General features: G+C 37.8%; 1 protein-coding gene across 1 annotated transcript; it reads right to left on the bottom strand.

The window, feature by feature from the left end:
• Positions 1 to 26,043: 26,043 nt before the first annotated feature.
• Positions 26,044 to 26,799, bottom strand: LOC141607605 (uncharacterized). Its single transcript, XM_074426956.1, has 2 exons — positions 26,475 to 26,799; positions 26,044 to 26,420 (listed from the first exon to the last, which is right to left on the bottom strand). Exons 1-2 carry the CDS (start codon positions 26,797 to 26,799, stop codon positions 26,044 to 26,046), a joined length of 702 nt encoding a protein of 233 aa, XP_074283057.1.
• Positions 26,800 to 72,089: the final 45,290 nt, after the last annotated feature.

Genomic DNA, 72,089 nt, shown 5'->3' with positions numbered 1-72,089 from the left:
GCCTTTTTTAATAGGCTACGCATGATAAGTCATGGCATTACAATTGAGTTGAGATGTATAATTATATACAATATTAAGTATAGATTATAGATTATGTAGTGATTGATATGGCATCAATTTTACATATGTGATACTGCATTCATCGTTTGAGTTTTATTAAAAACTCTTCTGTTACTTTGTTATATCCAAATGGGTTGTAAGGACAACGTTGAACCTCATTAAAGTGAACTGGATTAACATAGTATTGGCGCCTAGTTTTTTATATGAGGTGACGTCTCGAAGTAACTAGAGTGTGATGCGATTGATGGCAAGTTCAAGTGCTATAGAGTCATGAGAGATGACTAGTCGATCACATAGGCAGACTGTATGGGACACTCTCTCGGGCTTATGACCGCTTATAGAGTTCTAGCAATTTTTATAGCCTGGTCGTTGTAATACTCCGTTTTTTAGTTGGAGTACTCGGTCGAGTACTTGGTTGGTACTCGGTCGAGTGTGTGTTACTCGACCGAGTGCACTTGACCGAGTAAATCGGTTCAGCAAGTTGGCGGTTTCTTTTATATTTTGACCAAGGATATCGTTATAATGCTTATATCATTTCTAGTTCATTTTAACATCTCTAAAAACCATTTTCTAAACCTAGAGACAGGGAAAGGAAGAAGAGTGTCGAGCTTTTCATTGGATTGGAGATTTCTCATCTCTTTCAACCTAATTCGATTTCCCTGTTTGTAAGTCGATTTCATTCCATTGTTTATACTGTTTTAAAGTCTTCATCTTCGAAAAGTTTGAAAAGAGAGTCCTGTTTATTTGATGTCTAGTTTATGCATATCAAATCTTGTAGTCAAATTTTTGATGGTTTGTCCTAGGTGATTTATTTATGAACATGTCGCTGAAAAGTCCGCGAATCTGATTTGGTTGTGGACAACGATTTGAAACCCTAATTTATTTGTCGATTCAGTTATGGGTCTTTTTAATACATCATCTTTGTAGAGTCTATATGACAATAGGATTTTGAATTACTGAAAAATAATGTTTTAAACTCGTTTTATGAATCAATACTTTTTATGCGACGGTTTCTGTCAGTTTTTGGAAATCAGTCTGAAAAGCCTTGATATGTTTGGAATTTGAGAAAAATACGTTACATATTATTTGTAGCTAAGACTCATGGGGTTCCAATATCAATTAGATTTTTCTGGAATTAGTTATGAATTTTATACCGAGTCTGCCATGTGCTGAAAAATCAGGAAAAGTCGTGTTTGTTCTTTAAGTTGATATTCCTATAAAGTTATAATGAGTCTAGGTTATGTGCATGATTAATTGATTGAGTAGGTGGTAATTATATATAATTATGTTATGTAGGTGATGGATATGTGAAGGATCATGATTGATTGCTTGTGTGTGCTTGGATTGCGAAAAGGTAGGATTTCTCCTACTCAGTACTGTTAATTGATTGAGATTGCATATGTTTCATAATTGTTGTTATCTGCTGATCATCGGAGGTTGGGTGTTGTGGTAACGGTGTTGGTGTAGTTGTGTTGTGACGGTTGTGGTGTTGTGACAACTGTGATGCTGTGTGTGTGTGATTGTGGTGGAGTCACTTGCGGGAGTGGCTTCACACCCTAGTTCGCCCTCCGTGGAACCCATCACAGGAGGGAATGTGCACATTAAGGGACAGGGATTGTTAGTCGCTCGTTGATGAGCTGGACTAGGTGGGGATGGGCTGCGGTCACCCACTGGCGGCGAGGATTACCTGTTGCGATGGGTAATCCGGCAGGGCTATACATTTCGGTGTAAAGTCGGTTATTGTGTGAGATCGGGAGACCGGGGATGGAGGATGATCAGCCGGTTACATTGTTTGTTTGTCTTATATTGATTGAATGGTACTGACCCCGTATTGTTGTTTTGTAAAACCTGCGGTGATCCATTCGGGGATGGTGAGCAGATTATGACAGGTAATGCAGATGTTTAGCTATGGGACAGTCATGGGGAGTCATCACTTCGAGTCTAGCTTCCGCTGTTACGAGTTTAACTTTCTTTGATTTCAGTTGTATTGAGGTCCTTACACTTTTATTTTGAGTTGGCCTGAGATAATGTAATCGTTAAACTCTTTATACTTTAATAAAGTTGTTTTGGAATGTTGCTTTTGATATACTAACCTCGGGCAACCGAGATGGTAACAACCTTTCATGCTAGAGTAGTCCTTGGTATGAGGGGGTGCTAGAGCCGTGGCGAGAGCTACTATGGTATTATTATGAGTAGATTCTTTGACTAATGACTGTTCGCCTAAGATGGCACAGTTTCAGAGTGACTTTGATTTATGTTCGGCGGCCTTCATAATTGGGGTCTAATGGGCATGTTTTGGGTCATGATGAGCTATGGCTAATCAAAGGGAAGATTACAATGGGAATTGTCCATCCCCGTCAGGGTTATCTTATATCTTAAGGCCACTCGAGGAGCAATGAACTGGAAATGCGTGGCCACGCTCGGAAGATATCTATGGTAAATAATTCCGGTCAGACAGTTATTCTCCAAATCGAGGAAATCACTCATGATATGATCAAATGAAAGTACGACCTGCAAGACACCTTGCATTGAGTGGGAGATAGTAATAGGACAAGAGAATTGGTGACGCACACTTGTCGCGGACAAGTGGGAGATTGTTGGAGTATGTGTCCTCGACAATAATGCGATCACATGTTTAAATATCATATTAAGAATACATGAGGGATAGTAATATTTTATGTTCAACTGATCCACATTAATCGGTAATGATTGGCTGACTAGAGTTTGACATTATTGTCGTGTGACGGTGGTGATCAGTTGATCCCTTAAGGTCATACCTCTAGGGTGACACTCTTAATTGATTAATTAATTAATTGTATGATGATACAAGTTAATTAATTCCTTAAATTGAACAAATTTTATTTATAAGAGAGAAGTTTTATATCTTATTGTAATGTGATTAAATAAGATTTAATTTAGTAATTTAAGTGTTATATTACTAAATTAATTATTGTTTACGAAACAATTTGGGATAAGAATAAATGGTTAATTATAATTACAAAATGTTGTAGATTAAATTAACATGACCCATTTTAAGTACTTGTAATCAAGAATTACTAGTCAATTTGTTAAATATAATTTATTAATTGAAAATTGATATTTAATTAGTTAAATATGCATTAAAATTAATTAGGATATGTAACATGTCACATGACCTACCATATTACATTTTATAATTGACAAAGTTAAAATGGATGTCTCCTAATATGAGGAAAACCGGTTGGACAAGGGTTAGTGGGTGATGATTTTTGTCATTAGTTTAATGCATGCTTAAGGACATAATGATGACAAATAAAGCATGCTTAAACTAGACCTACACCCAGCCCTTCTTGTGAAGACAAAAAGCAAAATTGAGAAGTGCAATTTTGGCTCCCTATGTGTGCAAAACCTTGCCCCCTTACTACATGTGGGTGAAGGAGTTTTTCCTTATTATTCATTCTAATTTTCTCATGCAAAATGATTCTCTCTTCCTCTCTCATAAAATTGTTTTATGCATAATTTGTTCCTAAATCTCTAATATTAATCTATCTTACTAGAAGTAGTAAATCATAATATTAGTTATAATTTAAGGACTCATATTCTAGTTTATAGTACATAAATTAGCATATGAATTAAGAAGGATTACCTTGGTACAATCCTTAAGGAGAAGTTCCTACTATGGAGCTTGAAGATTTGGAGCACTCTTGGAAGATCATCCTGTTATGGGTAGCTCAAGAACAAGACTAGGAAGGAGTCCTATCTTGTGCCCTTGAAACCGAAATATCATATGGTAAGGAGATGATTTCTTCTTACTAATTTCGAAAGTTTTGCATGCATAAGATCTAGAATTAATTTTATGACTAAATTAATTTATCACATATTCAATATGTAAACCTTTGAGATTAACGAATCAAACATAAGGAAGATAGCCGATTCATCAAGAAACCTTTGAAGTTTGATGCTACGCCCCTTTGGCAAGCCATCTACGGTTATGAGTTTTCTACTTTCAAGGAGTGGCATACCTTGTACATTCATCATCCGCGTATTAGGTATTGGCACAAGTTTGTGGCTAACACTTTGATTGCTAGAAATAAAGCCAATCATTTGACCGAATTAGACCTTGTCTACCTTGAGTCCTTTTTGAATGTTGCTGGGAAGTCCAAAAATGGTACAATATTCTTCAATTATTGATCAAGAGATGGTTGGACATTTAGAATGGAAAAGATGGTGCGGCTTTCATTGTTAATGGAGGCTTGGTGACAAGATTGGCAAAACATTTTAACCCGGATTTCATCAAAGACAACACTTATAAATCGGATAAATGAAGCCACCTATTTGATATGATCAATTTGATCCACAAATTTCAATGGGTCAAGCATGATAACTTAGATCATAAGTATGACTGGCTCAACAAGGAAGCCAATTCAATTGTCTTACCAAGCAAGATTTGTCACATCTCCAGCCACCGAACTAACTACCTTATCCCCATTTTTGATAGTGTCGAGCGGATCATCAAGCAACAACAAAATCCAAGTGAATATCCCTCCTCCTCAATTATTACACCACCATATCCCTTTGCCTACCACGAGTTCAAACCGTGTAATGTTATGGTGGGTAATGACTATTTGACACAATTAATGCAACATATGCATAAGGAAGCATACAATGATAGGGTGAATGCCTACTACGCCCAATATATGTTGGAATATGTGTCCTCCGACAATAATGCGATCACAACTGTTGATCATGATGATCACATGTTTAAATCTCATTTTAAGAATACATGTGGGATGTAATATTTTACAGTCAACTGGTCTACACTTATCGGTAATGATTGGCTGACTAGAGTTTGACATTACTGTCGTGCGATGGTGGTGATCAGTTGATCCCCTTAGGTCATACCTAAAGGGTGACACTCTTAATTGATTATTTAATTGATCGTATGTCAATACGGGTTAATTAAATTGCTTAAAATTGACGGACGATTTTGTGAGTATAATTGACGTGTCTTATTGTAATTCGATTAAATAAGATACGGTCTAAGTAATCAAATTGTTTTATTACTGAGATTAAATTATTGTTTACGAAACAATTGAAATTGAATGAATAGTTTATTATAAATACAAGACGTTGTGATTTATAATTCAATAAACCGTTCTGGTACAAGTAATTTCGAATTACTGGTCGATTTTGTATATGACATATTTTTATTAGTATGTTGATTTTTAATGTGTTAAAAATACATAAATGTGAGACATAAACATGTAACATGTTACATGTGACATTGTGACAAAATTGACAAATTGACAAAGATAAAATGGAACCCATTTTATCTTACATTGTACCGAAATTATAGGGGTGTTTAAGGTTTTGTTGTGTTTTAAATTTAAATAAGAAAAGCACATATGATTACACTAATTCTAGCTATGCATGCCTAATTGCTTTTGTGAAGAGTATCTTGGCCATGCATTGGCTCCTTTCCCCCCCCACTCGGTTTCCACCTAGAAGAAACAAGAGTTTTTCTTCTATAATTATTCTACATTTACACTACATAATTTCTAGTGTGTGTAATTTTATTCTACTCTCTAACATTACTAGAACTTAGAGATAGAAAATACTCCACTTCTTCCCTTCTCTTGGCTGAATAAACAAGAGAGCAAAAATAATATTTTGGGTCAATTTTTAAGCAAGATTAATAATATTACTAGTTCATAGTATTGTTAATTATTAAGAGTTACACCTTGGGTATTCACTTTTGGGAGAGATTCTAATTTGGATCCTTTGTTCATCCATTTTAAGGAAGCACAAGAACTAACAAATAGGAGAATTTGTTGGTGCCCAAAACCGAAATCCATAGGCTTGTATGATGATTTCTTCTCTACTCTTGTTCAATTTTGCATGCATAAGATCTAGTTTTAATTTTATGACTAAATTAAAATGTCACATATATGAATATTTTAAGTAATGGAATTAGTGAATCCTAACAAGTGGTATCAAGAGCCTTAGGTTATTTGCATGCAAATCGGTTTATAATTTTTCCGAGTTATATGATTAAAATACAAAAATAATTAATTTGGTTTTATGAAGATAAACCTAAAAATAACCTTGCATGTTAAAAGTTTCTGGTCCTAAGTGATTTTAGGACATTTTGGTTTATCTATGGATTTTATTGTTCATTTTCTAAAAATGTCATTTTTGGACGAAAAATAGCTAAACTTCTAATTTTTCAATGGTTTTTGGTAATGTTTTCACATATATTATCTACTGATGGCCTGTAAATATTCATGATAAAATGAGTTGTATTGCTCGAAATATGGATTTTTCAAGTTAAAATCGTATTTAAATGGGTAAATAGGTTAATATGAGTTATATTTCGAATCTGGTCTCATGCAATTTTTAAAGATGTGTGTAAAATATTTGGCTATAATGAAGTCTTTATGCATGATTTATGATTTTTTGATGAAAAATCACATAAATAGTGACTAAAATTAGTAATAATGCTAAAACATACTTCATGACTAAAGGAAAAACGTCACATGTTGCATTTTATCATATATTTCAGATCTAAAAGTGAAAAGTTGGTGAATATAATTTTTCTCATATTTTTAGGGTCAAAATTGTTAAAACCGATAAATCGCAACATTGTTTTTCTCGATAAATTTTCGAAATTTTTAACCTAAGTTTTGAATATTATGAGTGTCATGGTAATTTTTCCTGAATGTTCATGGGTTTAAATTTCAAATTTCAAATTTATTTGAAATTTTTATAAATTAATTTGAAGTTTATAGCATAAATTTTGTATTTTTGGGTCCATTTATGAACAATATTAAGAAATCAAGTTTAATTATTGTCAAATGTTAGTGGAGACTAATTTTGAGTCCTAAGATGGTTAGGGTAATTAACTTGTACATAAATATGAATTTATGTAATTATTGTGATTTTAATAAGTTAAATCACGCAAATCCGTAAAAACCGATTAATATACGATATTGGCTCTTTAAGGCGATTTAGCATAAAATTTGGCATGCTCATACATATTATAATGCTGCATTTTATTTATGATTGTCATATTTTAATTTTATGTAATTTTTTGAATTATGTAATTTTACTTAGTATGGCCTTAGTTTTAATTGATATTACCCGAAATGTATGGGAATATCGATTCGGTTGTAATTGTTGTGATCTCGTATCACCGTTTTGTAATTTAATAGATTTATTTTTATTTTAATTACAAATGTATAATAGAAAATTATGTAATTCATTTTGTAATTTATTTATTCCGGAGTACCTTGAAGATGGTGCCACTCGAGAAGACGATCCATCAAAGAAAGTGTTGCCTTGAAATGCGTGCCAAGACCGAAGTTCAAGGGACCAAAGGAGTTGGTTTCCGAATTTGTAATAGTTTATTAGATTTACTATTTTAGGACGGCCATACTAGAATTTTATTTATGCTTTGCATTTTATTTATATGTTGCATGCATCGCTAAATCGCCAAAACTAAAACATGCATTATCATTAAAATGAGTAAATCGACCGTGTCAATTACAATTATCGTAGTTCACCGCTTTAGTTTACTTAAAACGTGATAGATAATAAATTGACATGACCTCTCGCTTAAATAAACAATTGAGACTTAGCCTTACCAAAAATTAGAAACCATGAAAACCTATTTCGTGAGGGAGTGCACTCGGCCTTACCGGGGTACAAACCTTGCTACGTAGGGGAAGTGGGTGATAAATGTCTATCCACCGAATTTATAAAGATAAGGGTTGTATTCGGCTTTACCGATGCCCAAGTTGATGTAAATTTGGATCATGGACACATTTATTCGAACTTTGGGTTGAACTCAACGAAAGTATTCTCGACGGTTGCCGGATGTGTTTGGGGCTAAAGATAAATTATAATGTAAATTTATCGACCAAGAGTTCTAAAAGTACAATCGATTAAAGAGTTAATCCACCGAGTTATATTGATAAGGGTTGTATTCGGCTTTACCGATGCCTAAGTTAATATGAATTTGGGTCTTGGAATCATTTATAATAGTTGGGTAGAGGTTACTATATAAATGCTCATATCGTGTTAAAATTATTTACAAGTATGATTAAAAAAAAGACAAATGTTAATATTTCCTTTTCCTCCATACTTGTAGTTCATTACAATGAAACCATCAAACGCTACTACACCGATAACTATTGAGTCTTGCCACAATGTTTTTGACGACGTTTGCTTCAACAATGATTTCAACACTACTAGACAACTTCATTTTGGGATAGGTTCAGATGGAAACATAAACATCATCACTTCTTCTAAACCTCCTATTACAACAAGATCTCTTGTGAGCCGGTCTCAGGAAGACCGCCTCATAAAATCTATAGGATCTTTGTCTTTGGAAGAGAAAGATGCCGAAACTAGTAGGAGCTCAAGCAATCAAGTTCTTGCTTCTAAGGGCAAAATGTTCAAGAAGAAGGGAAAGAAAGGGAAAAACTTCAAGCAAGTTGAAGATGAGTGCCATTATTGCTATGGCATGGGACATTGGCTTAGGAATTGTCCCGTATATTTGCGAAATATAAGGGAAGGAATCATCGTTCCAAAAGGTAAAATTCCTAAGGAAATTTATGCTATTGATGTAAATTATACTTCCACTACGACATGGGTACTGGATACCGGTTGTGGTTCTCACCTTTGTAGTCATTTACAGGGGTTAAGAGACGTGAAGAGTCTTAGCAAAGGAGATGTGGATCTACGCCTTGGAAATGGAGCTCGAGTAGCGGCCGAATCCAAGGGAACTTATGTATTAGCTTTGCCTAATGGATTTGAGTTGTATTTACATAATTGTTTTCATGTGCCTACACTTTCTAAAAACATTATTTCAATCGCTATGTTGGACATGGACGGTTTTTGTTTTGTCACTAAAAACAATCATTGTACTATTTCAAGTAACGACTTGGTTATAGGCCAAGCTCCTTCCATTAATGGCATTTACATTTTTGAAACCTCGAATCCGACTAATGACATCTACAACATTCAATCAAAGAAACTCAAATCAAGTGATCCAAATGAATCGTTCATTTGGCATTGTCGATTAGGTCTCATAAACGAGAATCGCATCAAAATATTAATTTCGACTAATGTGATTGCACCATTTGATTATCAATCATATGGAACATGCGAATATTGCCTTCTTGGCCAAATGACACGTAATCCTTTTAGCGGTAAAGGAACTCGAGCAATTGAACTATTGGGACTCATACATACCGATGTGTGTGGACCAATGAGTATCACCGCTCGAGGAAATTATAACTACTTCATAACTTTCACCGATGACTTGAGTAGATATGGGTATATCTATTTAATGAAGCATAAGAGTGAAGCTTTTGAGAAATTCAGGGAATTTCAAAATGAAATAGAGAACCAATTGAACAAAAAGATAAAAGCACTACGATCCGATCGTGGTGGAGAATATCTTAGCCATTACTTCGATTCACACTTGAAAGGTTGTGGTATTATATCACAACTTTCTCCACCCGGAACACCACAACTCAATGGTGTTGCCGAAAGGAGAAATCGAACCCTACTTGATATAGTTCGATCCATGATGGGTCAAACCGAGTTACCAAACTCGTTTTGGGAATTTGCGATTCAAACCGCAATAAGATCTTTGAACAATTGTCCCACCAAAGCCACCGAGAAAACTCAATTTGAGATATGGAAAAGAAGAGTTCCTAATCTATCCTACATGAAAATTTGGGGATGTAATTCTTATGTCAAAACCAAAAATGACAATAAGCTAGTCCCACGATCTGAAAAATGCACCTTTGTAGGCTATTCTAACACCCGAGGTTATTATTTCTATAGACCTCAAGAAAACAAAGTGTTTGTGTCTTGTGAGGCTGTCTTCTTAGAACGAGAATTTATTTCTAAGAGACAGAGTGGGAGAAATTTTGAACTTGATGAAGTTCAAGAGCCACAAACCGAGTTATTAGACGCCTAAAGATGTTCCTTCGTCGTCTAGCGCGGTTGTCCCTCCTCTACTTAGAAGAATGGGCCGAGTTATTCGCCATCCCGATCGATATGTGGGACTTATCGAAGAAGATGGAACACTCGATGTGTTGCTTTTAGAAAGTGACGATCCCGCCACCTACAAAGCCGCAATCTTTAGTCCAAATTCCTCCTTATGGCTTGAAGCCATGAAGTCCGAGATGGATTCTATGCATGAAAACCAAGTTTGGAACTTGGTGTATTTGCCTAAAGGGGCAAGACCTCTTCAATGCAAATGGATTTTCAAGGTCAAGAATCGCATAGAAGGACATGATGATGTCTACAAAGCTAGGCTAGTGGCAAAAGGATTCACCCAAGTCCAAGGTCTTCATTATGATGAAACCTTCGCCCCCGTAGCCATGCTAAGATCCATACGGATTTTGTTAGCGATTGCCGCATTTCATGATTATGAAATATGGCAAATGTATGTCAAAACCGCTTTTCTAAATGTGCATTTAGAAGAGGAGGTATACATGATACAACCCGAAGGTTTTGTCGATTCTAAAAATCCTAACAAAGTGTGCAAACTTAAGAGATCCATTTATTGTCTTAAGCAAGCATCTAGAAGTTGGAATCATCGATTCAATCATGTGATAAAAGAGAATGGTTTCACTCGAAGTGTTGAGGAACCATGTTTATACATGAAATTCAGTGAGAGCAATGTTGTGTTCCTTATCGTGTATGTCGATGACATACTACTCATTGGAAATGACATTCCAATGTTGTCTTCTGTTAAGAAGTGGTTAGGTAACCATTTCCAAATGAAGGATTTAGGAGAGGCACAACGCATATTAGGTATCCGGATCCATAGAGATAGATCTAAGAGGATATTGGCACTAAGTCAAGAGTCTTATGTTGATAAGATTCTTCGACGTTTCAGCATGGACAAATCCAAAAGAGGATTAGTACCTCTGGTTAGTGGGACAATATTGAGCAAGTCTCAATCGCCCACCGAACCTCATGATGTTGAACGCATGAAGTTGATCCCTTATGCTTCCGCTGTTGGATCAATCATGTACGCCATGATATGCACACGTCCTAATGTCTCGTATGCCTTGAGCATGACGAGTAGATATCAAGGAAATCCAGGTGAGAGTCACTGGATAGCCATCAAGAACATCCTTAAGTACTTGAGAAGAACTAAGGATTCTATCTTAGTGTTTTGAGGAGACACCGAGCTCCGTGTTAATGGTTACACGGACTCAAGTTTCCAAACGGATAGGGATGACATGAAATCACAAGCTGGTTTTGTTTTCATGCTCAATTGGTGGTGCTGTTAGCTGGAGAAGCTTCAAGGAAGCTGTGACTGCGGATTCAATAACGGAGGCTGAGTACATTGTAGCTTCAGAAGCTGCCAAGGAAGCTGTATGGATAAGGCAATTCACGGAAGGTCTAAGAGTAGTACCTACCGCCAATGATCCCATCACTCTCTATTGTGATAATAGTGGGACGATCTTCCAAACTAAAGAGCCAAAGTCTAGTAATAGATCTAGACATGTACTTAGAAAATATCATGTAATTAGAGATTTCATTGAAGGAAAGGAAATTGAGATATGTAAGGTTGGGACGGATGACAACATAGCCGATCCGCTCACCAAGCCTTTATCGCAGGCTAAACACAATGGACAAATTGTGTCCATGGGTCTTAAACGTGTACCAAGTTTGTGTTAGATTTTAAAATGAAATAAAAGTGTTATTTTTGTTCATGTTTATAATCGCATTTATCTTTTATCTTTTCTTTATACATTGTTACATCCAAACGGGGTGTAAAGACAATTGAACCCCGTTAAAGTGAACACGGATTAGCATTGTATTCGCCCATAGTCACTTATATGAGGTGACGTCTCGAAGTGACTAGAGTGTGATGCGATTGATGGCAAGTTCAAGTGTCATAGAGTCATATGAGAATGACTAGTCGATCACATAGGCAAACTGTTAGGAACACTTTGTCGGGCTAATGACCGCTTATAGAGTTCTGGCAAATTTATATAGCCTGGTCGTGGCGAGAGCTACTATAGTATTCTAATGAGTCGATTCTTTTGACTAAAGACTATTCGCCTAAGGTGGTATAGTTTCAGATTAACTTTGATTTATGTTACTACGACCTTCGTAAATGGGGTCAAATGGGCATATTTTGGGTTATGATGGCTGTGGCTAGTCGAAAAGAATAAGTGCGATAGGAATTGTCCACCCCTTGTCAGGGTTATAACAATATCTCAGGGCCACTCGAGGAGTAATGAACTGGAAATGCGTGGCCACGCTCGGAAGGTATCAATGGTAGATAATTCCGGTCAATCAGTTATTCTCCAGATCGAGGAAACCACTCTCGATATGATCACTTGCAAGTACGGCCTGAAAGACACCTTGCATTGAGTGGGAGATAGTAATAGGATAAGAGAATTGGTGACGCACACTTGTCGAGGACAAATGGGAGATTGTTGGAATATGTGTTCTCCGACAATAATGCGATCACAACCGTTGATCATGATGATCACATGTTTAAATTTCATTTTAAGAATACATGTGGGATGTAATATTTTACAGTCAACTCGTCCACACTTATCGGTAATGATTGGCTGACTAGAGTTTAACATTACTGTCGTGCAACGGTGGTGATCATTTGATCCCCTTAGGTCATACCTAAAGGGTGACACTCTTAATTGATTATTTAATTGATCGTATGTCGATACGGGTTAATTAAATTGCCTAAATTTGACGGACGATTTTGTGAGTATAATTGACGTGTCTTATTGTAATTCGATTAAATAAGATACGGTCTAAGTAATCAAATTGTCTTATTACTGAGATTAAATTATTGTTTACGAAACAATTGAAATTGAATTAATAATATATTATAAATACAAGACGTCGTGATTTATAATTCAATAAACCGTTCTGGTACAAGTAATTACGAATTACTGGTCGATTTTGTATATGACATATTTTTATTAGTATGTTGATTTTTAATGTGTTAAAAATATATAAATGTGAGACATAAACATGTAACATGTTACATTTGTGACATTGTGACAAAATTGACAAATTGACAAATTGACAAAGATAAAATGGAACCCATTTTATCACATTGTACCGAAATTATAGGGGTGTTTAGGGTTTTGTTGTGTTTTAAATTTAAATAAGAAAATCACATATGATTACACTAATTCTAGCTATGCATGCCTAATTGCTTTTGTGAAGAGCATCTTGGCCATGCATTGACACCTTTTCTTCCCCCCACTCGGTTTTCACCTAGAAGAAACAAGAGTTTTTCTTCTATAATTATTCTACTTTTACACTACATAATTTCTAGTGTGTGTAATTTTATTCTACTCTCTAACATTACTAGAACTTAGAGATAGAAAATACTCCACTTCTTCCCTTATCTTGGCCGAATAAACAAGAGAGCAAAAATAATATTTTGGGTCAATTTTTAAGTAAGATTAATAATATTACTAGTTCATAGTATTGTTAATTATTAAGAGTTACACCTTGGGTATTCACTTTTGGGAGGGATTCTAATTTGGATCCTTTGTTCATCCATTTTAAGGAAGCTCAAGAACTAACAAATAGGAGAATTTGTTGGTGCCCAAAACCGAAATCCATAATCTTGTATGATGATTTCTTCTCTACTCTTGTTCAAGTTTGCATGCATAAGATCTAGTTTTAATTTTATGACTAAATTAAAATGTCACATATATGAATATGTTAAGTAATGGAATTAGTGAATCCTAACAATATCTACCCCTTTTACATCTTTCTAGGCGAGGACTCCTTGATCCTTCGAGTTCTTTGCCAAATTGGGTAGATAGGAAAGTGTTCTTTCCTAATGCTTCTCAAGATGAAGAAAGGGATGATCGGAAAACAAGGAGAGAGGAGGATGTTGATGATGAGATTGGAGAAGGTAGTGGGTCTTGCCATGATGATGATGAGGAAAAGAAAGGTTCAAATTCTAATGAAGAAGATGTTGGTGAAACCTCCGGTTCCATGGAGGTAGATGATGATGATGTCGCAATGAGCGACAATTGATGGTTGAGAAAGCTTGAAGGAGGACTTCATAATGCACGGTTGATGGCTTATACTAGTATTGACCTATTCCATTGCGAGTCTCCTAGCCCTCCTTTTGCTTTGTTTTTGTCTTATGTTTTTATAACTTGTATAACATGTAACTTGTATCATTTAGAGAGTCACTTTGCACTCTTGGTAGTTTTGAGTTTAGAGTCCTAGCATCACTCAAAGGTCTCCCACCTCAGTCACATTGAGGTGTTTATCTTTTTGCTCCCACTACGAAGAATCCAAAATGACAATTGTCATTCATGCATTGCATTTCATGCCTTGTGAATGAACTTCCCTTCTTTTCGCACTAGCAATAGTGTTTTGTCCGGTTTGGGGAAGTTCACTCATAGGGAATGCGAGTTAATTCAAATTAGCTCTCCGAACAATAGAAAGCATGCATTATATAGTTTAGCTTAGTTTGCATCACTTGTATATATTTATCACATGTAAATATTTCACATGTAGTTTGCATTTAGAATAGAATCATGCATCATTCCATTGCATTTGCACAATTCCCTATTGTTTTGTCCATTGGGGACAATGTTTATTCTAAGTGTGGGGATGGGGAATTCTAACACTCTCTAACACTTATTTAAAATTTTTCAAAAATCCTTAAACCGTATTGTTTAATAACATGATCAAAGCGATGATTCCAACTCCGAGATGCTTGCTTAAGACCATAGATGAGCTTACACACCTTCTTAGGGTTAGATGTATTCACAAAACCTTCAGGTTGTATCATGTACACTTCTTCTTCTAGAATACCATTCAAGAAGGCGGTTTTGACATCCATTTGACAAATCTCATAATCATGAAACGCGGCAACCGCTAAGATTATCCTAATGGATGGAAACATAGTGACTGGAGCAAAGGTTTCGTCATAGTGTAGACCATGAACTTGGGTGAAACCTTTTGCCACCAATCTAGCTTTGTAAACATCTACATGTTTATCCACGCCGAGCTTAATTTTATATATCCATTTACACTAAAGGGCTCGCAGTCCCTCAGGTAAATCCACCAAGTCCCATACACTACAACGAAAACGCGGGAAACTGACGAAAAAATTAAGGCCATACTGACGGCCTTTCCGTCGGTATTTCAATTTCCTGACGGAAATTCCGTCACTAAACAGGGTCAGCTTATTTTGTCAGTAAAAAACCTGTCCTGACGGAATTTCCATCGGTCTATCAAAAAACTGACGGATCTGTGACGGGAAATCCGTCTTTATTTTCAGCTCAAAAGTGACGGAATTTCCGTCAGTTTTATGCATTACTGACGGAAATTCCGTCGGTGGTATCTGACACGTGGAATTTTATGTGATTTCAAGGAAAATGGGGAAGATAGTGAGTGACGGATATTCCGTTAGTTTTCTCACTTTACTGACGGAAATTCCATCAGTTCCTTGGACACGTGGCACTTTCCTCTTGAATCTGGAAAAATGGAGAGGGAAAGCAGTGACGGAAATTCTGTCGGTATTTTAAAATTACTGACGGAATTTCCGTCAGATATATTAAATAACAGGCCTGGAAACATCAGCCTGCTGCCCAGCCACGATGCGTTTTTTGCATCGTTTCAAATACAGCCACAATGCCTGTTTGCATCGTTTCCAATATACCCAAAACCTGCAAAACACATCCAATCGTCGACCGCCAAGCGGGAATCCATTTTCACGTCGACCGCTAATGCGGGAATCAATAGACAACAAAAGAGAAGGGGACACAAATTGTTTTACATAAAAACATAGTCAAATTTGTACATTGTCTTATAAATTAAACACGAAAGAGAATTGTCTTACCATGTCTTTCATACTCCCTACTAGACGACAATACTAACTAAACTAAAGTTCTAACCTAAAGGCTCTAACTTAAAGCTCTAAGTTATTATAGGCTCAATAAAACTACCAGTACCTCCAAACCCGTCATCACCATCCCCAAACTGATCCCGTGTATGTGAAGTAGGAAATTGTGAACACGTGTTTGGGGGTTGAGATGCTTGCATATCAGCACAAGCCTTTCTCATTGCCGCCATTTCTTCAGCCTGTTCACGAACCTGTCTTTCAAGAGCAACTCGAGCGGCTCGCTCATCATTCATTTGGGTGGAAAGCTGTGAAATCATGCTAAGAGCATAAGACAAAGACCGTCGGCCAGCTTTGTTAGGAGGAAGATCATACCATATTTGGGCCCCTGTATCTCCGGTCCCAAACATCCGGTTCTTCTCGTCAAAGCCTACTACAGCCTTGTAGTAGGCCTGAATCTCGTTGGGAGACTGTCCAGGTGGCAATGGTTGACTCATCTCCGCTTGGAAATCACGCTGAAAAAATAGAAAATCGTCAGAAATGATATATATATACCTATCTTTATAAGAAAGAGATTATCGTTCTTTGTAATAAAAATAAATATTAAATTAAATACAAGAATTTACCTCAATATCAGCCGCTCGAGGGTTAACCCACTCGCCCTTCTTATTTTTCTTCGTCTTCATGAACATCTTGTGGGGGGGTGGCCTCTTCACCCTGAAATTAGTATGGAAACAAGTAAAATCAAGTATATATTTGTCAATCATATATATTAAGCACTTTTTAAAAGCAATATAAACAATACTTACCAATTCCTTGAAAGCATCGGAGCAACTCTTCCGACCAAGAGTGTGGGTGCCCAATGCTTTCCCATCTTTCCCACCCGACTTCCTATTTGCCGTGTTGATTTTCGAATGTTTGGCAAAAGTAGGATCATTTGGCCTATTCCTAAGGTTCTCCAACCAAGTACCAGGCACCCACTTTGGCGGTTTCTTATTATATTTTAGTCCATTAATAAGAGTGGTAATCCGCCTCGTTACCCTCGCCTGCCACTCAGGAATAGGATCATACTCAGGATCGATGGATCTTACATGACTCTGTTTCAAAAACAAGTGTGAAATTAGTTATATAAAACTTATGAAAATTCTTATAAACTTAAGAAAATTATTATAAACTTAAGAAAATTATTATTGAAAAACATAATTACCGCAAAGTAATTCCACATCTTCTGACGCTGTGCGTTACTCGCTTCACCCCACCTAGTGAAGTACTCATCTCATGTGTTACGGGTGAACGACCAAGTAACATATTTCTTGATTGGTTCGTCATCCCACCTGAAAAACACATAAATATTTGAAATTAAAACTGTAAATGTTATGTTTTTTAAAAATTAAAAAATTAACATAAACTTACCAAAAATGATCTGGCCGAGCACGGGCCGCTGAGAGAGTCACCCTGCATGTTCTCCTGTCTTCGTGATGGAGGATCAGGATCTTCCTCATTTTCAACCTCGTCGTCCTCCCGATTCTGTTGAGATGCATTTGCATTACTGTTGCTCCCAAAAACACGGCGAAAAATGTTCGGCATAATCACTGCATGTAAACAATTCAAATTGTTAGTTCAAAAAAAAATCGTTAGTTCAACACAACCATTTCTGCAGGGTATATATAAACAATTGAAAAAACACTATGGAAAACTGTGAACTAATTACCACTTGCCTCTTCTTTAATGCATTTTATTGGCTGAATTGAGAGGTTTCTTATAACCAAACCTTGGAAATTGAAACACACTATTGATGTTAAGCTAAAACGACATGTATAAAACAAAAAACCAAATAGCCTAGAACGACAAGTAATAAAAAACGGAGGGCAAATTTTATTGAATGTTTAATAATTGTACAATTACAACCAGTCCTCCTCACTATCATTATCACTACAAATCAAAACAGCTTCATCTTCTGAAAAAAGCACTCCTACTTCTTCCTCTGATTCCTCATTTTTGTATCTAATAAGTTCTTCAACTTCATCTTCATCCCCTTCTTCTCCGACGTCTCTATCATATTCCCCTTGACCTCTTTCCACTGTCAGTTCGTATATATCTTCATCCTCTATATCTTCCAACAAAATCGGTGAAATTGAGTGATCATTCACAACCACATCTTCTTGAAAGACACTTTCTTCAATAGGAGCATCAACTTGTGATCTTGCCTTGGTTTTAAAAACCGCGGACCACTGAATACCTTGATTACCTTTCTTAATGGTTGGATAAGAAGCATAACAAACTTGATCGACTTGAAAAGCTGCCACAAATGGGTTATGTCCACGAAGTTTCTTTTTCTCGTTTACATCTACAAGTCCATAAACCTTATGGATACTAAGTCCTTGTAGGGAATTATCAAGCCAATCACATTTAAACAATATAACCCTATAAACCCTTTGCTCGGCATAATAAGAAAGCTCAATTACTTCATTTAGGGTTCCATAGTAGTCAAACCCTTCAGTTGAATTCACAGAAACCCCATTGCTTAACGTAGACTTCGAAACATCAACTCCCTCCTTATAAGCTCGAAACTTATAGCCGTTGATGGAATACCGTCTCCAAGACTTCACCATGTTACTAGGACCCAATGCTAAAGCTATTATTAGACGATCCTTCAATCTATGCACCTATGAATAAAAAAATGTTAATTAAGTTGTTATATTTTTTTCAATATCTAATAAGAAATCTAAATGTATAGTTCAATTTCAAAGAAAATGTATCATCACTTACTTGATTTTGGAACCATTTCGGAAAACTTTTGTCATGTGATGCCCAAACATCATCAGAGGATGTGACATCAGGAAAATTGATTTTGATATGTGCCTCAAATTCCCTATAAGTAGGGAAAGCATGGTTTAGTTATGTATTAATTACCTATAAATTCGATATAATTTGATAATTAAAAAACAATTGAGTAATGATGAATTATTAACTTACTTTTCATAAGTCTCTAAAAAATCTCCACAGTTCCTTAGCACATAAAAATGAGCTTCTTCATAATCTTTCTCAGTTAAGTACCTCTGTATACATTTCCCGGTTGTAGTTTCCATGTCATCATTGAATAACTCAGGTAACTTAGATTTCAACTGGTCATCGGAATTTACACCAACATCTAAGTCTTTTGCTTTTGTGTCAATGTGATCTTCGAAATAAAAAGAACAGAAATTTGAAATTTCCTCTAACAAAAAAGCGTTGCATATTGAACCCTCCACCCGAGCTTTGTTGCCAATCTTTTTTTTTATATGATTAAGAAATCTCTCAAATGGATACATCCATCGATATTGAACAGGTCCTCCAACTTTCGCTTCATAAGGTAGGTGAAGAGGCAAATGCTCCATGGAATTAAAAAAAGACGGGGGAAATATCTTCTCTAACTTGCATATTATCTCCGATATGTTTGACTCCAGACGTTCTATAGAATCAACTCTAATCGTAGAAGTACACAGGTCTCTAAAAAATTGGCTTATCTCAGTTATTGCATTCCAAGGACCTGTCGGGAGCAACTTTTTCAAGGCAACGGGGAGTAGTCGTTCCATAAAGACATGACAATCATGACTTTTCATGGAATGTAACACCATCTTTTTATGGTCAACACACCGACTCAAATCTGAAGCATAACCATCCGGGAATTTTAAGTTAGCAACCCAGTCACATAGAGCCTTTTTCTCCGCGGTTGATAAAACAAACCTAGATGATGTGGTCCGTTTATAGCAAAGTTCATTAAATTCTTCTTTACCCTTAGGGTCAAATTTAGTTTTACCTGGTACATCCATGATGGTGTTGATAAGTTGTTCAAATTTTTTTTCTCAATGTGCATAACATCCAAGTTCATTCGAATCAAGAACGTTTTCCCAAGAGGGAAGTTCCCGAGAATATGCTTTGTTTCCACCAACCTTCATTTCGATCTTTCAATCTTTTCAATTCTTTATCGAAGCATCAACTATTTTAGGCAAGTCTTTTATGGATTCCCACACTTCATCACCCGTTAGTTTCGATGCGGCTATGCGATTCTCGGATTTTTTTTGTTTTTAAGAAAATGCGACAATTGTCATGAAAGGATGATCGGTCTTAAGTACTCACGGTGACAATCAAACCAACAAACCTTTTTGCTATTTTTAAGCCAAAAAGATCTATGATCATTTTCGGACAATAAGGACAGCACGATATCCACTTGTGGACCAACCAGAAAGCATGCCATATGCCGGGAAATCGTTGATCGTCCACATTAATGCAGCCTTTAATTGAAAATTTTGTTACTTAGAGACATCATAGGTGTCCACGCCGGGTTCCCAAAGTTGTTTCAACTCTTTGATCAACGGTTGGAGGAAAACATCTAAATTTGACTTCGGGTTCTTAGGACCGGGAACTAGTACAGATAAGAACATACATTGTCTCTTCATGCATAACTAAGGAGGTAAGTTGTACGGAGTCACAATCACGGGCCAACAAGAGTATTTCGTCCCAAACTGCCCAAAAGGTTGAAATCCATCCGTACACAAACCTAGCCTAACATTCCGGGGTTCACTTGCAAAATCTGGATGCTCTCTATCGAAATGCTTCCACGCTTCTCCATCACTTGGATGTGCCATTGTCCCCCTTTCTCTTAATCGAGAGTTTTTGTAGTGCCAACTCATCTCACCTGCTATGTGCTTGGTTGCATATAGTCGTTGTAACCTTGGCGCAAGCGGGAAATAAGTTATTGGTTTACATGGAATTCGCCTCCCACTTGAATTCTTTTTACCTTTATACCGAGATGCACGACACTTTGTACATTCTTCAAGATTAGAATTTTCCTCCCAGAAAAGCATGCATCCATTGATACATGCATCAATCTTTTCATGGGGAAGTTGGAGTCTCTTCAGAACTTTTTTAATCTCATTAAAATTGCGCGCCATTTGATTGGAATTATGTCACCAACGAACGACACAAAACCATTAGCGCATCTAAGAGATATGTTGTTCTCACATTTGAGTGATAACAACCTAGCAGCTGCTTGCAACAAACTCATATCACTTCCCTCAAACACCGGCTGTTCGGCTTGCTCTAACATTTTAAAAAACGAAGAAACTTGGGGGTTCGGGGTTTCATAACGCACTTCTTCATCGTTAAGGTCAACAGGATTAAGTCGATCCTCCAAAATTTGGTCAACAGTATCACGCAATGCATTTTCCACGAACTCACGGTAAGGATTCTCACTAGCATTTGTACTAGGTAGTTTCTCACCGTGATATGTCCATACATAATAATTATTGGCGAAACCATACGACCAAAGATGAATTTGAACATCTGCTTTCCTTTTAAAACCTAGGTTTTTGCATTTCTTACACGGACACCTCATTTCACCTAAATTCTTGTACACACTACTTCCTTCCGCGAATTTAATAAACTCTTTCACCCCCTCTGCATATGCTTTCTTGGGTTTCTTCTTTTCGTCTAATCTTTCATACATCCACTGCCGTTCTAATCTTTTCATGTTATTATATATCTACACATTTATATATGTCATTAAAAAAGATAATAACATAACAACAATCAAAATCAAGCATAATAAACAATAATTTAACATTTTAACCAATATAAATATTGTATTTCTTTGAATTGGGTCCTTATCACTCCAACCTAAACCCATCAATGTACGTTTTAAGTCACTAGCAAACATGTACTTGTGATTTATTAATGAGAAAAAAAATTCGGCAGCAATTCCCATCCGTTCTCCAAATACACAATATAGAATAAATAATTACTCTACATATGCATTTAGAGAACATTAAAGGAATTGTCACCAAACTCTTTTCTCATTAACAAATCACAAGCACATGTTTACTACCTAAGTGACTTAAAACGTACAAAGACAGTTCCAAAATGGGGACTATTCAAAAATTACTCCTAGTGAGTAATTTTTGAACGGGTACTAGGTCAATATGAACAATAATTTTAACAATATTAAAAACAAAACATACAACAATGACTACTTTTTCAATTAACATAAACTAACATGATTTACTTTTCATTTTACATATCTAGTCTAATTATCATTTTAAAAACTAACATCAATAATTTTTCAATTTACACATCTAGTCTAATTATCATTTTAAAAACATTAACATTTAACAAAATTTAACAATAATCTAATTAACAAAAAAATTAGATGCATACAATAAAACTGTCACAACATACATTTAAACAAAATTGGCTTCTATCCTAAGTCAACATGCATCAACATCAACAATAATTCAACAATAATTAAAATAATAACTAATATTCTAATTCAATTAAGATAATTAAACAAAAAAAAATTAAAAGAGAAAATACCTAATTAGTTCAACAAAGAAAAAAAATGAAAAAGAAGGATGAGAAAGAGGGAAGTGGCGGCAGGGGGCGGCGGCAAGGGCGGCGGTAAGGGCGGCGACAGGAGGCGGCAGTAGTGGCGGTGGGAGGCTATGGAGGAAAAAAAATTAAAAAAAATTAAAGAATAAGGAAAAAGAGAAAGGAGAAAAGAAGAAAAACAAATAAAATTACCTTATAGTGATGGCGACGGCGTGGTGGTGTTGTTGGTGGTGGTGGCGGTGCCGGAAGTGGAGGAGGGTGGTGGTTGTGTCGGGTTTTAAGGTGGTGGAGGAGGGTTTGGCAATTTTTAATTTGGGGGAAAAAATTGGTAAAGTGATACGGGATGCTCCCGTTGTTGAGATAAAAAGACCCACTGACGGAATATCCGTCAGTATAAAAAAAAACTGACGGAATATCCGTCAGTATATTAAAAAGACTGACGGAATATCCGTCACTGACACCTTTATCAGGACAATAATGCATAAACTTTACACGTTACACTATATGGACAAGTGACGGAATTTCCGTCAGTTTTATCCAATTACTGACGGAATATCCGTCAGTGCCTCAATTATTGTGCCAGCCTGTCACAACAGAATCAAAATAATTATTGACCCACTGACAGAATATCCGTCAGTTTTATCTAAATACTGACGGAAATTCCGTCAGTTATATTAAATGCTTTCCAGCTGTACTCCAATTTTGCATGTGAAACCCACTGACGGATATTCCGTCAGTATTAAGGAATTACTGACGGGATATCCGTCACAACTTTTTTGGCGCCTTTGACTTGGTCAACGCGCCAATAGATACTGACGGGATATCCGTCAGGAAACGTTACTGATGGAAATTCCGTCATAAATCCGTCAGTATCCCGTGTTTTCTGACGGTCTCTTTTTTCCGTCGGTAGGGCCGTCACTAACCCGCGTTTTTTGTTGTTGTGATACTTGGTTCTCGTACATGGAATCCATTTCGGACCGCATGACTTCTAGCCAAAACGAGGAGTCGGGACTAGACATGGCCGATTTGTAGGTAGTGGGTTCATCACTTTCCAAAAGTAACAAAACACCATCCTCTTCGATGTTATCAAGGTAGCGGTCAGGTGGATTAGAAATCTTACTTGACTTCCTCTGAATAATTACCATTTCAGAGGAGGAGGGAACGTTATCCTCCACGTTCTCCTCATCCTCATTCTCGGTTTGTGGCTCTCGAACTTCTTCAAGTTCAAATTTTCTCCCACTCTGTCTCCTAGAAATAAACTGTTTTTCTAGGAAGACAGTATCACGAGCCACAAACACTTTTTTCCCGTGTTTATTGTAGAAGTAATAGCCACGTGTTTCCCTTGTATATCCTACAAAAAGACATTTGTCAGACTTGGGTGCAAGCTTATTGTCAGACTTGATCTTGACATATGCTTCACAACCCCAAATGCGCATGAATGAAAAATGAGGGACTTTTCCTGTCCATATCTCATATGGAGTCTTATCGGCCGCTTTAGTCGGGCTTTGATTTAGTGAAAATATTGCAGACAAGAGGGCAAAACCCCAAAATGAACTACGAAGCTCGGCTAGACTCATCATAGACCGAACCATATCTAGTAAAGTTTAGTTTCTCCTTTCGGCCACACCATTTAGTTGTGGTGTGCAGGAGGAGTCCATTGTGATACTATACCACAACCTTTTAGGTGTGAATCAAATTCAGAATTTAGGTATTCACCACCACGATCGGATCGTGGTGTCTTAATCTTTTTATCCAATCGGTTCTCTACTTCATTCTGAAACTCCTTGAACTTGTCAAAAGCTTAACTCTTGTTCTTCATCAAGTAGACATACCCATATCTACTCAAGTCATCAGTAAAAGTAATGAAGTAGTGAAAACCTCCTCTAGCGATGATGGTTAATGGTCCACACATATCCGTATGTATGAGAGCCAAAACCTCACTAGCTCATGTCCCTTTTCCCGCAAAAGGTGCACAAGTCATCTTGCCTAAAAGGCAAGACTCGCATATACCATAAGATTCAAAATCAAATGGTTTGAGCACTTTTGATGAAGCAAGTCTCTTAATGCGTCTTTCGTTTATGTGACCTAAATGACAATGCCAAAGGTAGAATTCATTTGGATCACCCGTTTTGAGCTTTTTAGTTTCCACATGATAAACGTCATTAACATCATTTAAAACATAAATGCCTCCAATTGAAATGGTCTTACCATAAACCACATCATTTAATGAAAAAGTACAACAATTGTCCTAAATCATAAAACAAAAGTCTTCCGCGTCTAACGCGGAAATGGAGATGATGTTCTTGGTTAAAGTTGGTACAAAATAACATTTATTTAAATACAACTCTAGACCACTAGCTAAAGTGAGCACATAGGTCCCCACGGAAACGGCCGCTACTCTAGCTCCATTGCCCATGCGAAGATCCACATCACCTTTTGCTAGTGCTTGCACGTCCCTTAAACCCTGCAAATGATTACAAAGGTGAGAGCCACATCCGGTATCAAGTACCTAAGTGGAAGTGCAAGCATAATTAACGTCTATAACATAGAGAGAGGAAATCATACCAATGGGCGTCACACGCCCTTCCTTGAGATCCTCCAAGTATTTGGGACAACTCCTGCTATAATGCCTCTTCCCATTACAATGGAAATATTCGCCCTCGGAGAGTTTGAGACTTTTTGCCTTGGGATTGCCATTCTCAACGGCCTTCCCCTTTTCCTTGTCTTGTTTCTTTGACGATTTCTTGAATTGGGAATTTTCCTTCCCCTTTCCTTTCTTAACTCCAAGATACATGTTCTTTAACTTCATGGTTAGAACATCCCCTTTTTACTCCCACTAGCTTCCATATCCCTCTCCGCTTGGGTGAGGAGTGCATGAATTTCACGATAACTCTTATCCATGCCCTTCATGTTGTAGTTTACCCTAAAGTGGGAAAACTTGGTGGGAAGTGAGTGGAGGATTCGATCCACCATAAGAGTCTTAGGAATGTTACACCCTAGACGCTCTAGGATGTCGATATATTCGACCATTTTGAGTACATGGGGACCAACGTTTCGGCCCCTCTTAAGCTTTGCTTCAAAGAAGCGTGCCGCCGCTTTGTATTGGCGGACTTTAGGTGTTTGTGAAAACATAGTAGACAGGCGAGTGAATATCTCGTACGCATTTAAAGAAATGCAAGAAAGCTTGAGCTTTGGGGATATCGACCATATCAACACATTTTTGATATCATTCGACATCCTCACATGGTCATCATAGGCGGTCCGCACCGCCGATGAGGCCCTTGGACTGGGCTCGATGGGAGAGGCATCGGTCAAGTAAGTGAGCACGTTATCGGACAACGCGACACTTTTGATGCTGGATTCCCATTCAAGAAAGTTACTACCGTCATCTTTTAAGATACATTTGTCCATTACGGACCTTAGCCATGAATCTTTGCCTAGTGTAGTAGTCGTTGGAATTTTTTTTTTTTTGTTTTTTTTTGTGAAGGGTAAGTATATATAAATCAAAAAATATAGGTATACAATGTTTTGATCAAACTTATACAGCTATCAGACATCTGCACAACTTTCAACTAAACGCCAATCTAACAAAACCACATCTAAGAAATAGAATCAATCCATTGTTGATCATGAGGTTTGAGAAGTTTCTTGTTCCTGGTTTTCCATCGTTCTTTGACTTCCTTCCAAATTTGTTGGACAAGAACATTGGGGTGAGTAACCTGTTGAAGAATCCTTGCTTTGTTCCTAGCAGACTAGGCAGCATAGATGAGACCAACATAGCCTGCTCCTACAATAAGTTTCTGCAAGACACTCAGCCATGTCCTAGCTGAAAACCATCTAATCATATCATTATCAGGGAATCTGATTTTAAGCCTTAGTTTCATTAATTCCATACATCTCTTAGTGAATTCACACCCATGGAAAAGATGCTCATGAGTCTCAGGCTCCATTTCACACAGACAGCAAAGCTCATCCTGACAAATCCCCATTTGAATCAACCTATCTCTTGTTAGGAGCCTTTTGTGCAAACTTGCCCAGTAGATAAAAGAGGTGCTAGGTACATTGAGGGGATTCCAACAAATAAATCTCCAAGGGACCTTAGACCTAGATGCCTGTAACCATTGATAACCTGAAGCAATAGTGTAAGATGAAGGTCAATGTTGCCACACATTGTTAAAGTAACCAGACTTGAACAAGTCCTTAATCTGTACTATTTTCTTCCATGACCAACTGCAGTCCAGAGGAGCTTTATAGTCAGTCCAGTCACAGCCTTTCATATATACATGATTAACCCATTTCACCCACAAATGATCTTGCTTTGTGGCTAACCAGCTAGTATACTTACCCAACAAAGCTTTGTTCCACAGCTTAGCATTCATAATACCCAGTCCCCCTTCCTCTTTTGGGGTACAACATTTCTTCCAAGCTATATTAGGAGCTCTTAGGTAAGCATCTTTACCCCCCCCCCCCCCTAAAAAGTTCCTGCAGATAGCCTCAACTTTACCCATAATGCCAGATGGAAGGAGGAAAATAGAAGCCCAATAAGATTGTATAGTAGATAGAACCGACTTTACTAGAATCAATCTACCTGCATAGGAAAGTTGTCTTGCCCCTAGATATCTGATTCTTGCCACTATCCTCTCTATCAGCTTGCTCCCTTCAAACTTAGTAACTTTTTGGAAGAAATAGGTACTCCAAGATATTTGTGTTAGAAATCTATATCTCATAATACTCAACATATTCTTATATGTTCCATTTAATTTAGTCATAAAATTAATTAGATCTTATGCATGCAAACATAAGTAAATATAGAGAATAAATCATCATTCTTAGATTGGAAACTTCGGATTATTGGGCACAAGTGAGTTCTCCTACTCACTTGTTCTTGAGCTCTCCTAATATGGATGAACAAAGGATTCAAGTAGAGAATCCCTCCCAAGGAATAATACCCAAGATAACCACTTAATAAAATTAATATTATTGATACTAGAACAATATTAATTTTAAATAAAATTGACCCAAAAATATTGTTTTTGGTCTCTTAATTTTCGGTTTAAGAGAAGGCAGAAGAAGAAGTAATTTATCTCTCTAAAATTCTATATTTTAGATGATGTTAGAATGAATAATACACTAGAATGCATATAGTGTATATTAGACAAATTATAGAGAAAAACCCTTGACTTTTCTGTATGACAAAACCGGGTAGGGAGGGGTGGTGTGGGGCAATGCATGATCAAGTTGCTCTTCACAAAAACAACTAGGTTTGCATGGCTAGCAATTAGGTAAATGATTATGTTTTCCACTTAAAATTAATCAACACAATATTTTCCCTAATACACCCCTTATTTCGGTCCATTTAAGATAAAATGGATTCCATTTTATCTTTGTCAATTTGTCACATGTCACAAGTCATGTAAAATTGTTATGCATTTTTAACATATTAAAAATCAACGCATTAATAAAAATACGTCATGTACAAAATCGACTTTAGTAATTCATAATTACTTGTACCAAAATAACTTACCAATTATAAATCATAACATCTTGTATTTATAATAAATTATTCATTCAAATGCAATTGTTTCCTTAAACAATAATTTCATCTAACTAATAAAACAATTCGATCACTTAGACCGTATCTCATTTAATCAAATTATAATGAGATACGTAAATATTAATTCCAAAATTGTCCGTCAATTTTAAGTAATTTAATTAACCCGTATCGTCATACGATCAATTAAATAATCAATTAAGAGTGTTACCCTTTAGGTATGACCTAATGGGATCAACTGATCACCACCGTCGCACGACAGTAATGTCAAACTCTAGTCAACCAATTATTACCGATATGTGTGGACCAGTTGACAGTAAAATATTACTTCCCAATTGTATTCTTAAAATAAGACTTAAACATGTGATCATCATGATCGAAAGTTGTGATCGCATTATTGTCGGAGGACACATATTCCAACAATTTGAATGGGAGGGAACCCACTCTAAACTCAGAGATGCTGATGATGCCTTTAATAAGATCTCCTTTAACACCATTGAAGTATATATTAGTCTTTTCTTTATTGAGATTTAAGCCAGAGGCAGAGGAGAAAGTAGAGAAGCCTCTGAGGAGCCACATAATAGAGGAAGCACTACCCTTACAAAACATGAGAAGGCCATCCGCAAACAAGAGATGATTGAGTTTAATCTTGCCACACATGGTATGATATCTAAATCCTTAAGCTGAGCTTCCACATTGAGGATCCTAGATAAATATTTCATACAGAGAGTAAACAAAAGGGGACACAGAGGGTCCCCTTGCGTTAAGCCTCGTTTGCCATGGAAAAAACCAAATGATTGTCCATTAATATTGAGAGTGTATGAGGAAGTAGAGACACAAACCATAATAAGATGGATAAAGTCAATAGGAAATTTCAGGAAAATCAACATTTGATGGATGAAGTCTCACTCAACAGTATCATATGCCTTTCTTAGATCAATTTTTATCAGACATCTAGGAGATGCAGCTTTCCTGTTGTAGAGTCTAACAAGGTCTTTGCAAAGCAAGACATTTTCCACAATATTCCTACCCTTGATAAACCCCCCGTGGCTCCTATCAACAATATGGGGCAGTACCTCACTCAGTCTAGAACACAGTATTTTGGAAATGCATTTGTAAAGTGTATTACAACAAGCAATAGGTCTATACTCCAGTACACTAACAGGGTTCTTTGTTTTTGGTATGAGAGTCAAAGTAGTAGTATTCACCTGTTTCAGCAGATTGCCAGTTGAAAGAAAATCCAGAATAGCTCCAGTGACATCTTTGCCTATAATGTCCCAAGAATCCTTATAAAGTTGGCTAGTGAAGCCATCTGGACCTGGGGATTTAGAAGTAGGGATAGAGAACATGATACTCTTAATCTCATCAGGGGTGACAGGCTTATGAAGGATAGCTTTAAGTTGATCATTAATCACAGGGCCAGTTCTAACAGTTGGCTTGTGAACAGGCAAAGTAACACCATTAGACCCCAGCAAATCATTAAAGTAGGCCAAAAAAACTTGTTCAATACCATCAGGATCAGAATGCAGGATTCCTTCCTTATCATGAATTCGAAGAATTTTATTCTGAATTTGTATAGCTCGAATTTAATTGTGAAAAAATCTAGTGTTTTCATCTCCCTCACTAACCCAATCCACTTTAGATTTCTGACTGAGAAACCTAAAATGAGCTTTGGCCAGTGATCTATAAATAGCAACAGCACCAGATTCAGCCTCCATAAGACTAGTGTTGCCAGGATCTCTTTATAACTGTATTTGTAAATCATCAAGCTAAATCTCTGCAATCCCTACTGCTTTTTCAATATCATAATATCTATTCCTGTTGAGTTCTTTCAGAGGCTTCTTCAGGCTTCTTAATTTAGACACAACTTGGAACATCCATGAGCCAATGATTTTCTTGTTCCAGTGGTGGTGAATGATATCTTTAAAATGTGGATCAGAACCCCACATATTAAAATATCTAAAATGAGGTCGTTTTTGCCTAACCACTATCTTATAACAGATGCAAGGGTTGTGGTCAAACAATCCTTCAGGTAAGAAAAAACTATAAGCATCAGGATACAACTACAACCAATCCTCATTGATCATAAATCTGTCTAGACGAGAGAAAACTCTTGAAGAAGGCTCTTGTTTATTGTTCCAAGTAAAATAGGCACCTTCAGCCTTGATATCCATAATCTCACAATAGTCTACACAATCCTTGAACTCAATAATTTCATTCCAATGAACTGGTCTACCTATTCTCTCATTAAAATCCAACAGATTAATAAAATCACCACATACACACCAAGGACCAGTCCAATTATCCTTGATTCTTTTAATGTCCACCCAAAGATTTAATCTCTCCTACTCCTCATTAGAACCATAAACCACAGTAAACATAAGATTATTTCCAGAAGCAATCTCAGTGACTATGGCAGAAATAAGTTGATCAGACATTGTATTAATAGTAACAGTAAAGATCTGAGGAATCCAAATGAGTAAAATCCTACCCCCAGGATGGTACTGAATATTGCTTACCCCACTCCAGTGCTGGCCTAAGGTAGTCAACACTCCAGTACAGTCAGGAGTCTTTATTTTAGTCTCAAATAAGCCAACATTATTTTGATAGAGAAACCTTCTTATTTCTAATTGCTTATTAAGCTTATTCATACCCCTCACATTACAGCTACCTATATTATCCATTATTAATCACAGGTTGCTTATCCAGTCTCCCTTCCAATTTTTTTGTAGGACTTGTAAGAGCTTCAGCATAAGTAGGAGATTTAGGTGCTTCCTGAGATGTAGAATGATGATACTCTTGACTTACCATTCTAGTAACCACAGTGATAGGAGATAAAGAAATAGTAGGGGTCGTAGTAGGAGCTTTAGTACTAGCAGCTGCAGGTATTACTCTAGGTTGCACAACAGTAGTTGGTTTTGCTACTGGCCTCCATACTTGTCTCTGTTTAGGAATGACCTTGGGTTCTTGCTTCTTCTTACAGGCAACCTAATCATGCCCTATTCCTTTGCATAAGGAGCATATGACTGGTTTCCATTCATATTCAATAGGGACACAAATTTCTGCTCCTTTCTCATCTTTGAAAAAAATTCTCTCAGGAAATGATTGCCCCACTTCAACATCGACCATTATTCTGGCATACCCTAGCCTAGTTTTTTCAATAGTAGCTTCATCACACCTCTTGAATTTGGCAATTAAAGAGGCTAGTTTTCCCAGAATAGAAACACTCCAGAATTTAAGTCCCAACCCACATAACCTAATCCAAATGGGAACAAATTTAACTCTCTCCTTAGCCATGCTACAATTCCCAGTCCAGGGTTTAAAAATAAGTGGTTTATTGTCAAACATGGGGAAACCTTATTGAAGAACCAGGTTCCTACATTCCTAGGTAGGGAAATGCAACAGAAAAGCACAATTGGGTAGAAAAGAGACTTTATCATATTTGTAATGCCCCCAAATTCGATTAACAAACCCCGACAACAACTCCCATGGTGGATTTCCCCCTAAAACATAACATACCACTGCTGTAGACCAATATTCCAACTCAGGGAGTACATCCTCAGGAAGCAATTGTAACATACCAGCATCTGATTTGGGAGAAGCAGAAGGGGAACGAGACTTACCAGAGACTTTCGTCCATCCTTCCTCTTCAGCTTCAATTTCTTCTTCAGAATCAGTTTGATTATCTTCAACGATGTCATTGAGGTTTAGAACTGGTATGCCCACTATTTCTCCCACATATTTTGTCGTCTTTTCATCTTCAGTTCCTGGAACCAATGTTTCAGCATCATTCGTAATATCAACCGCAGGCACAATACCAGTGTTAGCTTGCTCTTATTCAATCGGCGTACTTGAAGTTTCCATGTCTAAGTTTAGATCTGAACAATTACTAAAAGAAAGTCTAGTTTTTGCTTTTGATTTCTTTGGTTTACTCGGATTTTTGATGATTTTCCTCCTTGCCATTTGCAGGAAAGAAGCCCTAAAAACCCAAAAAATCTAGAGAGAAGGAAGTGCTTTCTCTCTCCATTTGGTATGTAAAATTTTTTAGTCGATGGAGTTGATGAAGTTGTCATTGCGAATTAAAATGCTACAACAAATAAGGAAAAATAAACATTCATTGTTTTAAAAAATACTTGTGAAAACATGTTTAACAAGTTTTAGCATTTATATAACGATCTCCTACTAAATTATATAAATGATTCCAAGACCCAAATTTTAAACAAAAATAAGCATCGCTTGGGCGAAACATCCCATAATCGTGTAAATTCGGTAAGTCATCGGTTGACTAATTCTACCTCTAGAACTCTTGGTTGACGGATTTCCTTAAATCCATCTACTAGCCCCGGAATACAAGACCATATTATACCCCATTGAGTCCAACCAACTTTGGCACGTGATAACCGTTTACCACCCTACTAACCCAAGGTAAAAAGAGAATACCCCGCTTGGGCGAGCATTGCTCTAATGAACAAGGGATTCATAGGTGTTACTAATTGGTAAGGCTAATCTCAATTTTAGTTATGTGAGAGATCTTGTCAATTTAGTCATAAATTCCCTATAAGTGAAATAAGTCGGTGAATGTAAATGACGTGAATTGACAAACGCGAAAATAAAATGCATGTGAATGGCGATTTTGGCATGCGCGGAAAATAAAAGCAAGCAAGCATATGAATAAATTCTAGTATGGCCACCTAGTTAATAAAAACTAGATTATTACATATCGGAAACCAACTCCTTCTTCCCTTGCCTCTTCATTCCAAAAGTGGCTTCTTCTTGTGGGATTTGGAACACCTTCCAAAAATAGACTATGTCTCGATGTAAATCCGTCTTTTGGAAACACCGGTAAAAATAACTAATACAATCAAATTACATAGCTATTCCTATTATACATTAATTAATAAAATAAATAAAACTATTAATTAATTACAAACCGACAATACGAGATCGTATTTAATTACAAACAAATCGCTATTCCCATTCATTTCGGGTAATAACGATTAAAATAAACTAGGTCATACTAGGTACAACAAAATAGATACTTTAAATAAATTACAATCATTCATTCAACTTAAATAAATATGCTTAAAATGCTGTAAAATGATGCCAAAATCGTCCTATCCAACAATCATTGGTATCCATCTCGGTTTTGTGGATTTAATCGATTTTTAACTTGTAAAAATCAATAATCAACTTTTAAATCTCATTTAAGTCCAAACTAATTGTCCAAACTGTTTTGGACCTCAAAATTAGTCCTCACTAATTTAATGATGAATAATTAGTTTGATTTGGTGATAATTTACTAATTTAATCGGTAAAACCATAATTTTAAAGTAATAAATCCAAAATAATTGAAAATATTACCGAAAATTGAAATAAAAAATTTTGAGTATTCTGGAATATTCCCAAGAACACCAAAATATCATAAAAATTGCCCAAAAATTCGGATAAAAGTTTATGAAGAAAAAAATCGATATTTATCGGTTTTTAACCACTAAAACAAATAAACATCAAAATAAGGTGAAATCACATTTTAAATTTAAATTTTAACTTTTAAAAAATATTTTTAAATGTACATTAAATTATCAAGGGCAGGAACAAATGTTTCAAATATATGATTAATTTATTTCACTTTTATCGACTTTTATCTCATAAAATCAATAAACATGCAAAACCTCAAACAAACCTTCCAAATTTTACATACAATCTGTAGAAAATATGCATGAAACACTATAAAAATTTTATGATCCGAATCAACTTTTAACTATTTTTAGTTAACTCTTAACCAAAATACGACATTTTTGACTCGGTTTTCTACCAAAAATCATTAAAATTAGCAAAATTACTTCACAAATCACCAAATTTTACCACAAACCTTTTGAGATCAGTAGGTATGCATGTTCAAAAAGTTTCATGCTAAAACCTCCTCTAACACAATTTTTGAATTTACCAAATTATCTCATAATTTGTTTAATATGCTTAAAATCAGCATGCAAATTACAAGCCTAAGCTCTGATGCCACTTGAAAGATTATAGATCCTAATTATACTCTCTAATTAAAAACAGATAATCTCATAATATGTTGTTTTAGTGATCTATGTAACATGCATGCTAATATAAAAGCATAGAGATATAGATTAAGGAAAAACAATTTCCTTACATTGATTTTGATGGTAAAAATGGGCACAAACTAGTTCACCTATCTAGTTTGTTCATGAGATAATGAAATAATGGATGATCCTCCTAGTAAAACCTTCAAAGAGAAAGTCTCCTTCAAGTAGCACCCAAGAACAAAGTACCCACATAATCTTACAAGTATTAACTAGATACTTGTAAAATTTAACCCTTGATAATATTTATAATATTACTAACAAGCTTAGTGAATACTCCGTATTTATTATTGATTAATAACAAGCTTAGTAAGTGTTCTTATTATTTTTAGAGAGAAAGACCAACAACCATTTCCCATGCAAAATACAAAAAATGAAGTAGTGTATAAAATGAGCAATTATTGGTCTAAATAGGAGGGAGTGGCGGGGTGGAGTAGGTGGAGTGAGGGAGTGGATTTGTTTTATTTTTGTCCAATCATTCATCACATGCAAAATGAACATAAGATAACCTATGGAAGTATATAAAGCAAAGTGAAATGATTATGTTTATAATCATCCACTACACTCCATTTACACGGTCCAATGTCTCATTTATGGGTCCATATTGGTTCTTATATTTGTCGCACAATTACGTGTAAATTTTATTTTAACATCGTTTCATGTTTAAATGCTTCCAATAAATTTTGTTCAAAACACTCCGTAAATATACGTGTACCGCTACACATATTATTTACGTACTAATATTAATCCCATTAATTAATTAGTACAATTTTAGTGAATTAACAATTAATTAACTAAAACCCGTCTCAGAAAACTTATTATTTAATTATCGCATAATTAAATAATAACTTCCGCGCCACAAGTTCGCAACTCGAAATCTCTCTAAAAATAATCGACTAACCTTTTAGTCTATAAATCAAGGGACTAAATAAATTGTATCTCATACAATTAATTAGTTGTCAATTGGGGTTCGTTCCTTTAGGTGTGACCGAAAGGGGTTAGTTAATCACCGCCGTCTCACGACAATAACGTCAAACTCTAGTCAGCCACCCGTTATTGATTTACGTTAATCAACTGACGAGGATCAAAAAAAAAATATCCTGATGATATTCTTTTATTGAGATTTATTATGTAAATGCACTATTGTGGAGGACACTAACTCCAACAGGATGATGGTAACTAATGAAGATGTTCATGAACTACGTGGAGTGGGCATGCGCTACTCACCATGGCCAAGGTGAAGCTCTTCTTTCCCCCTCATTTCTCTTGTCAAAACTTTCATGCTTTGCTAACTTGTTTTACAATTGATTGTTTCGACCTTTAGTGGTGTCCTTGTAAAAGTTAAGGACTATTATTCGACCTTGGTAACATCTAGGTGATGATAAATTTATTGTTCCCACTTTTGAAAATCCAAAATGACAATTAGTTTCATGTATTGCATACTTGTGCATGAACTCCCCCACTTTTACACTAGCAATAGTACCTTACAAAAAAAAAAAAAACCCTAATGCTCCTCTGAGAAGGCGACTTTTGCCGACCACGTAGGGTGAATCTCTTGCAATAATGGCGAGGAATTCAGCTTCAAAGTCTGCAAAACTACGCAACATCACGAGGAGAAAAGGGGTAACATCTAAAGAGAAGTCTAAGGTTACCAAAATTGCAAAAATAGCGAAACCTAATGAGGAGGATGCTGTGAAGCATGGGAGCATGCAGAGTATTGTAGGTATCCCTGCTTTTTCCCTTGAGGATGCAGAACCAATGAAAGATAATGACAAACCATCACAGGGAGAGGCAGTTGCAGATACTGAGGAGCAAGGAGACTGGGTACACGTCTCCAAGAGTAAGAGTCCTAAGGCGGTAGAGGAGGCAGAACCATTACTGCAATTATCTGAAGAGGACGTGCATGATGAACTCGAATATTGGAAGCAGGCTGTTTATGGTTATGTATTGGGAGCCAATCCACCCATGGCGGTGCTGGAAGGATATCTGAGAAGAATTTGGCACAAGCATACCATAGACAAGATCTCTTTCATGCCAAATGGGATATTTATTGTCAGGTTTAACACGAAAGACATGCAGGATCAGGTGTTAAATGCAGGTCACTATTTATTTGATAGTAAACCTGTCATCATTAAGCCATGGCAGGAGAACGTGGCCCTGGAGAAGGAGCATGTTAAGAATGTCCCAACATGGCTACGGCTACATCAGTTACCACTGAAATTCTGGGGGCAAAGCCTACCAAAAATAGCAGGGTTAGTAGGCAAATACATCCAAAAAGACAATGCTACTGAAATGAAAACAAGACTAGCATATGCCAGAGTGTTGGTGGAGGTACAAATTGATCAAAAGTTTCCTGAAACAGTGAAATTCCAAGATGAAAAGAAGCAACAGGTGGAGATTAAACTTGAATACGAATGGAAACCAGTGTTATGTACTCAATGCAAGACACTGGGACATGATCAAAGTACTTGCAGAAGAGGGAGAACTCCACACACTAATAAGGTCCAACCAACTAAACCTGTTAAACAGGTTTGGAGAAAAGTGGAGAAGCCAAAAGCACCGGAGAGCGGGAGAATACCGACATATTAGTTACACCTAGGGTTCATGCACCTAGGGTGGAAGAAGAGCCTGTCTTTGGTTCAAATTAAAGAATTCCCCCATTACCAATTACACGGTAAAGGAAGGAGGGACGACTGTTTCGCTTCGGGTCGATTCAGTGAGAGAAGGTTAATAGTTCAGAGGGACACCCAACCATTATTCCGATCAATGATTAAGCTAGGATTTTGGAATGTGCGGGGTATGAATAGGAGGAGTAAGCAACAGGTTATACATAGATTTTTAATAAACAACAATGTTAATTTCTTTGCTTTATTAGAGACTAAAATTAAACCAAATAAATTGCACACAACCATGAATTCCTTTAGTAATTGGAGTATTTCCACAAACTCAAAGATACCATCAAGGAGGTAGAATCTGGATACTGTGGCAGGTGCATGAATGGGATATTGACTTTCTAGAGTATGATGCCCAGTATATCCATATGACTGTACATCATAAGAACACTAATGCAAGTTTTCATGTCACCATGGTCTATGCTTTCAATGGCGAGTGAGAGACAGTCCCTCTGGGCTAACTTAAGCAGACTAGCAAATACCATATCTGGACCATGGGCCATTGGAGGAGACTTCAACTGTGTGTTGACTGAGGATGAGAGAGTGGGAGGATCTTTTTCTCGGCAGGATGCAGAAGATTTCAGGCAATGCTTGCATCAATGTGAAGTGATAGATAGCCCTGCTATGGGAGCACTGTACACATGGAATAACAAACAGTGCCCAGCTGACAGAGTGTATAGCAGACTGGATCGTTTCCTAGTGAACCAGGAATGGCTCAATGATTACCCTCTTCTTTATGCACATTTCCTGCCTGAGGGGATCTTTGACCACACTCCTTGTGTGGTACAGGCTAATGTAGCTGAGGAAAAGAAAGCCAGACCATTTAAATATTTCAATATGTGGAGCCTGGCTCCAAATTTTAAAGAGACTGTTCAAGCTGGTTGGAAATGTGAGCACACTGGAACTAAGCTGTATGAATTAGCTAAGAAATTGAAGAATCGAGCGGGGACTTAAACAGCTGAACAGGTCCAGGTTTGCAGATATTGAGAATAATGCTGAGGTGGCTCTCACTAAGCTACATCAAATACAGCAAAGCTTGGGAGTGACTCCTCAGGACTTGAGCCTTCTTCAACAGGAGTGTGAAGCTAGAGAAAGTTATCAACAGCTGGCTGAGGCTCAGACCCAGTTCCTGCAACAAAAGGCAAAGATGAAATGGAGTGTTGATGGGGATGCAAATACTTCTTTCTTCCATGGCATCTTGAAGACTAGGAGGAGACAAAATCAGACAGTGCAAATAACAGACCAACAGGGAAACCATCACTCTGATAAGGAAGGGGTTCAGGAGAGCTTTCTAAGATTTTATACCCAGTTGTTAGGCCAGTCTCACCCCACAACTCCTGTCAGTCCAAGAGTAGTGCAGCAAGGTAATAAATGTGATGAGTCACATCATCAGATGCTACTAATGCCAGTTACTGATGCAGAAATCAAAGGCACTATCTTCAGTATACCAGATGACAAAGCTCCAGGACCAGATGGCTACTCTAGCCAATTCTTTAAAACTAGTTGGGATACGGTTGGAGGGGATGTATGTGCTGCAGTCCATGAATTTTTTAGGAATGGCAAAATGCTCAAGCAGTTGAATGCTACTAATGTTACCTTAATCCCTAAGGTGCCAAATCCTTTGACTGTAATGCAATTCAGGCCCATTGCATGTTGTAATGTGGTTTACAAATGCATTTCAAAACTTCTGTGTGCAAGACTTGCTTTGGTACTCCCTCATATAATTTCTGTAACTCAAGGAGGTTTTATCCAAGGAAGAAGCATTATGGAGAACATACTAATCTGCCAAGACCTTGTTAAGCTTTATGGAAGGAAGAGTGTCTCCCCTAGATGTCTATTCAAAATAGACCTGCAGAAGGCTTATGATTCAGTGGAGTGGAGTTTCCTTTTTCAGATGCTTCATGAGCTAAATCCCAACTAGCTTTATTACTCTCATCAAGGAATGTGTCACCACTGCCACTTATACCTTGAATTTGAATGGGGATAGCTTTGGCTGGTTTAAGGGACAAAGAGGATTAAGACAAGGAGATCCTTTGTCCCCTTTGCTCTTTACAATTTGCATGGAATACTTAACCAGATTGCTATCCTATACAACCTCTACAATGAAGTTCAGGTTCCATCCTCTTTGCAAATCTTTGAAGTTGAGTAGCTTAATGTTTGCAGACGATTTGCTGCTTTTCTCTAAAGGGGATGTGGGTTCCATTATGATCCTGCTACGCACTTTCTCAACCTTTTCTCAAGCATCAGGACTTCAGATGAGTAGGGGAAAGTCAAATGTGTATTTTAATGGAGTAGCTAGTGAAGTCAGAAGGGAAATCGTTCAGGTTTCAGGCTGCATTGAAGGCAAACTACCTTTCAAATACCTTGGAGTGCCAATTAAACCTGCTAAGTTATCAATCAAGGACTGCCAACCTTTGCTTGATAAAGTTTTTGAGAGGATAAGACAACTGGGAACCAAAAAACTCTCGTATGCTGGGAGACTGGTGTTGATAAAAGCAGTATATAGAACTCTCCACTCTTACTGGGCTTCTATATTCATCATTCCCAAGGCAGTGCTCCTTAAAATTGAAGCAATATGCAGGAATTTCTTGTGGCATGGAGGGACTGAATATGCTAGGACTCCTACTGTTGCCTGGTCGAAGCTTTGCACTAATCAGAAGGAGGGAGGACTTGGTCTAAGAGATGAGTACAGTTGGAACAAAGCAGCAGTTGGGAAACTGGTCTGGTGGATTCAGGCTCACCCCTCTAAACTATGGGTGCAATGGGTACATAGTGTCTATCTGAAGGGACAAGATTGGGAGGATTATAACCCACCTCAGGATGCCAGTTGGACGTGGAAGAAAGTTTGTAAACTGAAGCAGGAGTTTCAGCCAGCATACCACCAGCATGAATGGACTATGGTACCAGGTAAGGAGTACACTATCAAGAAGGGGTATAGCTGGTTAAGACCAACCAGTCAGGCTGTAAGCTGGTCTCATATTGTTTGGACTAAATGGTCCATTCCCAAACATAGCTTTATAGCCTGGCTGCATTATCAGCAAGGGTTTAATACCAAAGACAAGCTATACAGGCTTGGTATTGTCCCTGACAGCAACTGCTGTATTTGTGCTCGAGAGGAAGAGTCACCATCTCACCTTTTCTTTCAGTGTCAATACAGCAGGAGAATTATTCAGAGAGTTCAGGAATGGACAGGAGTGGTTATGTCAGTTACCAATACACAGAATTGGTGGCAGCACAGGAGGTTCACGAGGCTGAAGAATGGGGTACTGAATAGTATTCTCAATGCTACTATGTACTATATCTGGAACCAGAGGAATGCAAGCAGGCATGAGAGTGTTATACTCAGTCCAGGCAGGTGTGTGGTGATGATACAAGCTGACATCAGGAACAGGATTCAGCAACAGCTGAAGGGTACAGTGTCAAGAAAAGATAAGCATTGGATTGAGAAATTACTACACTAGCTAGTATGATCTTCTAGTTTTTGTAGTATGATAGGTGATATAGTTGAGTTTGTGATAGGAACATGGTTGTCAACAATTTATTTTGTACATGGTTTTTGAGCATCAATATAATTTTTACATTTTACCAAAAAAAAAAATAGTACCTTACATTGTTTGGGGAAGTTCAAGCACAAGCATTAGGAGTTAATCTAAATTACCTCTCCAACCAATAAAATCATGCATTATATAGTTAGTATAGAATGTATCACTTGTGTATATGTCATGTAGTTTGCATTTTAGTGTAGAAATCATGCATTTTCATTTGGCTTGCATAATTTCCTATCGTATTGGCCATTGAGGACAATGCTCATACTAGTGTGGGGATGGGAAATTCTAACTTTACTTTTAAATAAAAACCTATAAAAAATTGAAAATTTTTGAAAAATACAAAAATATGTTCTTTTTTTTCACAAAAACAAAAATCCTAAAAAAATTTAAAAAAACCAAAAATATGTTCATTCCTTTATAGTGTAGAATTGTATATACTTGTTTGTTTATCCTTCTTTCACATTGATCGACTACGCCACATCCGAGACATGAGGATCATGAAGACCGCATGGTATGATCTTTCCAATATCCTTTTTCCTCTCTATGTTGATGACTATGTGGCTTTATTTTGATTGATGCGGTATAAACCAATGTGATTGTAGGAATTGAATTTATCTTATATGACATACTAGTTGGTAGAAGTATATGTATTAGGTTGTATAAATGTTAATTGCATCATGGCATGTAGTTGCATTTTAGGAAAAATTTTGTGAAAACATCTATTTGGGAAACTTGACAAGTGTATATAAGGCCCTTGTAGATACTTTTTCTTCTTGAGACTTTGCTCACTAGAATGCTTCTAAAACACCCTAGGATGTGTCATGCTAGTATCCTTTGACCCATGGATTAAGGCCTAGTCAAGAGTACCTTGTGGTGTGATAACTCCTTGGCTACCGTTTATTCCAAAGTGACCTTTGAAGCCATGCAACCATCTTCCACATCTACCACATTTTGTCAACAAAAGGGAATGGGCACAAAAATTCATCAATTTGAGTTCAAGCATTGAAATGAAAAATCAAAAAGTTTTCAAAATGCATCAATGAAAAAAGGAGCAAAAATAGACTCATATGCTTCAAATAAAAGCACCCTCCTTACAAATTAGGGTGACTTTGAAAATGTTCAAAAATGCAAAAGGTTTAAATTGTCAAGCATCAAATGCCAAACATCAAAGAAATGGCAAAAAGAAATTTTTCTCAAATATCAATTGCCACAAGAAATTGGGGAAAATAACAACATCAAAAGCAAACTCCCATATGAAACTCAAAACACATTGATCCATTTATCCATTGAACCGACTTTTATGCATGGTGAAAAGGGAACGACCCTTCTTCTTGTCTAGGCAAGAAGGGGAATTCCGCGATCCTACAGTGTTTTTAACACCATAAGAAGTCTACTCTTGACGAAAACATTTAACGATTGAGGACAAAGGTATCCTAGCTTGACACAACTTGGAGGTGATTTATTGGTATCCTCCTAGGCTTAGTAGCTTGAAGAAACCGTATTTATAATGGAGTGTGTACCCTTAAATTATTTCCCTTGTAGATAATTTCCGCCACTTAGATGAGGAAGGTGGTTATTCATTTTTGTAGATGCGTCCATTACTTGCTTTTGTGTCATTATTGCTTGGATGTATCGCCGTTTTGGCAAGCCCCGCCTTGCCTTGGAAGAAGGCATCCTACCTCATGGTTGTCTTGTTGTGAGTTGAAGGGGCAGAGTGAGACCCGCTAATTGTCTCATATCGGTTATATTAGTAGGTTACTTTAAATAAAGGTCCTAGTTTTAGTCACCTCTTTACTCGGGACGAGCAAAGGTTCGGTCTGGGGATGTTTGAGGTGACTCATATTTGAGCACATTTAGTCCCCGAATTAACCTCGTTCCCATGCTTTATAACACATAATTGGGTCATTTATAATCTTTAGTTTCTCATTTTGCATATTCTTTGAGGTTTTTTCTCCTTGGTAGGAAAGGATTGCTAACCTTGCATTTATGAGGCAAAATGGAGCTAAATTGATCGCATCTAATGACCAAGCATCAAAGAGAAGACAAACACTAGAGGCCTAAGTAGATAATAAAGTGAAATGGGCAATGATGAAAGGATCCTTGCATCCCCAACACGATCCTTGTGGATTTTTAGGGAGCTAAAGAAGAGAAGCAGTCTATCCAGGGAACCGAGCGAATTTAGCACGATCCAAGCGTCCCAGAACACCAGGACCTGAGCGGATCATTCCCCGGACGAGCGGCTTGAAGTGCCAGAACCCGAGCGTCTCATAGAGGATCCGAGAAGATCACAAGTCAGAAGATCCCGTGCCATAGCACGGGACGAGCGAATCGTGGCAGGACTAGAAAGAGGATCCGCTCATTTCCCTCTAGAGTAGCATTTCCTCAACTTTTCTTAAGGTCTTAATAGTCATTTAAGGCCTTACTAACCCTAATCCTTGTACCTAATCTTTAGTATAAATACCCCTTTGTACTACCTAGATTAGTACCATCCCTTAATCAACTTTTATGCTCTCTTAATCAATTCTTAATCATCTTAATTTAGTTGTAATACAAATTTTCAATACTAATCACATCTTAATCTTTCCTTAATTTCTATATTGTTCTTCCTTCATTTTGGGTAATTAGAAGATTATTTGGGTTTATTTGGAGGATTGACAACCTTCTATCAATCATCAAGTACTTCTATTATTCTTTGCTTTATTATTTGGAATCATCTTCATAGGTATAATTCTCTTTACCCTTGTTTAATTATTGTTAATCACTTTTATTTATTCATCATGTTTTGCTTTGTTAGTATGATTGACAACCTTATTAATATGTTGAACTTGATAATGAGTGAGTAATCCTTTAGCTATACTTAATGGGGAATTAGGGGAAACAAACATGGGGAATGATTCATGCTTAATCTAATATGTTTTCATAAATAATTTGCTTGCTTGTTGTGATTTTAACTTATGCACATATTATGTTTGATGAAATGCGAGCCTATGAATCCTTGCATTTTTTTGATCCATCACCTACCTCTTCAATGAGGCTTGTAAGCATATAAACCAACTCGAGCCTCATTAGACCATGCATAAAGTTGAATAGGAAGGATTAAGCCGTCTTGTAGGTGTTGTACAATCTAATCAATTCGGATCTGGGACCCATACCTTCCTAGGGATTGTAAGATATACACTAACTCGATCCCATCACAACAATAAGTGCTTGCATCTAGTTGAGAAAATGTTTGTATGATCAACTCCCATGAATCCCCTATGAACTCATGACACCCTAGTGCCTTTAATCAATTATTTACATCTCCTTTTAATTACCTTGCTTTGTTTTCATTACTTTACTTTTATCTTATTAATTAGTTTAGACCAACTTCATCTCAACCCAAATTTATGACACCCAAAGACATAGCTATTTACAATTGAGAATCCTACATCAATACCTTTCCCTTGGGATCCGACCTTTACTTGCCTCTTTACTAAGAGTAGTTTGTGAAGTTATAAATATTGTTTTGGTTGGTAGCTTTTGACGACGAGTTTGAAACCACACCATCTTCTGACTCGACTTTTAATTTTCTTGGAAGGTTTACAAATAACTTAACTCCAGGTGATTCTGCTACGGCCATGAAGGGGGATACTATTAATGTTATTTCTACTGAGGAGACTAAAGAAGTTTGTACCTTACTTAAATTGAATCTGGGTAAGGCTTGTGAGGAGGAAAATAGGGAAGAAGATACTGCTATTATGGTTAACTGAATTTCCTTATCTTTGGTGCCTAGTTCACTTGTTCATAAAGATAAAGAGTTGCAAGAGGGATATTCATCTCTCAAACCTTTGTATAAGCTAATTGGGTAAAATTATGGGGGTTAACTAGATGAGGCTAAGGGACCTAGGGATGTGGGTATGAAGATAACTGAGGCAGGACATGAGACTAAAGGGTTGAATGTAAATAAGGAGGAAGGAAATTCAGACAGGGAAATTTTGAAAGCGGTTCTAAGGGATTGCAGGTTTTAACTCATTTGCGTTATGCTACTCAGACTAGACATCTGATGAAGGATATTTCTTCTCGAGGAAAATAATATGTAAGACTGACGTTGATGAAACCTTAGTATGGGAATTAAAAGCTATGGGGGGGTTAAAGTTAATGTGGCAGATTTGGAGGTTGATGGTTCAAGTGATTGCTCTTCAGTCAATACTGATGCAGGGTTTACGGAGGTTGGCCATCTCAACCTCCTTATACTCCATGATTGGCCTCGCATGGAATTATAGAGATCTCAATAGTGTGCTTTCTCCTATAATTTCGAAGTGAAGAGCATTAATTAATAATAAGTATTATGGTTTTATGTTTTGCCCCATGTTTAAACCCTTAGGGTTTGTGATGTATGCGGGGGTTAATGTTGATGGTGCATTGGGGGTCTTTGGGTTCGATGGAGAAAGGAAGCTACAATTATTTATGTTATGTCTTGTAATAACTTCATCATCCTTTTATTTTAGAAATATAATGGGCTTTCTTTTTACCTTGTTCTCTTTTATGGTGCTCCAAAGGCTTCATCTCGTTTGCTTATTTTGTAGGAATTGGAGCAATGGATTAGAGACCTGAAGCATCCATTTTTAATTCTAGGTGATTTTAATCAAGAGGAGTGATGCGTGTATTTTATATAAGGTTTTTACCTCATTTTTACACGCATTTATGCACTATTTATGTAGCATCTGGCTACAAATACCCTCGAATATTCTACTTTGGTTCGTTTTATGTAAATTGCAGGAATAAACCAAAGAGGAGCTAAATCGAGCCTAAATTCGTCCCATTTGCATGCATTTATGGAGAACAAGGAGCCGGAGCTTGGAATCTATCACTTTGAAGACGCGTGAGCTAGTTTCGGAAGGTGTTATATTGTCTAACGTGCCAAAATAGCTCAATCGACTGCTTTTCTAGTCGATCGAATGCTTTATATACTGAAGGTTACTCGATCGAGCAGTTCGAGTATTCAATCGAGAAGACATTACAAGGAGTTACTCGATCGAGTGGTTTATTTCCACTCGATCGAGGGGTTTGACGCTTAGTTGTTCGATCGAGTGGTTTATTTCCCCTCGATCGAGTAGTTTGGCCTGTATTAAAGTTTTTCCGCCTATTTTCGTGTGGCCTTTTGTAATTTAGTTATGGATTAGGTTAGAGGAGGATTTTCGTATGCTACTAATACAGTAGACTGCGTAACTCCCCTCATTCACTTTTACTCTATCATTTCTTACTGTTTTTGGGATTTTGCTCTCTTTCTACCCTTTTGCTACCCGAATTCGGATTTGTGATCGGTATTATTATTCTTTTTTAATTCCTTAATCTTAATTGTTGATTTATTTCTTCCTTCCTTTTATTGCTATCATCTTTACCCTATTCAATCTCTATTATCTTTGTTAGTATGTTTAATTTCAATAATCTTTATGTTATTGTTGTTGATTCAATAGTTATGCATAGCTAATTTCCCCTGCTAAGACTAGGGGATCCATGATCATGAAGGGATAGTAGTTGCCATATTAGGTTAATGCTGGTGTAGTTTTTGTTGTTAATGGCTGCATTTGTCTGTATCTGTCTAATTGAGTCGACGCAATTAGGCACTTAAATCATAGTAAACCTTGACCTGGACCGAAAGGTTAGAAAGGGTGAGACTCGTAGCGAACATTGGGGCACTATAGTGAGGGCGAAAGCTAAGCTATTTGTGCTTTAGGGCGAATTGAGACCGAAAAGAGATATTCACTGCTCCTTAGACTATACTTGCACTGACCTGAAACCTAGATTACATGACTGAATGATCATGGTGAACCGTCTGTCTTAGCTGCTTTCTTTATCTGCTTAATCCTTTTTCTCTGCTTTATTATCTTCCTTACTCTCATTAGTTTAGAACAATCAATCAATTAAAACCCCCCAATTTGGTTACCGTGACGAACTTAGACAAAGCTGACATTTTCCTATCTCCCTGTGGAGATCGACCCGACTTCCCTAGCTATATTAGTTAGAGCCAGTTGGTTATTTTTGATAGGTATACGACTGCCCTGTCAAATTTTGGCGCCGTTGTCGGGGAGGTGGTGCAATTTTGTTGCTTTATTTAAGTTTGTTTCTTGTCTCAAGGAATTTATTCCTTGAGACTGATCTCATTTCTGCAAATTTTTTGATTAGTTTTGTAGGTTATCTGTTTTGCTCTGTAAATTCTATTTGCCAGAATGCCGAATATAGCCAGCCATTCAGAGCCAAATGTGGATTCCCTTCCAAAAGGTTTCTTACTACCCATTACTGATTCGGGAACCTTTGGAATCCACCCATCTTACATACAGCTGGTCGAGAGAAATCTCTTTTGAGGGGGTACCTGAAGAAGATCCATGCAGGCATATAGAGCTGTTTACGGAGTATTTCTCTACCATTCCTCTTGCTGCTGGGGTGACATAGGACAAAGTGAAGGGAGCCCTTTTTCCCTTTTCTTTAGCTGACGATGCCCAGGAATGGTTGAGAGATCTAGATAGGAAGGCAGCCGGTGTAACCGATTGGAATTCCCTTGCTTTGGCCTTTTACATGCGATATTTCCCACCGCAGCACACTAATGCCTTGAGAGCTCAGATTACTTCTTTTAAGCAACTACCTACTGAAGATTTGGATGGGGCGTGGGTGAGGTTTAAGAAGCTCGTCCGTTCTGTGCCTCACCATGCTCTCAAACGTTGGTTCCTTTGTACCCAGTTCTGCAACGGGTTATATCAAAACCAAAGAGCTATTCTAGATAGTGTAGCTAAGGGGAGATTCACGAAGAATGTTGAAGATGACCAAGGGTGGCGCCTTTCTGAAGAGATGGCCATTCATGTTTCAGAATATGGAAATCCCCGAGGTAGTGAGCAAGTCAACGAGTTGGCTATAGCTGCAGTGGAAAGTCCTAGCAAAGGTCTAGGTAATGTGGAGATTACGAAAGCTATGAGTGAAATCGCACAGGTCTGTTCAATCACTGAGCATGAGGAGATATGTGGTAGATGTGGCATGGAAGGGCATGACCCTATTGAGTGTCTAGCAAGTATAGAGCGCGTCCTTGCTTATCAGAAATACAAGCAAGGAGTTCCTTTTTCTCAATTGTATGAAGAAATGAAGAATGTTTCTACTCTTTCTACGCCAGGCGCAAGAATCGGTCTCTCCTTTGCAAACGAGGAAATTGCCGAACTGAAATCTTTGATGTTGAACTTAACACAACAGTTTGGGGAGAAATGCAATAGGAATGAAACCGTCATAGTGGAGTTGAGAGAACAAGTCGCGCAATTAACACTCGTGAAAGACCAAGCCAACCTTCTACCGACATGCGATCCGGTTAATGCAACGAATCTCCAAAGTGGCCTTGTTCATGAGGGGCCGAAAGTACCAGAAGACGGGGTTATGACAGCTGATAATACCCCGGATGATGATTTGGATGAATTTCTAGACGAAATCCTTGCTGCGTGTTCTTCAGATACTCGATCGAGTGAAAAATCTACTCGATCGAGTGAAATAATTCATCCCATCACTCGATCGAGTGATAATTGTGATCGATCGAGTAGTGCCCAAATCACAGATGGTCGATCGAGTAATATTCGTACTCGATCGATTAAAATAGCTGAAGAAATCACTCGATCGAGTGATAATAATGATCGATCGAGTAAGCCTGAAAAAGAGATCACTCGATCGAGTGAAGAAAGTGGTCGATCGAGTAAAAGCCAATATGAAAACACTCGATCGAGTGGTAAAAGTGCTCGATCGAGTACCAGAAGCAGCAGAGACCCTATTTGCTATCTAATTCGGCTACCGTGTCATCTTCCCCTGCTGTGGAGACGTCACGCACTGATAAAGGTAAAGAGAAAGTCGCGGGTCCACTCATTGCTACCAGAGTACCCTTCTCAGGTCGTCTAAAGGACGCGAAGATCGAGCGACAGTACGGTAGGTTTTTGGACGTTGTGAAGAACCTCCAGGTAACTGTCCCTTTTACCGAACTTGTTACCCAGGTACCTACTTACGCTAAATTTATGAAAGATATTGTGATGCGTAAGAGAGAGCTAAGTGAATTTGAGACGGTTTCATTTATGGAAGAGTCTAGTAATTTACTTTTAAATAAGGCTCAACCTAAAATGAAAGACCCGGGTAGCTTCTCTATTACCTGTGTTATAGGCAATGTGGTTATTGATAAGGCTCTTTGTGATTTAGGAGCCAGCGTCAGTGTCATGCCCCTATCTGTCTGCAAGAAATTGAATATGAGTCATCTTAAAGTGACTAACATTGCCCTACAGATGGCTGATAGATCTGTTAGGAGACCCTTAGGTGTCTTAGAGGACGTGCCTGTGAAAATAGGCAAGCTCTTTATACCAGTGGATTTCATTGTTTTAGATATAGTGAGGACACCGGACCCCAATTATCTTAGGAAGACCATTCCTTTGTACAGTGGGGCCATTATTAATGTCAAACAAGGGCGTTTGACTCTTGCGATAGGGGATGACGCGATTACTTTCCGTCTGGCCAGTACTTTGGCTCGGCCAATGATAGAGGATACTTGTTATTCGGTTGATATTATTGACGAGTCTATTTATGACTTCCGGTCGGGTTCTTTCATGAAGGACCCACTAGAAGCTCTTATGCTTTTGGATGAGTGTGCAGATAGCTCAGATGACGATGACGCTGTGATGGATTTGCTTATAGATGATTTAGATGAGCGTGGACTCACCGACGCTGAGGGAGAGCAAGTGGAACAGATGATTAGCACTCTTTGCTCCATTGAGGTAAAGGTACCGGAGCGTAAGCCTCTTCCTTCTCATCTAAAATATATTTTCTTAGACGATACTGAGCAATATCCAGTCATTGTTAGTGCTAAACTTGATAATGATCAGCTGACTTCCTTGTTAGTTATGCTTAAGAAAAACAGGAAAGCATTGGGTTATTCATTGGACGATATCAAGGGGATTAGTCCCGATATTTGTATGCACAGGATAGAGCTGGAGGAAGATGACAAACCTTGCAGACAGGGTCAGCGCCGGCTGAACCAGAAGATGCAGGATGTTGTGATGGCTGAGGTAATGAAGCTGTTCGACGCAGGTATTATCTATTCTGTTGGTCATTCTATATGGGTGAGTCCAGTGCAGGTAGTCCCGAAGAAAGGAGGGACTACTGTGGTTAAGAATGATAAGAATGAGTTAATACCCACTCGAGTAGTGACTGGTTGGCGGATGTGTATAGACTACAGACGGCTTAATGCCGCCGCCAAGAAAGATCACTTTCCCCTTCCTTTTATTGATCAAATGGTAGAAAGGTTAGCTTCTCATAAGTTTTTCTGCTATTTAGACGGGTATTCAGGGTTCTTTCAGATCCCTATCCACCCAGACGATCAAGCTAAGACTTCATTTACTTGTCCTCAAGGCGTGTTTGCTTATCGCAGGATGCCTTTTGGTTTATGTAATGCCCCTGCCACCTTCCAAAGGTGCATGATGGGGATATTTTCAGAGTTTATCGAGTCTATTATGGAAGTTTTCATGGATGATTTCAGTGTTTATGGAAGTGATTTTTCTAACTGTCTGTCTAACCTTGATAAAGTGTTGCAGCACTGCATCGATGTTAATCTCGTGCTTAACTGGGAGAAGTGTCATTTCATGGTCAACGAGGGAGTTGTCTTAGGGCACTTAGTTTCTGACAGGGGAATAGAGGTTGATAAAGCAAAGGTGGATGTGATTCAGCAATTACCACCTCATGTTAATGTTAAGAGGGTGAGGAGTTTCCTTGGCCACGCCGGCTTCTATCGCCGGTTTATCAAGGATTTCTCAAAAATTGCCAAACCACTTACACAGCTGCTACTTAAGGATGCCCTTTTTGTGTTTACTGATGAGTGTCTTTCTAATTTTCACGGGTTAAAGCAGGCTTTAGTCTCTGTGCCGATCATACAGCCTCCCGATTGGGACTTGCCGTTTGAGATAATGTGTGATGCCAGTGACTATGCACTAGGAGCAGTGCTAGGCCAACGGAAAGACAAAGCTTTAAACGCAATCTACTATGCGAGCCGAACTCTGGATGAGGCTCACGTGAAGTACACTACCACTGAAAAAGAGCTGCTAGCTGTAGTTTATGCCTTAGAGAAATTTCGTTCTTATTTGATTGGGTCAGAAGTTATTGTTTTTACTGACCATGCAGCTTTGAGGCATCTCCTTGCTAAGAAGGAGGCTAAACCACGGCTATTGAGATGGATACTCCTTCTTCAGGAGTTTGATTTGCAGATTAAAGATAAGAAAGGAGCTGAGAACGTTGTAGTGATCATCTGTCGCGATCTGTCGCGACAAGAAGGGGAAGATTCTTTACCTATTGATGATTCTTTCCCGACGATACTTTATTTCTTTGTATTATCGTCTATTGTTAACCAAGAGCCTTGGTATGCAGATATAGCTAACCGTTGTCGGTGGCAAGCTGCCGCCTGACATTTCTCATCAGCAGAGGAAGCGTTTTCTGTATAACGCTAAGCAGTATTTTTGGGACGATCCTTATTTATTTAAGAAATGTGCAGACGGTCTCTACAGACGATGTATTCCGCAGTGGGAGGACAAAGTAGTCCTGGAAGGCTGTCACTCCTCTTCCTATTGTGGTCACCACGGTCCATCGCGCACCGTGGCTAAGGTACCGATCTGGTTTTTCTTGGCCTTCTTTGTTTTCGATGCTAAGTCTTTTGTTTCAGCTTGTGATGCTTGCCAACGATTAGGGAACATTTCAAAGAGACATGAGATGCCACAAAATGGTATCTTAGAGGTTGAGGTTTTCGATGTCTGGGGCATTGATTTCCAAGGACCGTTCCCGTCTAGTAAAGGTAACAGGTACATTTTAGTGGCTGTAGATTATGTGTCGAAATGGGTTGAGGGAATTGCCTCACCTCATTGTGATGCCAAGACCGTGATAAAAATGTTTAAAAAGGTCATATTTCATCGATTTGGTGTCCTTAGGGTCGTCATTAGTGATGGGGGAATGCACTTTAAAGAAAAGAAACTAACTTCTATTCTGTCTAAAGTTGGTGTCCAACACCGACGTGGTTAGGGGTATCATCCCCAAACTAGTGGTCAGGTTGAGGTCTCTAATCGCGAGTTGAAAGAGATCTTGTCTAAGGTAGTTTCTAAATCACGGAAGGACTGGAGTCTTAAATTCACATTATGGGCCTACAAAACTGCCTTTAAGACACCAATTGGTGCATCACCTTATAGGCTAGTTTATGGGAAATCATGGCACTTACTTGTTGAATTGGAATGTAAGGCTTGGTGGGCAATTCGTTAGCTTAACTTTGATCCTAAGTTATGTGGTCAAAATCGTCTTTTGCAGCTAGATGAGTTGGAAGAATTTAGGCTTAATGCCTATGATAGCTCGCGCATCTATAAAGAAAGACGAAGAGATGGCATGACAAAAGAATTCTACCTCGGGAGTTTCATGTTGGGAAAAAGGTCTTTGCTTTGTTTAATGCCCGAGTGCGATTATTTCCTGGCAAGCTGAAGTCCAGGTGGAGTGGTCCTTATACGGTGACGGCTGTTACCAAATTTAGATCCGTGGAGCTCGAAGATTCCAAAGGAAGTAGGTTCAAGGTGAATGGGCAATATGTGAAGCATTATCACGAGGCAAATGAAGCAGACAATCGTGTTGAAGTCTTGTACTTCGACGAGCTAGATGTGCCAGTTAATTGATGCCAGAAAGTTCGTGCGGAACCTCATAAACCTGCGCTCTCCGGGAGGCAGCCCAGACTGTTTTATCGTACTTTTGTTGAACTTTTTATTTTTCTTTAGCTTTTTACTGAACTTTAGACGTTGTTTTATGCACCCTATGTATTTTCCTTGCTTTAGATGCGTGTTCTGCAGGTACAGTCACTCGATCGAGTAGTTTTTCTACTCGATCGAGCACTTTTGAGGTCATATTCACTCGATCGAGTGATATATATACTCGATTGACAAGCTGCATAATCACGTTTACTCAATCGAGTGATTATTTTACTCGATCGAGTCCTTCCAGACACTAGTTCACTCGATCGAGCTATTCCAAGCTACTCGATCGAGTAGTTTTGTCTTCCAGTCGCTACTTTACGTCTATTGAGTTGCTGCTTGACTTCCTTTGATCTCCCATGTTCATGGTCGGTTTGGGGAGGTCCCTCTTCCTGACGTTTTGTAAGTATTCCGACTCCACTTATCCTTTTCTCCTCAGTTTGCATTTCTTTCCCTATTTTTGGTACAATGAGGGCATTGTACAGTTTGGTTTGGGGAGGTATGCATCCATATCTGTGTCTGCATGTTTTCTTGCATTTTCGCTTGCTTGCACGTTTCATTATTTTCGCATGCATTGTCGTTTTTAATTCAAAAAATCATAAAATTCAAAAAATTTCACGTTTAATTTGAGTCGGAACGTTTGAACCTTGACGCTACATTGAATCCTTACCTTAGCCTTGCATTTTCTTGATATATAGTTGGCATGATTATGTGCATGATCTACGAGTTTTTGTTTCTCTCTTCCCTGAACGAATAGACTTGACTCATATATCGGCAAGCTACATTACATTCTGAGGTTAGAGCTTCATAAAATGGTGACATTCATGACCGGTTTCATTTAGGATGTGAGTAGTACTCTCTTTAAGACATGTAACATCAATTTGGATAAGCATGAGTCCAGTCTTCTTAATACTTGTATGCATTCGGTCTGTGGATGGTGACACATGTTAGGAGAGGCGGTTCCCTTTTATTTCATTCTACCCATGAGCCCCACATAGCCAAATTGCCTTTTTGTCCTTTTAGCTACATACTATAATTTTTCCTACCCTAGCCGAGCTAGTAATGAGTAGCTGTTTAGAATGCTTTACTGCAGTTTGGTTATTTTTATTTGAATTCAGAAGATGGTGGAAGAATTGAAGGGAATGAAAGAAAAAAATGATGGATGAAAAGAGAAAAAAAAGAAGAAAAGAATGAAAAAATGGAATATAAAAAGAAAAAGAAAGAAAAATCACGTGCGAAAAGAAAAAAAAATGAAAAATTGTCCGGATGATTTTCACTCCCATGTCTAATTTACATCTTATGGGGAGTTGACAAGTTCTTGGTGTTTCGTGAGTTGAGTGCATGGATTTTGCGCCGTTTTGTTTTATTATATTGAGTATGAAGTTGGGATGCAGTTCAATATTTGGATTCGTTGTTGCTAGCCTGGCTATTAACCCCATATATCCAAATTTATCTTAGCCCCTTCTTACCCATTACCTCACTTACCCAAATTTAAGTCCTCGGCATGTGTCTTGGTCATTAGTATGGTTGGAATGCGTATGTACGGTTGTAGAGACTTTATTCATGTTAACTGCATGCATGTTCTTATAGGTCGAGTTAGGTGAGTGTCCTTACTTCTTTCTTTCTTTCACATATATACTCACCTTGTGCCTAAATCTGAGTGATGAGCGACCCGTGAGAGTCCGATATCTTTTGAGTCTTGCAAGGTCGACTGTTCAGTAAGTTTGAAACATTGATTTAACTCGTTTGCCACTTTGTTAGTTGTTGCATTAAACTGATTTATGTGGGTGATTTGTAGCTGATGTGTTGGTCCCGTTCCACTGTTTATTCTTAGTTGCATTCATAGTTTGCTTGGGGATAAGCAAAGGTTTGGTTTGGGGAGATTTGATGCGTGTATTTTATATAAGGTTTTTACCTCATTTTTACACGCATTTCTGCACTATTTATGTAGCATCTGGCTACAAATACCCCCGAATATTCTACTTTGGTTCGTTTTATGTAAATTGCAGGAATAAACCAAAGAGGAGCTAAATCGACCCTAAATTCGTCCAATTTGCATGCATTTATGGAAAACAAGGAGCCGGAGCTTGGAATCTATCACTTTGAAGACGCGTGAGCTAGTTTCAGAAGGTGTTATAATGTCTAACGTGACAAAATAGCTAGATGGACTGCTTTTCTAGTCGATCGAATGCTTTATATACTGAAGGTTACTCGATCGAGCAGTTCGAGTATTCAATCGAGAAGACATTACAAGGAGTTACTCGATCGAGTGGTTTATTTCCACTCGATCGAGTAGTTTGGCCTGTATTAAAGTTTTTCCGCCTATTTTCGTATGGGCTTTTGTAATTTAATTTAGTTATGGATTAGGTTAGAGGAGGATTTTCGTATGCTACTAATACAGTAGACTGCGTAACTCACCTCATTCACTTTTACTCTATCATTTCCTACTATTTTTGGGATTTTGCTCTCTTTCTAGCCTTTTGCTACTCGAATTCGGATTTGTGATCGGTATTATTATTCTTTCTTAATTCCTTAATCTTAATTGTTACTTTATTTCTTCCTTCCTTTTATTGCTATCATCTTTACCCTATTCAATCTCTATTATCTTTGTTAGTATGTTTAATTTCAATTATCTTTATGTTATTGTTGTTGATTCAATAGTTATGCATAGCTAATTTCCCCTGCTAAGACTAGGGGATCCATGATCATGAAGGGATAGTAGTTACTATATTAGGTTAATGCTGGTGTAGTTTTTGTTGTTAATTGCTGCATTTGTCTGTATCTGTCTAATTGAGTCGACGCAATTAGGCATTTAAATCATAGTAAACCTTGACCTGGACCGAAAGGTTGGAAAGGGTGAGACTCGTAGCGAACAATAGGGCACTATAGTAAGGGCGAAAGCTAAGCTATTTGTGCTTTAGGGCGAATTGAGACCGAAAGGAGATATTCACTACTCCTTAGACTATACCTGTACTGACCTGAAACCTAGATTACTTGACTGAATGATCATGGTGAACCGTCTGTCTTAGCTTCTTTCTTTATCTGCTTAATTCTTTTTCTCTGATTTATTCTCTTCATTACTCTCATTAGTTTAGAACAATCAATCAATTAAAACCCCCCAATTTGGTTACCGTGACGAACTTAGATAAAGCTGACATTTTCCCATCTCCCTGTGGAGATCGACCCGACTTCCCTAGCTATATTAGTTAGAGCCAGTTGGTTATTTTTGATAGGTATACGACTGCCCGTCATGGAGTATGAGCATGATAAATTAAGTTGTAGTCAAAGATCTATTAATGGTGCCTATGAGTTTAATAGGGGGAGGATTGAGAACGAACTTGTGGATATTCCGATCAAAGGGCCTCGTTTCACTTGGTGAAATAATAAGAAAGGGGGGAAGAGGGTGTATGAACGCATTGATCGTGTCCTCGGTTCGAAGGGTCGGTTTTTTATTTTTCCAAATACGAGTGTAAGCATTATCCCATCTAAATTTCGGATCATGCCCCAATTGAATTGGATTTTCATTTGACTAGTAAAAATACTAAGAGACCGTATAAGATTGAATCATGGACCCCTTTTGAAAGTGACTCGTAATAGTTGGTGTATTAGGGGTTTGGGTTCACCTGCTTTCCAATTTATTCGAAAGTTAGCACGTGTTAGTGAAGAAATACGGAAATTGGCACTTCATAAGAAACATGAATGACAGAAGAATCGGAGGATTTTGATGTTAAACTGGAGAAGCATTGGATGTAGCTGCTAGAGAAGGGAATGAAGAGTGATATACCAAAATTAATAAAGAGGTTAGAAAGTTTGTGGAGACAACAACGATTTTTTGGAGGCATAGAACTAAGATTAAAAATGGGTATTTATGGGAATACGTGTACGAAGTATTTATTTAATTGGGTCAAAGGACAGGTTGGGAATTTTTTTATATTAGAAGGAAAGGAGATAACAATACATGCATCTATGATTATAAAAAGGTGGGTAATATATTCTATAAAACATTTCATGATTTGTATAATCCAAGTATGGTTGGTAGCGCTTATAAGGGAGGAGTTGAATTGTTGGGGCTTGTGTCCTCCACAAATTAGTGTGATAACATTTATAAATCTCTTATAGGTTCGCAAGGGTATACTTCGTATTTTATCAGTTGATTAACGATTATCTAATAACGGTTGGCTTGCTAGAAAGTTTGACGTTATTATCATACAGATGGCGGTGATCAACTGGTCCTTAAAAGTCACACCTAAAGGATGTGTTTGAGAGATGTGGTTATGGAAATGTAATCACATTGATGCCTTATATGACTAAACAGTTAGTCACTGTGTTGATGAGACGATTATTTAATGCTGATTAAATAATATAAGCTGAGACGAATTAACTGTCAATTCGTAAATTGAATATAATAAGTTATATTTAATTAATGTATATAATGTTAGCTTGGACGAATTAATATGTTAATTCGTAATGAAATGTAATCGGTTATATTTAATCAGCAAATGATAAATTATACGATATTGTCATAATAAATTATTATTGACCCGTATTAATTAATGCGGTATAATATAAATGACAATTTATATTTAATACATTTTATACATTTTGCATACTACCAAAATAAGAAGATTTAATCTCCTTATTTTGGGTAAGTAAGAAAACCGAAAAAGAGAAATTAATCTCTCTAATTTCGGTTCATTTGGGCCGAAAATTTGAAAAAGAAAATCAACCCTATTTTCTCCAGATACTCGGTTATAAGGAGAGTTAGGTGATTTTTCTTAGCCTAATTTTCTAACTCACTCTTGCCTCTCATCTAAAAACACAAAAAGAAAAACCTCTAGCAATTTACTAAAAATTCGGGGATCGATTCAAGCAACAAGTTAAGGGCATATCTCATATCGTCTTGGGTGCAACTGATAGGCGAATATCAACTTTGATATTGTTCTTAGGCCGTTTTTGCTAGAACCGAAGGTTATTTCATAATCCTTTACGATTTTGTTTATGCAATTTATTTTTATGACTAGTTTCATCATTATAAATTTCGTTATAATCCTTAAAGTTTAAGGGATGCATACAGATAAATCCCACAAGTGGTATCAGAGCAAAGGCCACGAATTTTATTTTGATGATTTTCATAAAATTGGATGTAAACAATTTTAGGGTTTCGAATAAAAAAAAAAAAACAAATTGGCACGGCTGATTTTTTTAATGCCGAGAACAAAACGTTTTTCCAGCCGTGTTGTAGCGTTTTTTTTGTTGTTTTATTTCCATTTGAATTTCATATTGTTGTTTTACTCAGTTAAGATAATAATTATGATCATTTGTAGATGTTTCGATTTTATAAATCGAGATGTAAATGGAAATCGTTTTGTCGGATAGATAAATTGGTTTTGCTGTTTTTGGCATATAACTTAATTTAACAAAAGTTCAAATCTATTATGATAATCGGTTTTATCATGATTTAGATATTCTTTTAACAAGTTAAATTTGTATAATCTAGTTTGAATATGTATTTAAATTAAAAGTTGTATATGTCAATCTTGTTAATAGCAACTTTAAAACAATTGTTCAATTTTTTCAATGCTTTCGGCTGTTTTTCAAAAAGAAAAAAAAAATTGAGTTTTTTTTTGGTTTTAGGGTTTATTCAGCCGAGAGAGAAAAAAATAATTTGGTGTTTTTGTTGAAATGCCGTAAAAAAGGGGGGAAAGAAAATTCTGTTTTTTGGTTTTGCTCTTTGCCGAGAGCACAAAAAAAAGTTTCTGTTTTTTTTCTGTTTTTTTTATTGCCGAGACCAATTTAAAAATAAAATAAAATTGTGTTGAGTTTTTGGCCTAGACTGATTATACATTAAATTTACAATGTATGATAAATTATTGTGAAGCGGTTCATAATTAATAGATACCTAATTATTTTAAAGCAGTTTAAAATATTGATGGATTAAATTCATATTACAAGTTTAATATGAATCAAGATTGAAATTAATGTGATTAATTGAGGAATTGTCACTTAATTTGATAATTTAAATAGGTGGTTTGGATAAAATTAATCTACATAATTAAAGAATTATGTCTTGTATGTCTAGTTTTTTTAGTTGATGCATTTTATTTTTTGTTGAATGAATCATTTGAATGGTTTAATTTACGTATTTTTGCAATCGGTTGTAATTTGTAATACTTAGTGTGGCCTTAGTCAAATTATGTTTTCGTAATGATGGGAACATAATTTTTAATGTAATTTGAGATCTCGAATCTCCTTTATTTTTCTTTAGTTTTTGGGTTTTGAAATTAGAATGTAATAAATAGGTTTATTATGTAAATTTATTTATTGTAATTTTCAAAGAAGACTAAAGATGGAGATTGGAGCTCACTCCCGCTACATGGATCAAGATAGAACATCAAGACAAGCTTCTCGGGTCCATTGATGGATTCCAAAGATGTATTTATGTTCATTTTGATAGGATAGGCCACACTAGGACTTTATTTTTGTTTTACGTTTTATCGTTCTTATTGCTTTTCATTCACATGCTAGTTAATGCATCATATTCCGCCTAAAACCAAACCACCTACTAAAATGCATGAAAATTGACACATATAGGTTGTATGTTAGTTTTCATAGACATACAGATGTCACATGCTTATTAAGCCATCACCTTAGTTTATTCATTCACGCATGCTAGATATTAGTTCACTTAAAATGAATTAAAATAAAGTTGATGGGATCTTCCTCTAAAACGGAAATTGAGATTAGTCTTTATAAGGGCAAACAAGTATGAATCCCTTCTTCGTCGGTAGGCATAATATGACTCCTTCTACGTTGGGTAAGTAGTTTGTGTTGACCTAGTTTATCTCAACGTTATAGTCCGAAGAGTTTCTTGTGATTATGATGGACTAAAGATAGAATTTACAGAAATTTATCGACCAAGAATTCTAACAGTAGAATTAGCCAAAAGGTTGGCTTATCAATTTACAGATAATTGAGTCTTGGGATCATTTATATAATTCTTGAGGAAGGTCAATTGTATAAATGCTTGAGTCTTCGCGTTATGACATTAGATCATTAGACTTAAATCAAAATCGATGCACATGCTTATTATTTATTCTTCTTTTCGCACTGTATAACGCGTTTATTTTATTGTTACAACAAATGGTTGGAAATAACGAAATCCCAATGCCTAGTGCCACACTTGGACGCGAGTCCTGGCTGAAAGTTTTTATGGACAACATGAATCAGTACACGCGACTGAAAAATGATGGGTCCAACTTTGCGGATGGGAGGCAAAGACTACGGAATGTCGCCATTGCGACGGTAAGCTCAAGTACTTAACTGAGCCAATACCGGTAAACCCAGGCCCCAATACGGGAGTTAACGAGTCACTTGCTTATAGTGATTTCGTTATGGAAGCGGGTGCGATAATGAACGTACTCATCTTTGCAATGGAAACCAATTTGCAGAGATGCTTCATTGCCCAAGGTGCGAACAAGATTTTCACCACGCTCACTAACGAGTTCTCAAAAGCACCGAGGATCGTTACTTATGAGCATACCTGTCGCTTCTTTGATGCGAAACTCCAAAAGGGCCAACCGGTTAGCCCACACATTCTTAACATGATTGAGAATGTCGAGAAGTTGGAGGCACTTGATTGCAAAATCAGTGAGAGCATTGTCATTGACCGAATGCTTCATTCTCTTCACGATGGTTTTGCCCTTTTCAGGGCGAACTACTACATGAATGACTTGAAAAAGAGTCCTCATGAGCTACACTCCCTTTCTCGCAGGACCGAGAAGGATATGAAATTGAGTGGGAGCATGAAGCATGATGTTCTCACGATTTCCAACAAGGGTAAAGGTAAGGGCAAAGCTCCAGGCGACCTAACTGTAGGTAAGCCAAAATTCAAGAAGCCAGGAAACGGTAAGAGTGGGCCCGGTGAGACTAGTGGCTCACAGGGCAAGGCAAAGAGCAAGGGCGGTGACATTGAGTGCCACCATTATCACAAGACTGGATATTGGAGGAGGAACTGTCCCGTGTACCGTGAGGACATTAAAGCAGGCCGCGTCGTTCCTGTTGGTTTGTCATCTTATATTCATATGATTGAGATTAACCATGCAAGTTTCGGAACTTGGGTACTTGACACTGGTTGTGGTTCTCATCTGTGTAATCATTTGCAGGGCCTAAGAAACATCACACCTCTCGGAAAGGGTGATGTGGACCTGCGAGTCGGGAATGGAGCCAGAGTTGCTGCTGTCTCGAAGGGAACATTTGTAATCCAACTCCCTAGTGGTTTTGAGTTATTTTTAAATAACTGTTACTATGTACCTAGTTTGTCTAAGAACATTATTTCGGTTTCCGTACTTGATAAAAACGGATTTTCATTTTTAATAAAGGATAATAGCTGTATTTTCTCTTTTAATGAAATGATTTATGGCGAAGCGGTTTCCATGAATGGAATTTACATCTTAGATCAAACCACCAAAGTATTACACGTGAATAATAAGAAATTAAAGGTTGGTGACAAAGATCAAACCTATCTATGGCATTGTCGAATGGGACACATAAATGAGAAACGCGTAAAGAAACTCGTCGATAATGGGACCATTCCCGCATTCGAATTTTCTACATATGGCACGTGTGAATCATGTCTCATTGGCAAAATGACTCGAATTTCCTTCAAAGGTATTGGAATGCGCGCTAGTGACCTATTAGGACTCATACATACTGATGTTTGTGGACCTATGTCAATTACCGCTAGAGATGGCTATAGATATTTTATCACTTTCACGGACGATTTGAGTAGATACGGATATGTCTACTTAATGGAGCATAAAAGTGAGTCCTTTGAGAAATTCAAGGAATACCAGAACATGGTTGAGAACCAACTGGGTAGAAAGGTTAAAGCACTCCGTTCAGATCGGGGTGGCGAATATCTTTCAAATGAGTTTGATCAACACCTTAAAGACTGTGGAATCTTCTACAGTTAACTCCACCTGGAACACCTCAATTAAATGGTGTGTCCGAACGGAGAAATCGAACCTTACTTGATATGGTTCGATCCATGATCAGTCACACAGTGGTGCGTGATTCATTATGGGGTTTTGCTCTTTTGTCAGCTGCTCTTATACTTAACCTAAGTCCGACTAAAGCTGTCGACAAGACTCCATATGAAATATGGAAGGGAACGGTCCCTAACTTGTCCTTTATTCGGGTTTGGGGTTGCGAGGCTTATGTCAAGTGGAGACACGAGGACAAGCTCGGCCCGCGATCGGTCAAGACATACTTTATAGGTTATCCAAAAGGAACATTTGGTCATTACTTCTATTCGCCTACCGAACATCGAGTTTTTGTTGCGGCTAGTGCGACGTTCTTAGAGAAAGAATTTCTCGAGAACAAGACAAGTAATAGAACCTTCGAGCTGTCGAAGATTCGAGAACCAACAACCGAGGAACGGATGGAGGAACTTGTTCCTCAAACTGATGATACAGTTAATATTCCTGAGGAACTTAGGAGGTCGGGTAGAGTCTCTAATCCTCCGGACATATTCATTGGTATGGTCGAGGAGAATGACGTTTTACTCCTAGAGAGTAATGAGCCCGCTACCTATAAAGGTGCTATGGCCTGTTCCGACTCAAAGCTATGGCTAAAAGCCATGCAATCCGAGATGGACTCCATGTATGAGAATGACGTATGGGATCTAGTTGATTTACCTAATAAGGTAAAACCTCTATAGTGCAAATGGCTTTACAAAATAAAGCGTTCTGTAGACGCGCAACCAGATACCTATAAGACACGATTAGTTGTAAAAGGTTTCACTCAAGTGCACGGATTGCATTATGATGAGATTTTTGCACCTGTAGTCATGCTACGTTCCATTTGGATAATCTTAGCGATTGCCGCATTTCATGACTATGAAATTTGGCAAATGGATGTGAAAACCGCCTTCTTAAATGGTTATTTGGAGGAAGAGTTGTACATGGTGCAACCCGAAGGTTTCATAGATCCTAAACATCCTAATAAAGTATGTAAGCTTAAGCGCTCCATTTATGGACTTAAGCAAGCTTCTCGGAGTTGGAATCATCGTTTCGACCAGGTGATAAAAGGGTATGGTTTCACTCGATCGGTGGAGGAACCATGCTTATATATCAAGTCGAGTGGGAGCAAGATTGTATTCTTGATATTGTACGTCGATGACATACTCTTGATTGGGAATGACATTCCTCTCCTATCTTCGGTTAAAGAATGGTTGAAGAACCATTTCCAGATGAAAGATCTGGGTGAGGCACAACGCATTTTGGGAATCCGTATCTACCGAGATAGATCACGACGGACGTTATCACTTAGTCAGGAGTCTTATTTGGATAAGATTCTAGAGAAGTTCAGCATGACCAATTCCAAGAAGGCGAACCTTCCAATGACGTCTGGGATGCATTTGAGCAAGTCTCAGTCACCCACGACGCCTGAAGGGATTGAGCGCATGAGTCGTGTTCCTTATGCATCTGCAATAGGATCAATCATGTATGCCATGATATGCACACGTCCTGACGTGGCATATGCATTAAGTATGACGAGTCGGTACCAAAAGAATCCAGGAACACACTAGATAGCTGTTAAAAATATCCTCAAGTACCTACGGAGGACTAAGGATAGGGTATTGACTTATGGAGGCGATACTAAGCTATGCGCAATCGGTTACGCAGATGCTAGCTTTCAAACGGATCGAGATGATTCAAAATCTCAGTCCGGGTTCGTCTTCACTCTTAATGGTGCTGCGGTCAGCTGGAAGAGTTCCAAACAGAGTGTTGTAGCAGATTCTACCACTGAATCCGAGTATTATGCCGCTTCGGAAGCAGCTAAGGAAGCGATATGGATGCGTCAATTCTTACAAGGACTTACGGTAGTTCCTAGTTCGAATGACCCGATCACCATCTATTGTGACAATAGAGGTGCCATCTTCCAGGCTAAGGAGCCAAAGTCTAGCAACAAATCTAGACATGTACATCGGAAAGCTCACCTGATCCGTGATTATGTGGAGCAAGAAGAGATAGTGATTGACAAGATTGCGACGGATGATAACATCGCGGACCCTCTCACTAAACCGTTGAATTTTGATAAGCATGAAGGGCACGTTATTTCCATGGGAATTAAACGTGTTCCTGAGTTGTAGTAGTTGATTATGGATTGGATACATTATCTTTTTCATATACTATTTATAACTTCATCATTTTATTATAATATTTTGTTTTTCATGTGGATTGTACTGACAACATTGAACACCACAAAGTGAACTGAATTACATTATATTTTGTTTGGTCTGTAATCGCCTTAATGAGCTGATAACTCTGGCTATTATATTGTGCAGTCGATTGATGGTGGGTTCAACGAGCCATAAGTCAAACTGTTGACTGATCGATCACAAATGCGAGATTATAACGATACCTCGTAGGACAAAATTTTGTGACAACGTAATGGAGTCCTAAATGTTTAAAAGCATTCGGTGCCAGGTCGTGGATAGGACATCCATTGTGTTCCTAGAGTCGATTCTTTTGACTATCGACTGTCTCTTGAGATTAAGGCAGTTTTTGGGTGACTTTGGTTTCTTTCTCACGGATCTCTGCCGTGAATCGGAGGCTAAGTAGATTTTTTCGGGTCATTTCATATACGTGCTTACATCTGCAGGATTCGAGTTGAGGAAAATATCCAACCTTTATCAGGTATAGTTATTTCTCAGGGCCACTCGAGGAGTTGTAACTGAAATGCATGGCCATGCTCAAATGATGATTCGTTTATCAGTTAAGTTACTCTCTAGTCGGGGAAACCACTCTTGATACAGATCGCTTATAAAATACGACCTTTGTGAATACAGATTTCGCAAATTGTTTTACATTGAGTGGGAGAAATTTTAGGATATGAGAATCGGTTATCGCACATACACTTGTGAGGACAAGTGGGAGTTTGTTGGAGCTTGTGTCCTCCACAAATATAAATCTCTTATAGGTTCACAAGGGTATACTTCGTATTTTATCAGTTGATTAACGATTATCTAATAACGGTTAGCTTGCTAGAAAGTTTGACGTTATTATCATACAGATAGCGGTGATCAACTGGTCCCTAAAAGTCACACCTAAAGGATGTGATTGAGAGATGCTCTTATGGAAATGTAATCACATTGATGCCTTATATGACTAAACAGTTAGTCACTGTGTTGATGAGACGATTATTTAATGTTCATTAAATAATATAAGCTGAGATGAACTAACTATCAATTCGTAAATTGAATATAATATGTTATATTTAATTAATGTATATAATGTTAGCTTGGACGAATTAATATGTTAATTCGTAATTAAATGTAACCGGTTATATTTAATCAGCAAATGATAAATTATACGATATTGTCATAATAAATTATTATTGACCCGTATTAATTAATGCGGTATAATATAAATGACAATTTATATTTAATATATTTTATACATTTTGCATACTACCAAAATAAGAAGATTTAATCTCCTTATTTTGGGTAAGTAGGAAAACCGAAAAAGAGAAATTAATCTCTCTAATTTCGGTTCATTTGGGCCGAATTTTTGAAAAAGAAAATCAACCCTATTTTCTCCAGATACTCGGTTATAAGGAGAGTTAGGTGATTTTTCTTAACCTAATTTTCTAACTCACTCTTGCCTCTCATCTAAAAACACAAAAAAAAAACCTAGCAATTTACAAAAAATTCAAGGATCGATTCTAGCAACAAGTTAAGGGCATATCTCATATCGTCTTGGGTGCAACTGATAGCAACTTTGATATTGTTCTTAGGTCGTTTTTGCTAGGACCGAAGGTTATTTCTTAATCCTTTACGATTTTGTTTATGCAATTTATTTTTATGACTAGTTTCATCATTATAAATTTCGTTATAATCCTTAAAGTTTAAGGGATGCATACAGATAAATCCCACATGAATCTTGAGGGGATGTTGAATAATCTTGGAAGTACTATTAAAAACACGACGTGGATTGTTTGTCTAGACCATTCATGACTAAGGAGGTGAGACGTGTCACATTTCAAATGGGGCTGCTTAAATCTCCAGATCCGGATGGTATTGATGCGTGTCTTTTATATAAGGTTTTTTACCTCATTTTTACACGCATTTCTGTACTTTTTATGTAGCATCTAGCTACAAATGCCCCCGAATATTCTACTTTGGTTCGTTTTATGTAATTTGCAGGAATTGACCAAAAATCGAGCCTTAATCCGTCCCATTTGCATGCATTTATGGAGAATGAGGAGCCGGAGCTTGGAAATCTAACACATGGAAGACGCGTGAGCTGGATTCGGGAAGTGCTTCAAGGTCTAACGTGCTTAAACAGCTCGATCGAGTAGATTTTATGCTCGATCGAATGCTTTATATGCCTAAGGATGCTCGATCGACCAATCCGAGTATACAAAAGAGGAGACAAAGCAAGGAGTGCTCGATCGAGTAGTTTATTTCTACTCGATCGAGAGGATTGACGCATAGTTGCTCGATCGAGTAGTTTATTTCTACTCGATCGAGTGGTTTGTCCTTCTAAAGACTTTTTCCGCCTAATTATCTTATGGGCTTTTGTAATTAGTCCATAGATTAGGTTTAGGATGGAATTCTTCGTATAAGACTGAAGGAGTGAACAACGTAACTCCCTCTCTTCGATCTGTTCACTTTACTCTATCACTGGTTACTGTTCTTTGGATTTTGCTCTTCCCTTACTCTTTTGCTACTCAGATTTGGATTTATATATTGGTATTATCAATCTCTTTTAATCTCTTAATTTTTAATCATTTGCTTTAATTCCTTCTTCCCTTTTATCGTTATCATAATTGCTTTAACTCATTCCTTATTAGTTTATTATCATGTCTAGTTTCAATTATTTATTTATTGTTATTGTTAATTCGATGATAATGAGTAGCTAATTTTCTTCTGCTAAGGCTATAGGGGATCCATAATTATGAGGGAATTGTAATCGATTTATTGGGTCAATGCTGGTATAATCTTCGTTGTTAATTTATCGCATTTATCTCAGTATCATTTAATTGAGTCGACGCAATTAGACATTTATATCTTAGTGACCCTTGACCTGGACCGAAAGGTTGGAAAAGGCGAGACTAGTAGCGAACAATAGGGTATTGTAGTTAGGGCGAAAGCTAAGCTATTTACGCTTTAGGGCGAATTGAGACCGAAAGGAGATATTCACTGCTCCTTAGATCGTATTTGTATTGACCTGAGACCTAGATTAGTTGACCGAATGATTATGGTGAACCGTCTGTCTTAGCTGTTTTTTCTCCCCTTGGTTGATCTTTATTCTCTCATTTTCTCTTCCTTACCTTCTTATTAGTTTAGAATATCACGATTAACCCCCCCCCCCCCCCCCAATTTGGTTACCTTGACGAACTTAGATTAAGCTGACAATTTCCTACCTCTATGTGGATTCGACCCGACTTCCCTAGCTATATTATTTAGAGCCAGTTGGTATTTTTGACAGGTACGCGATAGCCGTGTCAAATTTTGGCGCCGTTGCTGGGGAGGTGGCGTAATTTTGTTGCTTTAATTAAGTTTGTTTCTCGTCTCAGGGAATTTATTCCTTGAGGCTGATCTCATTTCTGCAAAGTCTTGATTAGTTTTGCAGGTTATTCGTTTGCTTTGTGAATCTATTTGCAAGAATGCCTAAACTACAGGTTTGTTCGGTTACTGAGCATATAGAGCCATGTGGTAGATGTCGCATGGAAGGGCATGACCCCATTGGGTGCATGGAAAGTGTAGAGCGCGTCCTTACTTATCAGAAGTACAAGCAAGGAGTTCCTTTTTCTTAGCTGTATGAAGAGATAAAGAATGTCTCTACTCCTTCTACGCTAGCGCCGCAACCGGTTTCTCCTTCTGCAAATGAAGAAATTGCTGAATTAAAATCCTTTGTGATGAGCATATCACAACAGTTTAACAAGAAGTGCAATAGGAAAGAAACGGTCATAGCGGAACTGAGGGAACAAGTCGTGCAGTTAACACTCGTGAAAGACCAAGCCAAGCTTCTACCGATATGCATTCCAACCAATGCAACGAATCTCCAAGTTGGCCTTACTCATGAAGAGCCAAAAGAACTGGAAGACGGGGTTCTGATAGCTGAAGATGCCCTGGAGGATGATATGGATGAGTTTTTAGCCGAAATACTTGTTGCGTGTAATCAAGACACTCGATCGAGTGATTTATCTACTCGATCGAGTGAATCAATTCATCCCATTACTCGATCGAGTGAAAATACTGGTCGGTCGAGTAGTGCAGAAATTAAAGATGGTCGATCGAGTGATATTCTTACTCGATCGACTTAATTTGCTGAAGAAATCACTCGATCGAGTGATAAAGATGGTCGATCGAGTATATTACAATGTGAAACCACTCGATCGAGTGGTAATTGTGCTCGATCGAGTACCAGAATTGGCAGAGATCCTATATTACTATCTAATTCCGCTACCGTGTCATCTTCCCCTGCTGTGGAGGTGTCACGCATTGATAACGGTAAAGAGAAAGTTGCGGGTCCACTCATTGCTACCAGAGTGCCCTTCCCAGGTCGTCTGAAGGACGCAAAGATGGAGCGACAGTACGGTAAGTTTGTGGACGTTGTGAAGAATCTCAGTGCTTTGTCCCTTTTTCCGAACTTGTTACTCAGGTACCTACTTACGCTAAGTTTATGAAAGATATTGTGACGCGTAAGAGAAATTTAAGTGAATTTGAGACGATTACATTTGTGGAAGAGTCTAGTAATTTGCTTTTAAATAAGGGTCCACCTAAAATGAAAGCCCCGGGCAGCTTTTCTATTACCTGTATTATAGGCAACTTGGTCATTGATCAGGCTCTTTGTGATTTAGGAGCCAGTGTTAGCGTCATGCCCCTTCCTGTCTGCAAGAAACTGAACATGAGTCATTTTAAAGTGACTAACATTACCCTACAGATGGCTGATAGATCTGTTAGGAAGCCCTTAGGTGTCTTAGAGGACGTGCCTCTGAAAATAGGCAAGCTCTTCATCCAGTAGATTTCATTGTTTTAGATATAGCTGAGGACACCCAGACCCCAATTATCTTAGGAAGACCTTTCCTTTGTACAGCTGAGGCTGTTATTGATGTCAGACAAGGGCGTTTGACTCTTGCAGTTGGGGATGACGCGATCACTTTCAGCCTGTCTAGTACTTTGGCTCGGCCAATGATAGAGGATACTTGTTATTCGGTTGATATTATTGACGAGTCTATTTATGATTTCTGGTCGGGTTCTTTTATGAAGGACCCACTAGAAGCCCTTATGATTTTTGATGAGTGTGAAGATAGCCCAGACGACGATGACGTTGCGTTGGATTTGCTTGTTGATGATTTAGATGAGCATGAGGGAGAGCAAGTGGAACAAATGATTAGCACTCTCTGCTCCATCGAGGTAAAGGTGCCGGAACGTAAGTCTCTCCCTTCTCATCTTAAATATGTCTTTTTAGATGGTACTGAGCAATTTCCAGTCATTCTTAGCGCTAAGCTTGATAATGATCAGCTGACCTCTTTGTTAGCTGTACTTAAGAAAAACAGGAAAGCACTGGGTTATTCACTGGACGATATCTAGGGGATTAGTCCCGATATCTGTATGCACAGGATAGAGCTGGAGAAAGATCACAAACCTTGCGAGAGGGGGTGTGCGCCAGGTGAACCGGAAGATGCGAGGATGTAGTGATATTTGAGGTAATGAAGGCTTTGCTAGACGCAGGTATTATTTATTCTGTTGGCAATTCTAAATGGGTGAGTCCAGTACATGTGGTCCCGAAGAAAGGAGGGACAACTGTAGTTAAGAATGATAAGGATGAATTAATACCTACTCGAGTAGTGACTGGTTGGCGGATGTGTAAAGATTACAGACAGCTCAATGCCGCCACCAAGAAAGATCACTTTCCCCTTCCTTTTATTGATCAAATGGTAGAAAGGTTAGCCTCTGATGTGAACATTATTTGCGCACATTTAGTCCCCTAATTGAGCCTATTTTGCATACTATTATAACATTCTATGACCATTTTATCCGTCAAAACCTTCCTATTTGCTTTTCTATCGCATTTCATATGTTTTGTAGAAAAGGAGATAATAAGGCGGAAATTCCCGTCTTTCGTGCATATTTGGAAGCTTATTGATGATATTAGATGGACTAGTATGAAGAGGAGGCAAGAATGATGACCAAAGATGTAGGAATAAAGTGTATGTAGAAGGACCAAAGGGTTAAAAGTAAGAATGACGAGAGGGAAGGCACTTCATGAAGAAAATGGCTCGGAACGCAAACCAAGAGTTGCTCCTTTGGCTCTGAAAATATGTTAGATGGAACGGCGTCGAAAAAACAAGCGATCTAGGCTTTTGAATCACTCCAATAGGAGTCCGGATGAGAAAATAACGTCCGTTTTACAATCCGAGGTCAAACAAAGAAGCTGTTCAGGAATCCGCCCGTCTTCGCAGAATCCGCCCGTCTTCCCTAATCCGCCCGGATTGTCCCCAATCCGCCCGTCTTCCCTAATCCGCCCGGATTGTCCCCAATCCGCCCGTCTTCTGACTGGGAAAAACAAGAAATTTCTTTGGAGGAGAATCCGCCGGATTCCCTACAATCCGCCCGGATTCCCCTCGCCAATCCGAGCGTCTTGCCCAAGGATCCTCGGATTCCTCAGCCCAGATCCGGCCGTCCCGACTCCCATCCGCACGGATCGCAAAGACAAAGACGTTTTCATTCCTCAAGCATCGATAAGAGAAGCCCTTCTCTCGGATAATCCCGGAGGCTCCTTGCTCAACTTAAAAAGTGTAATTACTAGTTTAGCCCTTAGTTAACCCTAATGCATCCTCCCTAATTTCCACTATAAATACCCCATTTGTAAATAATCAAAAGGGATCCCTTCATGAACTTTTAGGGTAGAAAATCCTTCTTTAGATTAGATTAGGAGTAGATTAGAATAGATTACTCTTTAATCTTTCCACAAATTACACATTAATCTCTCTTTAATTATTGTTCAAGTTTATTATTCAAGTTTATTATTGGGTAATTGAAGATTATTGGGTTATTATTGGGAGATTGACAACCTTCCATCAATCATCAAGTTTCTTCTATTATTCTTTGCATTATTATTTGGATCACCTCAAGTTTGGTATAATTCCTTTACTCTTTAATCTTTATTGTTTATTTCCTCATTCTATTATCATGTTTACACTTGTTGTTGTGTTTGACACCATTAATGACATGTTCTCCATGATGATGAGTGAGTAGTCTTTTTAGCTAGGATTAGTGGGTAATTGGGGGAAACAAACATGGGATTGATTCATGCTTAATCTAATATGTTCACATGATTAAATTGCTTGCTTGTTGTGATGTCAACTTTATGCACATGTTATGTTTGATGAAATGCTAAGCCTATGAATCCTTGCATTTACAACCATCTCTTATCTACTCAACTTGACTTGTAAGATATAAACCAACTCGAGTCTTGTTAGACCATGCATAGAAGTTGATTAGGAGGAAAGTAAGTCGACTTGTAGGTGTTGTACAATCTAATCGATTCGGCTCCGGGACCCAACCCTTCCTAAGAACCGTAAGACATAACCCAACTCGGTTCCCCCACAACACTAATTGCTTGCAACCTTGTAAACATGTTTGTATGATTGACACCATGAATCCCCTATGACCCCATGATATCCTAGCACTTTTAATCAATTGTTTACACCTTTCCCTTTATTGCTTGTTTTACTATATCATTTGCATTAGTCTAGACACAACTACAAACCCAACCAAATTGTGACACTAGCATAAATTGAGATAGATAGACTTAGAACCCAAAGCACACCATCCCATGGATCGACCTCGACTTACCACTAGCTAGTTGTTTGTTGAGTATTATAAATGTGTTTGATTGAGAGCCACGACGACACTCCCATCAAAATGGCGCCGTTGCCGGGGATTGTGCTATGTGATTAAGTTCTTACTTGTTTGTCTATTTTAATTGTGCTTTCACCTTGAGGAACTTGTTCCTCAAGGATTGTTCTTACCGTTTTTGTGTAGTTTCCATGCTTGTAGTTGTTTCCTTGTCTTAGCTATGATGGCTCAAGACTTTTCATATGGAGTATGTGGTGGATCTTTTGAGTATGACTATGGGTATGGGGAGTTTGAGGAGCAAGTCAACACAAACCTACCTTATTATTTGTACAACGAAAATCCTAACCACTACCCCAATTTTTCCCACCAAAATCACCACACCCAATATCAACAACAACCATCCACCCAAAACCCACTTCACAATGACTTTCAATTGCCACAATACAACCACTTTCACACTTACCCACAACAAAATGATGAACCCATTCAAAATGTGATTCTCCAAATGATGGGAGATCAACAAAACCTCTTCAAACAAATGCTAGAGGAAAGCCAAAAGAGGGACAATGTTCTTCAAGGCATTGTTACCCAAGTTGAGGAGTTGGAGATTCAAGTTGCCCAAACAAAGGCAACCCAAGAAACCACCCAACCAACCACTCCCCACCAATCCTTGAGCATTGACCATGAATGTGAATTTGAGGTAATGACCTTTGATGAAGAAGATGTGAAGTGGGAAGAGCCAACCTCCTTGAGCTCTTGTGAGTATGAAAGTGTGGTATTTGATGATGAAGACATGAGGTTGAGTAAGCCAAATACTCTTAGCCTTTGTGAGTATGAGGGTGTGACTTTTGATATGAACATTGAGGTGTTGGAGGAAGAACTAATGAAGAAGAATGAAGCCCCCATTTATGATTCTTATGGAGATAGCGATGATGACGTACCTATGGATGAAGCTTATGCGGGATATGTGTCTTGCAATGAAGAAGAGGAATGGAGTTGTGAGGTTGCCTTACTTGAGGAGCACATCCTTGAGAAGTTTGAGGTATGCTTCCATGAAGAAGATGAATTCCTTTTCCCCATTTCTCATGAAGACTACTTGGCCCCTACCATGGAGCCAATGATTGTTGGAGAGGATATGGTGGACCTTCTTCAAAAGGTCAAGGCATCATACAAAAGCTACTTGGTGGCAAAGCTCAAAGAGAAACTTGCACGTGAAGCTACTTGTGGGAATTTGGCATCCACAATGTCAACATCTAAGGAACTTGATCATCAAAGCCATGACAATTC

The sequence above is a fragment of the Silene latifolia genome, chromosome 10, assembly GCF_048544455.1.
Source record: "Silene latifolia isolate original U9 population chromosome 10, ASM4854445v1, whole genome shotgun sequence".
NCBI classification, from domain to species: Eukaryota; Viridiplantae; Streptophyta; class Magnoliopsida; order Caryophyllales; family Caryophyllaceae; genus Silene; species Silene latifolia.
Note: the sequence above shows the minus strand (reverse complement) of the source record. Positions and strands in the feature narration are given on the sequence as shown.

What these genes read in the sequence shown, in the direction of transcription:
- LOC141607605 (XM_074426956.1), bottom strand. Translation starts at nt 26,799, where the DNA reads ATGGGTAAAGTTGAGGCTATCTGCAGGAACTTTTTAGGGGGGGGGGGG. An exon ending in TAAGGACTTGTTCAAGTCTG is followed by an intron (nt 26,421 to 26,474) that starts GTTACTTTAACA and finishes CTATTGCTTCAG; the next exon opens with GTTATCAATGGTTACAGGCA.